This window comes from Schistocerca serialis, chromosome 8, assembly GCF_023864345.2.
Source record: "Schistocerca serialis cubense isolate TAMUIC-IGC-003099 chromosome 8, iqSchSeri2.2, whole genome shotgun sequence".
NCBI lineage: Eukaryota > Metazoa > Arthropoda > Insecta > Orthoptera > Acrididae > Schistocerca > Schistocerca serialis.
Genome location: NC_064645.1, coordinates 71,122,194 through 71,194,282, shown reverse-complemented (window position 1 = coordinate 71,194,282; position 72,089 = coordinate 71,122,194). Strand labels below are relative to the sequence as shown.

At 43.1% G+C, this 72,089-nt stretch overlaps 1 pseudogene; it reads left to right on the top strand.

Moving 5' to 3' along the window:
• Window positions 1-45,105: 45,105 nt before the first annotated feature.
• Window positions 45,106-45,223, top strand: LOC126417726 (5S ribosomal RNA; annotated as a pseudogene).
• The last annotated feature ends 26,866 nt before the right edge of the window (window positions 45,224-72,089 follow it).

Sequence of the window (72,089 nt, the reverse complement as noted above, 5' to 3'; positions counted from 1 at the left end):
AGAGACTTGGAGATACCGGAAGGTTTCAGATTAATTCTGTAATGGTAACACAGTGATTTAGGAACCGGAGTTTAAAGTGTAAGACTCACTCCACTGAGTGTTTTTTGTGTCAGCCACTAGATTGGAGTACATATATATTTTGCAATTTTTTGTAGCACGTTTGCGGAGATGGTCTGATGTAGTGTTAGAAAGACATATGTCGCTCTAGCGTACGCGACCTGCTGACCGTTCAAAATGGTTCAAATGGCTCGGAGCACTATGGGACTCAACTGCTGAGGTCATTAGTCCCCTAGAACTTAGAACTAGTTAAACCTAACTAACCTAAGGACATCACAAACATCCATGCCCGAGGCAGGATTCGAACCTGCGACCGTAGCGGTCTTGCGGTTCCAGACTGCAGCGCCTTTAACCGCACGGCCACTTCGGCCGGCACCCTGCTGACCGTAATCGCACAAGATCTATCATACCTCACCAGCATCTCACCCGACTCGTTGGACGTGCAAATGCTGTGATCTGTTCCTCGTTATCCAGGTGTATACTTCCCACCAGTCTCTGATATTTGCATCGACGTATTTAGGTCTGTTTGCCGTTAGTACAGTGTGCGGGAGATCACTCTACGGGATAAAGCAGTATTGTCGTCCAGCAGCTCAAAGATGATTGTAATGCTACTTCATCAGCAATTGATGACAGTGTGTCCGCAGCCATTCCCCAGGCATCGTTGTTCTCTGCTAAAACACACGTCGGAGTTCGAGGGGGGGTCTAACATGCATGCGACATGATTTTCGCAGAAGTTGTTTCAGTTACTGGTCGACTCTATGTACATATTTTGTAGCTCTGTGCAACATGAATACATTACCTTTGGATGGATACAGCTGAATTTTACAGTGACATCACACAATATAGTAATGTAGCGGTGGTTCATCTATTTCAGTGTGGTATTTTCCTTTAGATACAGTGTCCTCGGTTAGAAATTGGATCTGATTATGGATTTCTCTATGACGTCATTGATATAAAGTGACTATTTCTACCAATATGCTCGTTTGTAAAACTTTGACCTCACTGAAACACTAGTAAATTAGTGGTAGCTTATCAATGATACACAAATTGGGACCATGTTGCGTAGATAACACAATGATGTCGACGCAACTGGAAGCGACGTTGAAGCAAACTGACGCGATGATGACGTTGACTCGCGTAATTGGATAAAATGGATAGAGCTGTGTAAAATACGGAGCAATGAGCGTGCTTACATATCTGGCTGGATGTGGTTCAAAATGCTTCAAATGGCTCTGAGCTCTATGGGACCTAACATCTGTGGTCATCAGTCCCCTAGAACTTAGAACTACTTAAACCTAACTAACCTAAGGACATCACACACATCCATGCCCGAGGCATGATTCGAACCTGCGACCGTAGCGGTCACGCTGTTCCTGACTGAAGCGCCTAGAACCGCACGGCCACACCGGGCGGCGCTGGGTGTGGTGCCTACTGGTGTCTTGAATGACGAAGTATTAATTTGTTACTAACCAATAGGCCTAGAGTGACATAATTTGATATTAAACCTATTCATAGCCTGCAACCTCTCTCCACGGTGCCCGCTCGGCTGTGGAAGTTAGAAGAGAGGGAATACGAGAGGTGTGCTTCAATAGGAATGATAATTAATTCACGAACATACTCCAACGTTATTTGCGTGAGAGCATCTTGTCGTAGGTGTTACGTTGGGAACAGTGGAGTGAACTTGGTAATTGTCCAAATACGTAAAACTGTGGAAAATCCGGAAACTGGTAAGAAATGCGTAAAATTGGTGATAATGAGAATGCGAAACAGAACGGAAACATACGTAAAAATGAGAGTACTTACATATCAGCCTGGATGTGGTCTTTGCTGAATCCAAGTAATACTAAATTGTTACTAATAAATGTAGCTCGAGTGTCGTGACTTAACGTAATTTGTTATTAACAAATAGACATTGTGTACAACCTTTTCGTATGCCACAGGGTTCTGGAGAGCCTCATGTTATAAAACAGGAAAATTGGGAAAACAATACGAAAATGGATTAAAACTATGTAAATGAAATAATGAGAGTACTTAAAAATCTGCCTGCATGTTGTCTTTGATGGTGCCTTGAATGATGGGATATGAAATACATATTGACAAATGCAACGGGTATGCAACGAAAAAATTATAAGGAAGTGGAGCGAGTACCAGTGACTTCACTGAAGACAGCGCGGCTATGTAAGGAAGGCAGCAGCTATCATTCCACAGTCACCACTTGGCAATGGCCGGTGAGAACTCGACCAAAAGTTGGTTGATTTTGAAACCAATGGACACGGCTGGAAGCAGGAATTTTTTTTTTATCACTAATCAGTACCACATTCACGATCAGATCGCATTGGGATTTTAAAACGATGGACACAGCTGGAAGCCCGAAAAAGATTTTTATCAGTAAGTAGCACCATATTCATGATCAGATCCCACTGTGGCCCTACAGAAAGACCTGGGAAAATTGGCCAGCTCTTGGCCGTGCATCACCTCTCTCGCTAGTCCCGAAGTCTACAAACTCGAAGTGCAGACACAGGCTGACAGGAATTGCGGTGAGAGGGCTATGCAGAACTGTTTAATTGGGGGAATGACAGAGCTGGAAGCGTCGTTAGGAGTAAAGGCTTAGAAAATTCGTTTACCCCAACCTGTAAACTGAGTGTCCCATCCTGAAGATTGTCACCACCACAGCAACCGTTAAAACGAAACAAAAGCCGAGCTGCCCACACACATAGAGCGTGACGTCACTCTAACAGCCAGAGGCAGGATTGATAACGCTGCCAGCATGTACCATTTGGAAGCAGCTAGACGAATAAAAAGAACTAACATTAGTTTTAAACACATCTGTGAGCTGCTGGATTTATCAATAACAATGCTATTTATTGTAGCAAAAACAACCCCTACTTGTACTGAGTATATAGTATCATATAGGTACAAAACGAGGCTTAATGTACTCTCTGTTGCATAACGTCGGCTTCTAATCGAAGTCACCCAACTACCCAGTACACCAATCTGAAATACGTGCGAGTACATCATCGTAAACAAGGAAAATCTTTCAGTAGGTTGGCGAATAAGAAAGGAAATATTCCCTGACAAATCTTCTTTAATTCCCACATTTACATTTACACACATAATACAAAAATTTCCCTATGTTCGTTTGGTATAGTTTTCATAACATCCAACTAAATTTTTTATTTATAATTTCAATGTACAATAGAGTCTTCTAATTATTTATCTCTACAGTAAGTCGACAGGAAAAACATGATTCGTTTTTTAATTTCTATGCGTATCTATCTTTTTCTTATAAAATATCTGTTTTATGGCTTTTCAAAATACTGCAGTTCCTTCTCTTTCCGCATATCATCTGGCGGAGAGCACTCGCGGCGTTTAATGTTGCTCTCACCTCTTGAGCAATGCATCGGCGCTCCACATCTTTCGGGATGTACACGATGCCAACGCTTCGGCTGCATGTTGTTGTGGAAATCCCTTATAGAATTGTAAGTTTACAACTTTTCCAAACGACTTAGCATTAAATGTTGTTATTCTAGACTTTTTAACCACTGCAGAACATGGTTCTGCTGTTAGGTGCTCAATGACAAGTGTAGAACATCCAGATACAGTGTAACCACTCTTTTTAAGCGGACCTATGATGGAATGGGACGTTTACACAGTTTTAATTCTGACTTTTAATGTAGTACACGTGCTCCAATCCAGCAGTTTGGTGCCGGGACGCCAACGTATGGGCGCTTACCATTGATATGAAGGGCAGTTACTTCATATTCCCCGGTACTGACCAGGTTTGGCCACTCACTATGCTTCAAGCAATATCTAAACCTTGCTTGCACATCAACAATAGCTGTTTCTTTTTCCAATAGGAGTTAGAATTCGACTTTTGTTGAAAATGTCGTCAGCATACAGTTCTTCCTTCAGTCCTTTCCACTTGCTGTTCTTTTTTTTTTTTTTTTTTTTTTTTTTTTTTTTGTACTCGCACCACATTAACACTCATGAAATGGCGCCATTTATTGGTAGCAGTCCTAATTCAGCGATATCTATATCTGACCGTATTGTGGAGAGTTCTTTCCTGGGTTGTGAGAAATTTACTTTTCCTATGGCAATTCTGTGTGATACTTACAACGCCTTTGTTGGAGGCTGTGTTAAGAATCTCGGTATGCAGACAGAACATAATTTATAAGCTTTTCTCGCGTTAGAGCGCCTGGGAGGTTTAGTTGTACACCAGTAAATTTTCCGATATTCTCATTACCGCAGTAGGCAAACTGCAGGAAGTTGTTAAACACAACACAACAATGTTTAGTGAGTTATTCGTCAGCTATAGATGTTATAGACATAAAGTGATGTGCAGCACATTGCAAATGCTGTTTGTTAGAGTCTAACGCACTTCAGTAGTCTTGCTCAGATCCAAACACTCTGTTTATTCTGTAGGTGTATATTTTCGCCTTTAGTCTCTTAATATTATGTTCTTTAGCAAAAGAGGACGTTAACGCTTCTCGTAGAAGCATGTACGAAAACTATACACAATGTATAATGTGAATACCGATAAACTTGTACTTGCCTAATCTTGTGATTTAGCCTGTAAATTTGCTGTATATCTTTACAACTGAAGGCCATCCGCATTTAGCAGTGTATTCCAACTGTCTTATCCTTGTTCACAGTCACATTGCCTTTTCCTTGGCAGATTCCTTCCTTGAGATGAAGTAGTCGCACATCTCCATGTTATTAAAATTCTTGAAGAGCATTGTGTTATGTCGAAATACAAAAGCTAATAGTCGTCTACACGTAGATGCTGCACTATTTCAGGCAGATCTTCCATTAAAACATCCAATTTAAAGTCGGGTAATTCTACTTTATGTGGTGTATACATACTATGTTTATATTCCCTCTAAACGGTTTCCTGTGCGTCCCGCCGATTTGCCGATTTTTTTTCAGTATTCACCTTGCTGTGGCATAGTCGTCCCATCTAGGACAAAAGGTAGCTCCACTTGGACACAATGTATTCGAGTGACAAAGTTGCAGAATTTAATAAGTACTTAACAGTTAAATAATGTACACATCTCCTTCCTTAACATTAAGGACATCCGTTCTCAAAAATTTGTTCGTGACAGTTCACTTCATCATAGATTTTAACAACCGCAATGTCATCACAGAATCGTTCTGTACTGGGTGTAAGTAAACTTCTTCTTGCAAAGGAATGTTGCAGTGTTGGCGTAATTTTCAAAATCAGTATGTATGTTGTTGAGATGAGTAATAATCGCAAACCAAAGCGTTAGTCTGTTGCTGGTACATTCCTTTATAATACCTGAGGGCTGTTAAGCACTTAAGAGCAATCCGTTTAGACACTTTGAGCTACCACAGAAGTTCGATGAGGTCCATCTACAAAGTACCCTTTTATTGCTGGCGTACGCTGGCGCCAGCATACCATGCGGCATAGAGGCTACAAGAGTATCGACAGAGGTCAACTTCAAGACTCGCTGGAAACAAGCCACCAACGCGCTTTCAGCCGCCAGTATTTAGGATAGCAGGAGGACCAGTTAGTTAGTCTGTTAGTTCGAGCCTGTTACGCCAGTTAGTTCGGGTTTGTATGACGTGGAGTTCCAGCATGTCACTGAGACGGAGCTGCAGACTTAGCGTTTAGCACAGAGTCAGGCAGCACATACGAGGGTGAGTCAAATGAAAATTTTAAATTTGTAATAACGAATCGAAATTTCGTGCCGTTATCCTTACGTTGGTAAGCGTGCTACAAACAGCGTGCAGAATGACCTGTAGGTGGCAGCATAGTGCAGATGCACACATACCGTCGCTGTATCAGTATGAAGATGGCCGCCTCACCTGCGACTTGCACCAGGGAAGAACAGCGTTCTGTCATTTGGTTCTGCGCAGTGACGGTGTGAAACCTACTGATGTTCATCGACGAATGAAGGTTCAGTATGGTGATGCATGTTTCTCACAGCAGCAAGTCTACGAATGAAATAGAAATTTCGAAAATGGTGTGACTTCAGTGGAAGATGATCCTCGTCCAGGTCAGGCACAACGAGCTGTGACTCCACAGAACTTTGCAGCTGTTGAAACCATAGTGAAGAAAAACCGTCGAGTGACACTGCATGACATTGCAGCATGTTTACAAATTAGTTATGGGTCAGCACACCACACTGTGCATGATGTGCTCCAGTTTCACAAAGTGTCTGCAAGATGGGTGCCATGGCAGGTGACTTCTGAAATGAAAGAGTGGCGTGTTGATGCTTGTGAAGAACTTCTTCGGCGCTTAGAATGAGAAGGTGATGGCTTCCTTGAAAGAATCGCTACTGGGGACAAAATCTGGGTTGCCTTCCACCAACCGGAAACGAAGAGAGCGAGAGCAGCACCAAAACCAAAGAAGTTTCGAACAGAACCACCATCAGGAAAGTGTATGCTCTCTTTTGGGACGAAAAAGGCGTCATTTTGGAGCATTACATGCCTAGAGGGACCACTGTCACCAGTGCATCATACACAGATCTCCTAAACAATTATCCGCAGCATGCAATCAAATCAAATCGACGTGGATATCTGTCAGCAGGTGTCCTTTGGCAACATGATAATGTAAGGCCCCACATTGCTCAGACAACAGCTGCAACAAGCACAGACTTACATTTTGAGGGTCTTCATCATCCACCATACTTACCAGACCTTGCCCCCAGTGATTTCTATATGTTTGGACCACTCAAAGACGCAATGGGAGGAAAGAAATTCCGTTCTGATGAAGAGGTACGCCATGCGGTGCATTAGAGGTTGCGCGGACTACCACAAGAATTTTTTTCTAAAGGAATTTATGCACTTTGTAAGCGCTGGAAGACTTGCATTGAGCGTGAGGGAGATTATGTGGAAAAGTGATAAAGCTTTGTAGCACTTCTGGACAATAAATAATATTTAAAAAATATTTAAGGTTTTCATTTGACTCACCCTCATAGTAACCTTACAGTGAACATACCTGACTTTAATTGAAACAGCAGTGAGGCTATGTGGACTATACAGAAGAGAGCTTGTACCACAGCACATGGAAACTTAAGTTACATAGGTCTTTGCTTATAAATAAACAACCCAGTTATTAATTGCGTGCAGTTTGTGTTACAGAATAGGAATACCAGCTACCAACCAACATCGCCTCCTTGCTTCCCGTGGTACAGATCTACGGTGAAACGAGACGACGTAAAAGAAGATAAAGAGAATACAATACGTTTATACTCTGTATGGTCATGTGATCTCGATGTTTCTCCAGAATTTCGCTATACTTGCAATGCGTGGATCTAGTTACGCTATTTTGTGTCTCAGTTTCACGCAGGGGCCCCAATTCTATAGCCCCCCCCCCCCCCCCCCAAATCCTCCTGCAGTGTGTGATGGTACAAACCCCCGTTACTAGATGGATATTTCTACTATGCAAGGATTGCCTTGTGGAAAGCGAGCGCGCTACATGGCGCACGATTTGCGGAAGCGCATGGCGCGCCCGCGCGAGATTTGCAATGGTAGGTGGGATGGTCTCTGCTGCTGGGAGGCCACGTGGCCTGCCGCTTGGGGCATTGTTCGGTTTTTAGCGCATTACGCAAAAACTATGTAACTTACGGTGAAGAGCAATGCGGCAGTGGATTGTGGTCAGCAATATGCACCTTCTGAAAGATCGATCTTTATTTCAAGTCACGAGACGCAAAGGTTAGAGTAACCTCGAAATCGGTTAATATCACGAATACTTGAAGATCAATAAAAGTAGTAAATAACAACTTACAGGGATGAGCGAGAACTCATTAAAAACGTTTCGTCATATTGGATCGAGTGCCGTAGTCATATGTTAAGATTCATAAATAATTAAGCCCGTAAAGAGCAATAAACAAAGATTGAGGGAAAATTAGTTATAAAATTCAATAGAAAATTCATGACGTAAAGAACGGCACTATATAATATTGTGGGTGGCATCACACGTATTTTGAAGTAGTTAAGTTATACTATACACTTAACTTGCAATAGTTTTTATTGTTAGCAAATTATTATTAACATTTATCGCCTATAATTAATTAATTATTGTAGATGTGGAGATGTTGAGCAGCGCAATGTGTAGATAGCTATAGATTACGTCTAAACACGGTGCTATGTGCAGCTCTATGTAAAAACTTTGCAGCACAGATATAAACAAACAAATCTGCGCTAAGTGGCGAAACTTGGCAGAAACTAAAACTTGATCTACGGGCGGTAGGATAATCTTAGAAATTAATGTAAAATAGTAGAGAAGATGTACATTTCAGCGCGGTTCTGATGGTGTAATTATTTCTGTCGAGAGATGTATGTATCAAAATTTGTAACCTTAACTGATGAGATTGGTACTTGCGAAGCCGGGGTGGGGGGGAAGGGGGGGGGGGGCTGTTGACATCCGAGCCTATATATGCGAACGGCCATCTTGGCCAGTGGTCAGTCGTTGGTCAGTCGTTTTGGAAACTGGGTGGCGAGCGAGCCCCACTTGAGGGTGGCCCATGTGGTCGTTTGAGTAAGAATTTTTCGCGCCCATTTATTTCGACAAACAATATTGTTTAATATTTCAAATGTGCATGCATATATTTGGTGAACTGGAAGTGCTGCGATTATTTGTGTGAGTACGAATTACGAGACATACATCGACGTAAGTAAACATGTGGCGATCTGCGGCCGGCCGGTGTGGCCGTGCGGTTCTAGGCGCTTCAGCCTGGAACCGTGTGACCGCTGTGGTCGCAGGTTCGAATCCTGCCTCGGACATGGATGTGTGTGATGCCGTTAGGTTGGTTCGGTTTAAGTAGTTCTGAGTTCTAGGGGACTGATGACCACAGATGTTAAGTCCCATAGTGCTCAGAGCCATTTTTTGTGGCGATCTGTGATTTCGGGCCAAAAGTGCTAGAACAAAGAGGACTGTAGGACTTGTGGTTCTGTTCGAATTCATTGAGTAATTTTCGACTATAGCAGCCTACATTGCGGATATGGGGGACTTGGAGTCAAATTATTATTAAAGTGAAACTGTAAACCGCCTCACCAGTGCTAATTTCATTATGTGAAAGAAAAGGACAACGCCAATAAATAGTAATTTAGCTGTGTCGTGAAAAACTGATTTTTGTATAATAATAGCCTAATTCTTGTTCCCTAGCATAAACTGTACTGATGTCTGAGTGAATAATTAATTCATAAAACTATAAGAAACGCGCGGGTGTGGAAATCATCCCCTGAGAAGTACGTGAGAGCCAAAATTTGCAATAACATTTTTTTACCTTATATTTTTATATCCACATTTCGTGTGAAAACGTTTCAACCGCACTTCTTTATTTTCCGGCCCGTCGCAAGTGGATCCACCTTCGGACGCTACTGAGGATTATATGTGGGGGTACCCCTTTACTGACACTAGTTCATACTTACTGTAGGGTGGATCCACATTCTAATGCTACTCCAGACGTAACAATTGTTTATCCATCTGCGTACACTATCCCAGATATAACGCACGTGTGTCCACTCCAGTCGTCGGAAATTACCCTGCACTTAACGTCGGTGGAAAAAAGCGTAGTTACATTCCAGCAATAACATTTAGAAGAGATATCGAACATATCACTTGACCAATCCGCAGACAACCTACGTCTTTAAATTTTAAAAGGTTGCTCATAAGCGCAACAGTCCTCCATGGTAACTGAAAGTGTCAGCTTTCTTCTTCTTTTTCTTCTTCTTCTTCCTCTTCTTCTTATTCTTAGCATTTATCCCACACTAGCAGAGTCTGCTTGTTGCCACATCTGTCTGCATTTGCGTCTGTCAAGGACATCTTTATAGTTGAATTCCATATCCTTCTTGATACGGTCCATCCGTCGGCTCTTGGATCTGCCACTAGGTGGTCGGCAGTATATGTCCAGGTCATAGCTGTTGTCGTCACCGAGTCTACTTTACTGCGCATAACCTTTCTGTACCATCTTAATCTTCTTTCCCGTAGTTTGTCTGAGAGGGGGGCGGTTCCAAGTCGCCGTCGAAAGTCGGCGTTTGTTGCGTAGTCAAATCGGGTAAGACCATAGGACCGTCTGAGCGTTCTCATTTCCATCACCTGGAGAGACTTCTCACGTTTCATTGTCGTTGGCGAGCACGCCGACACATAAAGTGCAACTGGGAGTACTACAGACGTATACAAATTTGACTTAAGGCGTAAACGCACTCGGAGATCACACAGGCGCCTCTTCATCCAGTTTGTGTTAACAAGGGCACGGACACGCTGTAGAATTTCACCATTTCTGCATATGAGTGACCCAAGATCTTTGAATTGTAGAAGAGTGCTCACCACAGTACCGTGAGAAAAAAAGATATCGCTGAATTAGGACTGCTACCAACAAACAGTGTTATATCATAAGTACTAAGAAAAAAAGTAAAGAAAAGAGTAACACATATATGAGCCATATCTCATTAAACAAATTATGCCATTCAGTGCAGTTAATGCGGTATGTGTACGGAAGAGAAAATTGCTAATGGAGCAAGCTAGCTTTAGATATTGCTTTAAACATAGTGTCTGGTGAACTCTAGTTAAACTGGAGAATATAAAATATCTGCATTTAAAATTAACAGCAGTGGTAAGTACCCTTTTGTTGAGGTTTTGGCCATAGCTGATGGACTAGTGCACTTTACTGCATTGAAGGACACTTGAAAATTCTATTTACAGAGCTACCTTCCTGAGGAGATTTGGTTAATAATGGTGGTTACATCGCATCTGAATGTGCAGGACTGGCTGTTGTGCACCTAGTAACAACGGTCTGCAGTGCCTAAAACCACTGGAACAAAATCACTTAATCGTAATTTGTTTGCAAAAGATGTACACTTAAACTACAATAGGGAAATTCCACAGGAATGTGCAGCAGAAGAGTTGGCAACTCGGAGGGAGATGTGGAGTGTTATAATCACAGTGTTATGGACACGATAAGAGGTGATATTAAACTCCACGTGTGCTCTCGGTTAGAATATTTGCACGAAAGAATGGAACTAATTCTTAAGTCTATAAAAGAGATATATTACAAACAATTTGGATACGTATCAAAATTCTAGAATAACCCTTCTTTGTAACTGTTACATTATTGGATGGAGAAAGGATTAGAAAATTCTAATGTACACTGAAATTATACTTCAATTAATCTAGATGTTATTGGAACTACACCAAACCAACGTGAATAAAGGGTTGTATTCCACGTGTAAATGTATGTGTAGATACTAATAAAAATTTGTTAAAGTATATTTGCTGTTATTGTTCGCTAACCTACAAAAAATCCTAGGAATTTCTTCGTTTAAAATGATCTACTCTCATGTATCTTGTATGGGGTTAGTGGGTAGCTGAATGAGCTTGAAAAATAGCTGAAACTATATAGCTAGAAGTACAGTAACCCACGTTCTGTGCGTACATGGAGAAAAACTACACACGCACACACACACACACACACACACACACACACACACACACACACACACACACACAAATATGAATACAGAATATTTTTACAAGCATGTCTTCAAGACGGGACAGTCCTACTTACAGCAGCGTTGGAGTATGTACATCATTGTCTCTCGACACAAAATCAGCTGGCGCATCATGTGTGGGGCTGCGCCAATGTCCTCCAGAAGGCTGCTTTTGTACTATTCGATCGGTACAGTGTCGGATTTATTACCTGCAGTCTAGGGGCAGCGTCTTAGATTAGTAATCAGAAAATCCTTGCTTCTGGGTTCAGATTCAGCCTCTGCTTAAATTTTGATTAATAATCAACATTGGCGGCCGAAGACTTCCGGCATAAGAAGTCATAGTCATTCTGCCAACGGCCTTGTCGAAGAGGGTGGAGGTGCGGACAGAGGTTCAGGGCAATCTCTTGTCCTTGGGGTGCGAAAATGCCCCTAAAGGCGGAAGAATCAGCAATGAACGGTATGAGGATGCAGAAGGCAATGGAAACCACTGCATTCATGACACAGGACATGTGGTCTGTAATTGAAAAAGTGTCATCATGATCTATCCACTGACAAAGGTCTCTGGAATACTCCCCCATTAAAATATCCGGGTGGGGGCTGTCAAGGGGAAGGTGACCATTAGAAAAAGCATTAATAACCAACGAAAGGATAACGTTTACGAGTCGGTGCATGGAATGTCGGAAGTCTGAACGTGTTAGGGAAGCTAGAAAATGTGAAAAGGGAAATGGAAAGTCCCAGTCTAGAGGCAGTAGGGGTCACTGAAGTGAAATGAAAAGAAGACAAAGATTTCTGGTCAGATGAGATAGGGTATTATCAACAACAGTAGGAAATCGTATACGAGAGTACGATTCGTCACAAACAGCAATATAGGACAGAGAGTGTGTTACTATGAACAGTTCAGTAACAAAGTTGTCCTTATTAGGATCGAAAGCGAACAAACACCAACAACGATAGTTCAGGTATACATGATGTCGTCGTAAACAGAAGATGAAGAGATAGGGAAAGTATATGAAGATAATACTGAAAGGGTAATGCACTACGTAAAGGGAGATGAAAATCTGGTAGTCATGGGTGACTGGAATGCATTTGTAGTGAAAGGAGAAGAAAATATTACAGGAGAATATGGGCTTTGGACAAGAAATGAGAGAGGAAAAAGACCAATTGAGCCCTGTAATAAATTTCAGCTAGGAATAGCGAATACGCTATTCAAGAATCGCAAGAGGACCAGATATACTTGGAACAGGAGTGGTGATACGGGCAGATTTCAGTTAGATTACTTCATGGCCAAACAGAGTTTCCGAAATCCGACACTGGATTGTAACGTGTGCCCAGGAGCAGCTATAAACTCAGATAACAATGTCGTAGTGATGAAGAACAGGCTGAAGTTTATGAGATTTGCCAAATGGATCAATGCGCTACGAAGTGGGAAAGGGAAGTCCTGAGGAATGCAACATACGCTTGAAGTTCTCTAAGACTATAGATACAGCAATAAGGAATAGCTCAATAGGCAGTACAGTTGAAGAGGGATGGCCACCTCTAAAAGAGGCAATCATAGAAGTTGGAAGGGAAAAAATAGGTTCAAAGATTGTAACTGCGAAGATACCATGGATAAAAGAACGAATACTTCATTTGATCGATGAAAGAAGGAAGCACGAAAATGTTAAGGGAAATGAAGGAAAACAGAAACACAAGATGCTGATGAATTAAATAGACAGGAAGTGCATGGAGGCTAAGATGAAAAGGCTGTATGAAAAATGTGAAGAAATCGAAAATGAAATGACTGTCTGGAGGACTGACTCAGCATACAGGAGAGTCAAAACATTTTTCTGTGATATTAAAAGCAAGGGTGAAAACATTAACAGGGCAACGGTAATTCAGCAGTTAAATGCATTGGAGAGAGTGGGTAGGTGGAAAGAGTACATTGAAGGCCCCCATGAGGGCGAAGATCTGTCGCGTGTGACAGAAGAAGAAAGAGGAGTCTATTTAGAAGAGATAGGGGATCGAGTATTAGGATCAGAAGTAAGAGAGCTTTGGAGGACTTAAGATCAAATAAGGTAGAGAGATCATCAGAATTTTTAAAATCAGTGGGGGAAGTGGAAACATAATGACTATTCACATTGGTGTGTACAACGAGTGAGTCTTGCAACATACCATCTGACCTTCGGAAAAATATCAGCCTCACAATTCCGTAGACTGAAAGTACGAGAACTATCGCGCAATCAGCTGAACAGTTATATCCTTCAAGTTACTGACAAGAATAATATACAGAAGAATGAAAACCAAAATTGAGGATATGTTAGATGATGATCAGTTTGGCTTTAGAAAAAGTAAAGACAATAGAGAGGCAAGAATAATGTTGCAGTTGATAATGGAAGCAAGACTAAAGAATAATAATCAAGACATGTTCACAGAATTGTCGACCTGGAAAAAGCGTTCCACAGTGTAAAATGGTGCAAGACATTCGAAATTCTGAGAAAAATGGGGTTAAGCTACAGGGAAAGACGGATAATATACAATATGTACAGGAGTCAAGAGGGAATAATAGTTCTCTGCCTCGTGATGACTGGGTGTTGTGTGATGTCCTTAGGTTAGTTAGGTTTAAGTAGTTCTAAGTTCTAGGGGACTGATGACCCATATTGCTCAGAGCCATTTGAACCATTTCGGGAATAATAAGAGTGAATGACCAGCAACGAAATGCTCTGATTTAAAAGAGTGTAAGACAGGGATGTAGTCTTTCGCCCCTACGGTTCAGTCCATACATGGAAGAACCAATGACTGAAATAAAAGAAAGGTTCCAGAGTGAGATACGATTCACTGATGACATTGTTATCTTGAGTGAAAGTGAAGAAGAATCGCATGATGTATTGTATGCAATGAACAGTGTTAGTACAGAATATGGATTGAGAGTAAATCGAAGAAGAAAGTAATGAGAAGTGGCAGAAACGAGAGCAGCGAGAAAAAAGAGGATCAGGGAGGAAATGAATATGTGGAAAACACTAATAAGGTGAAGGTACAGGATGATAGGACATCTGTTAAGACATCACGGAATGATTTGTATGGTATTAGAGGGAACTGTAGAGGGCAGACAGAGACTGGAATACATCCAGCAAATAAATGAGGACACAGGTTGCAAGTGCTACTCTGAGATGAAGAGTTTGTCACTGGTGAGGAATTCGTGGCGGGAGAGGCTTTGAGGCCACACAATGCATGCACACTGAGCTCACCTCTTGGTGGCACCGGCATCCCTATTGTAGGTGTACATCTTAGATCTGACCCTCACAAACCCAACAGTTCGTCTAGCTTTTGCCTCGTCTTTCATTAGTCGATAAACATTTTGTTTCGAGCTTTTATTCAGAGTTCTCGTAGCACATCGAGATATGTCGAATTCTTCTTGATTATACCTTATTATTTCATATGGATCACACCTTTCACCCAGAAGATGAAACTGTCCATTTAAAGTAATTTGGACTGGCGGATTTTGGCTTAGCAAAAGGAAAGTGGTACATGCAAAGTTTGGAGAGGTCGAAAATACACCTACTGCTGTAGACATGTTTCGGGAGCAGCACTGAAACCTCGAACGTCCCCGCAAAGACTAATCCTTCATTGCCGATAATGGACCATTTGAAATGTTCCTGGCGTCGCAAGCTCTTGTGTCATAACGGCTATCCCACCAATAAACTAAATATACTTCGCGGTACTAACATTCTCCGTGGCTTTTCCATAAACTGAATTATTCATTCATTTATAATATTCTTTCTCAGAATCACACGTCACGAGCCATGGTATTCAAATTAATGTCGTCTTTCAATGAGGGACACTATTTGACGAGATTCCATGGGTGATATTTACAAGTGTCGCTCCATATGAGACACTGTTTCAGGTTCCTGTAATGAAAAAAATAGCGAAGTTTGTCCGCGGGCGTCGTAATCAGCTTCTGGATGAAACTATTTAGCAGACCAGATGCTGCTGCGCTCGTTGTGTGCAGGGGTGTGGTATTCCAGCTCTACTTTCACGTCATACTCCTCACCAGCATTCTCAGGCTTATCGTGGATGTCTTCATTTAATCTGCCGATTTCGTCCTTGGCAGCCTTTGGAGACCTTCAATGTGAAGACTTTGTTGCATGACTTGCCGACATCCAAATAAAGGATGCAACTTAAATCATCAGAATGTCTGTAATCCTTCTCAGTCATTCTTTGGTTATTTGCCTTTCTATATCCGTACACAGACTCGCAAAGTCCCCGCGAATCCTCTGTTTGAAGTTGAGCAGCAGGTCAACTTCTGTGAGCAGGTCAATGGTGCCACGTGCCATCCTTAATTCTGTGTCCCACAAAATCCCTGGCGTGGTGAAGTAGAACGCAGAATCGAAGAAGTATTTTCCAAGGCATGCACTCGGAAACCTCTCAAAAACGTCCAGAAGCCGGAAGACATCAGTATTCGTATACAATTCAGCACATTCGCCTAAACTGCTGATTCCGAACTCCTGCCAGACTTTCACTACGTGCCGATAATTCGCATTCCTTAGCGCAGTGCCTATTATTTAACTGGATAATACGGTTATTTTGGGTAATGTGGTTTCACTGAGCCTCTCCATCGATCGCAGCTATTCACATGGAGAGACCCGCTTCTTCGTTACAAGCTGAAACTGTACGTCATCGCTATATGCTGCTCTGATTATACGCCTATCGTCTGGGTGCAAGCTTCTGAAGACACGCATGCAAGAAACAACGCGAATCCAGAAAGCAGAACGATATTAATGCCGTAATTTATCTTTACAATGATATATACTTAGCAGTGGTCTCACGAATGACACAATCATTCTTTAGCCAGAAATGATCCAAGTGGTGTGCTAGGAAGTTGGCGTTATACTCGCTTAAACTGCGGCAAAAGACAGTTCTGTGCTGTGGCAGTTGATACTTCAAGTTGTATGCACTGTTACGTGCCGTGAGAAGATAGTGGTTTTTTGGGGGTGTTTCCGCATCTCTGTCCAACGGCAGCCCACGAATACGACGTTCAGCTGCCTCCTTGGACATGTTATCATTCTCTTTCGAGTTGATTACGGGCATGGTACTATTGTAAGCGTTATCAACATCCCACGCAATTTTTCCAGTCTCAGCGAGAACCATTTTGCAGGATTATCACAAACATGAGACTCTAAATTGTTTCGATTAGAGTCATTCCTGTACACAAGTTGATATGCAGCCATATATGGTACATGCCGTTCTGTGAAGGTGCCGTGGGAGAAAGAGGGGTTACTTTTCACACTGTGTCACAGGAGCTCGGATGCGTTAACAGCGAAGCGTTATTGCACTTGGTGGTAGGCGTTCTTAAACATTAAGAAATTTTATCCTCGGTAGGTATTCCCACACTTATGACCACATATGCCACGGCAGTCAGAGGCAGTGGTCAAATGTGTGTACGAGCAGCGTTTACATGAGTGTGTATGTGTATATTGTCTAATTAGGAAGATGACCTTTCGGCCAAGAGCTTACTTGTTGGACAGCGTTTGTTTGTGTTATACCTGTCTACGACTCACTATATCCGATATATGGTGAGTAGCAATCTATCCTTTTCATAACATTGTCATTATTTCATCCTCGATTTTCCAATGTTTATAAAATTTGGGACTGATAAAAAACACCAATTTATAGGCTTCAGAACACCCTATGACCGTATTGAAAGAAGCAAGCTCTATATAGCAATGGAGGAGGTAGGAAATCTCTTTAATAAAAGCTACTATGGGTAACACCTGAGGCAATTTTAAGGCACAGAACAACTCACCAATGGATGTGACCACAAAATATGCTGTAGGACAGAGAGATTCATTATCCAGGTTCCCTCTTAAAATAGCTTTGTAGAAGGTTATAAGTGTTGTGAGCATCAGTACAAGGAGCCTTCTATTGTAAATCTATTCGAATGCTGGCATCTGCAGATGTTACGCCAACGACCATAAAGGGAGCCTTAAAAAGGCTTGAAGAACTCCTGGAAGGATTGATCTACAGATAGATGAAGGAAATAACAAGTAGATAGCTGTAACTAAGAAGCATTGTCCTAATTAACCTCCATAATGCAGATTCACTTACACTGGATCTGATGTAAAGCGAAAGAACAACGTCAAACCTTATATCCGAAAACGATCATTGGCCGGCAGGTATATCATAGCATGGACTCGGAAAACACGTGATACTGGTGCTGGCGCTCAGGAAAACTAAAGTTATAATGTGCTGAGTTTCAGTGAGACCCTTGCTAATATATAATGTTAAAGTTTGTACACTAACGAAAAGCAATTTCGCATATTTGAAAGAAAGACCATGGGGCAGTTTAAGAAAATAGTGTCCAGAGAAGGAGATTCAACTATGAGTTACGTAATCTCTACGAAGTAGCAGTCATTGTAAGTTACATCAAGAAATAGAGGCTGGAATGGGCACAGCAGGAACTGAGAGCTGACAACAGAAAGAGTTAAGAAGATATGCAAGACCTAGCCTCAAGGAACCAGGAGTGTTTGAATACCGAGGCTAAGTTCGGAGAATTGTGTTGCACAGGCGCACCCTTTCTCTTCTTTCTGCTAACATGAAAAGTATTCACCCCGTTGAGTTTTACAGGAGCACTGCCTGCCCTGAAATGAGATATATTCTTTCCGATAAGAGAAACGCCTTAAAGAAACTGCCTACACTACATTACACAATATGTTTCTGTTTTATATATTACGGAAATTAAGTTAAATGCGTTGGATTTGGCTATAACTACTAAATAAGCATAATCCTTGTAAACACATGTGTTCTGTATTGTCACTTTGAATACACAAAGTGTGCTATAAGGGGCATCGTAGAACGCAGTTCCAAAAATGAGATGAAGAAAATAAGTTTGTCGGTTGGTACTACTCCATTGCACTTAACAACACACACACACACACACACACACACACACACATACACACATAAATACATTCCCTCTCTTTCTCTCTCTCTCTGCTAGCCAATTTGCGATTGCAACTCACTTGACAATTTCATGAAATGACAGCACCTTTTAGCAGTTAATAAGCAGTATGTATGCAATACGCAAAGTTTAATAGTTTTCGATCGTCTCTCAGATACCTTTAGTTCATCAAGTTTACTACTCTGAAAGTTCAGGTTATGACCGCACAGTTACCCTAGTGGAACCTTAACTCTCGGAGATAACACTTCTCACTAAAAAGAATCCTAATTTTCTTTGTTCCACTGGTATCCCCGACAACTGATCATAGACATTTCCATAATAATCAAATTCTTCGAAAAACATTTACTGTACACTCTGCCTAAAAACTATTAGGCCTCCGAGCTTGACAATGACTTCTCTACATTTTGGTGCGTGTAATCTCTCTCAGTACAGAGCATGCGTGAGGTCACATCTGTGATTGGCGGAATAGTGCTGTAGCCAATGGGCTTCCTGTTTCAGATCTCATAACATATTAATCTGTTTCATTTGACCAATCCTAGTTATGCAGTTAATTTATATGGAAATGCTAATTAATAGATTTACAAAGCATATAAAATAAGAATTAACCCATCTGCTTTCGTGTAAAGGACCAGCATTCTGAAATTAATTTGTGTGAAAATTGAAACTGATACATTACAAAAAGCAAACAAAATAAAAGTAGCCCCATCTTTACTAATTTACAGGACCATAATAAATGTTATGCTTCTAAAGTACGGGTATCTGTGTGCTTTACAGTTATCATATTCGCCAATGTAAGAAACGCACGTCAAGGTTGTACAGTCTGTTTCCCATCCTACCGCTCACTTAGTTATTTCAAAGGCGGGCACTTCGCATACATACTGCATTCAATCCTGCATCCTCTCAGCCAACACAAAGAACGAAATTAAAGTCATTCAACATATGAAATGATAGTATACCTCTGAAAGAGAAGCTTTTACGTAAATGTTATCTTTTTATTCAGAAAGCTGTTTACTCAGTTATTTAAAGACGAAGTGTTTTTTAATGAGTTTTACACAAAACATAATAACATGCCATGAAGTTACTTATCATGCAAAGTAACAACTTCGGCTCTTTAGATAATTTTGCGTATTCCAAAAGATAGCTTATATATTCAACCGAAGATGGGACTGTTATTAACTGTTGTCATTACGAAAGGCTATAGGAACTTACATAAACAATGGGGTACTGAAAATATCTTTGATAATTCACAGAAGCTCACCTAATAAGCGACCTGCGCTACGAACACGAAAGCAGTTTGGCTTGACAATTCCGCCGATTCCCGAGGAACATTCTGTGGTGTCACCGCCAGACACCACACTTGCTAGGTGGTAGCTTTTAAATCGGCCGCGGTCCGCTAGTATACGTTGGACCCGCGTGTCGCCACTATCAGTGATTGCAGACCGAGCGCCACCGCACGGCAGGTCTAGAGAGACTTACTAGCACTCGCCCCAGTTGTACAGCCGACGTTCATAGCAATGGTTCACTGAGAAATACGCTCTCATTTGCCGAGACGATAGTTAGCATAGCTTTCAGCTACGTCATTTGCTACGACCTAGCAAGGCGCCATTACCTGTTAAATTGAGATTATTTTAATGCATGTACAGTCAAGAGAGATGTTCTACAATTATGGATTAAAGTTAAGTGTTACATCAACTACGTACTTTATTTGCTACTATTAATTCCCTTAACTGTTCCAGACCTCACGCCAATCTGCGTGAGCTTAAAAGCGTGCATTTCGGCCTCCTCTAGCAACACAGTGTTGGCTCTTCTGCCAACACTTCACATACAACATCCGATCAAAAGTAACCGGACACCTTCTAAGAGACACTGCGACGAGAGTGCCAAACCTTTTCCCACACCACGACTTGAACTCTGCTGGGAAATCATTCAAAGGCTGTAGGAGGATGGGAGCACCCTCTTATTTCAGAGCCGGAACCACACAAGATAGTGTCATTACGCGTTGGGCTGTCGAGTGAAGGTGACATTGTAACTCATCCCAAAGGTGTTCCACAGGCTTAAGGACGGGAGTTTTGGCCGGCCGGTCCATTTAATTAGTGTTATTGTCGACAGCAAATTTTCTCGAAGATGCTACTTTGTGAGAGGGTGCATTGTTATGCTGATCATCGTCTCCGAATTGATCCTCCACCGTATGCCGTACAGAATGCAGTAAAGTGTATCCGCATTCTGCCTCCATTATCATTTTCTTAAGGTCAATATAGAGACCGCATCCTATCCACGAAACTATCCCCACGCTTTGACACCACCTGCTCGGTACCTGAAATAGTTGTAGGTGACGTTTTCGAGAGATTCGGCAAACCCAAATCCTCTCATCGGATTGCCACGGTGTGTAGCGTGATTCATCACTACATATCAGTGGTTCCTATTTATCCACTTTCGGTGTCGTCGCTCTTTACGCTACGTCGCATATTTCTGGCTACAAAAATGTATGGCACGCAGGTAGCAGACCCATCATTCTACCCCATTCTTTACAAATTCCTTCCCACAGTCATTGTGGTTACTGACTGTCCGTAGTACTTTGAAACTCACGACTGGTTCCTTCCGCTCACTTTGTGAGATTTTGTTACATTCACCATCTGGAATGCTGGACGATCTCTGTACGATATAGTCAGATCCACCAAAGGATGGCGCTTCGCGCAATTCGAGACATGGACGAGGATTTCATTGTTGTCGATTCCAACGGACGTTTGCGGTGAGAACATACACGTTCTCTGCTCTTGAAGAAAGAATGTGTACGGCAACTTATGTCTTTGGCTTGCTTGTGCACAATTTGTCGCTTACCACCACCATTAACCGGGACAACTAGCAACAAATGGGACAAAAATTCATTAAAGTAACTCGTTACGATCACTTTTAATGGTCGCAAACGTTATGAAATTCCCAGCAGAGCACTGGAAACACTACTGAACGATCATTGGTTGTCGGAGAATGCTTGACGAAAATGCGGAGAGCAATCCTAAATTCGACACCCTTTGTTCATGACTTCAACATTAGGTATACCTATTTTGGGTTAGCTCCTGTTGTTCCTCCACGCCTTAACTTCACAACCACATAAGGAACATCATACTTGGGGGACCTTAGAAAGGTTGAAATCTACCTCAGGGATTTTTCGAGTTGTCCAGAATGTTCTTCAGGCGAATTCCGAACAACTGAGGTACGGCGATGTGGCGCATTGTTATCCACAAAAATTCCATCGTTGGTTGGGAACATGAAGTCCATGATTGGCTGCAAATGGTGTCCAAGCAGCTGAACATTACAATTTTCAGTCAATGATCAGTTCTATTGGACCAGGGGACCCAGACCATTACATTTAATCATCGCCTACACCACTATGGAGCCACACCCAGCTTGCATAGTGCCTTGTCGACAAATTGGGTCCGTGGCTTCGTAGGGTCTGCGAAACTTCTTACCATCAGAAATCGGGACTTATCCGACCAGGCCACGGTTTCCTAGTCGTCTAGGATGTGTGTGATGTCCTCAGGTTAGTTAGGTTTAATTAGTTCTAAGTTCTAAGGGACTGATGACCTCAGACGTTAAGTCCCATAGTGCTCAGAGCCATTTGAACCATTTGATTTCTGCGTTTCTTTCACGCAGTATTGCAGTTAGCACTGACAACTTTGCACAAACACCAAGGCTCTAACTATCATTCTGGGCTCAAAGTCTCTTAATTCCCATCGTCTATCCTTAGCCACACGGGAAATTTTTTCACATGGATCACCTGAGTACAAAGACAGCTTTTATACCTTGTGGTCGCGATACTACCGCCATCTGTATATTTGCTTGTCACTATCTCACGACATTTTTCACCCCAGTGTATATTGCTCCGAGTCTGTGTAAGAACAGACATAAGAAAGACTGCAATTAAAAACTGTAGTCTCGCATCAGTTAACAGTAAAATGATCTAAACTTCTACAAAAGCTCACTGATGATGACGTAGACGACGATGTTGTGATGACCCTATCATAGTTGCAAGCATCACTAACGATCGTGTACTTGGCCCTCGAGCAGGCAGTGTACTAACGAACAGCCTGGTGGGGAATGAGACGGAAGCTGGGACAAGCGCAGCGGAGGCAGTCCCCACGCAGGTTAGGCAGACGCGCACGCGGCGCCCGAGGCCGTCTTAAAGCGTGGCGTCGCGGCGACCCGCTGGCGTCGGCGTCCGCTGGCGTCGGCGTGGGAGCGGAAGCGGTGGGTGGTGGGGGTGGAAGAGGACGGGGAGGGGAGAGGAGGGGAGGGGCGGCTCGATCGATCGCGTATAGCAGCGCAGAGCTGCGCGACCCGCCACCCTCGCAGCGGCGCCGCAAACGGCAGCCGGAGGCGGCGGCGGCGGCGGACGACAAGTAATTTGACTCCGGCTGCCGGCCCACAGCCGCCCCCGCGGTACGCTAGGCGCAGTTTCCGGGGCTCCGACAGGCTTACTCCCCCAACCACCAACCGCCACCCTGCTCCTCGTAATTACTCATAGCAGCTAACTCTCCTACCAGCTCTTTGTCCGTATCGCGACTGTGAAAGCCGCGGTTAAGCCCCTGCATCGATGGCGGTCATTTGCTTAATAGATTCGTTGGCGATTGCTGTATTGCGTGGGTTATTCATAAAGCAAGAGCAGAGCTATTAGCGACAACATTCTCAAGACAGTAGTTAACTCACGACATGAATTTTCATTAAATTCCCTCTCTCAATTTATTGTGCTCTGCCCTTTAATAAGGACTGAAATATGATTGGGACTTTTCGCTAGATATTTCAGAGGTGGTTGGTTGCTTTGAGGGAAGATACCAAGCTGAGAATCCATCGGTCTCACAGGATTAGTGAAGGATGGGGAACGAAATCATCCCAGCATTTGCCTGAAGCGATTTAGGGAAATCACGGAGAACCTAATTCAGGAAGGCCGGACGTGGGATTGAACCGTCGTCCTCCCGATTGCGAGTCCAGTGTGCTAACCACTGCACCACCTCGCTAGGTCTTTCATAGCCACCATCTTACAGAAACTGCTATTCCATTGCAACCGGGCCTCGCGGGATTAGCCGAGCGGGCTAGGGCGCTGCTGTCATGGACTGTGCGGCTGGTCCCGGCGGAGGTTCAAGGCCTCCCTCGGGCATGGGTGTATGTGTTTGTCCTTAGGATAGTTTAGGTTAAGTAGTGTGTAAGCTTAGGGACTGACAACCTTAGCAGTTAAGTCCCATGAGATTTCACACACATTTTTTTGCAACCGGGACGCGCTATTAACCAAACAGTCGAGAGTGGCGACATTGTTCTGTTTTACAGGAAGCACCCGCACCATGAAGTAAGGATATGTATAGTACTGTAGTCTCTTTTCTATTGTGTTGGATCTTGATACAATTTCAATATGTTTCCATCTGTCTACATGCCTTTTCACGACTTGCCTCCCAGTTTGTCTACGGCACTGTACTCTTTTAAATTCTTCTACTGTTTAATCATTGAAACTGTGTTAATTTTCTTTGGTCCCGTTACTTGTGGCTAATAACTTTATAGAGTTTTCCATGTGGATTAATGTAGCATCTTTTTTCATAATGCAGTTCAGTCTTTTTCGCTCTATCATGGACAGTGGAAAGTGACTGATTATACGATATATACAGAACCAAAACCAAACAACAGTCGCATTTCAATCACTTCTTATTTATTTTTCCTTAATCTAGCAGTTTCGGCGCTTCACTGGTGCCATCCTTAGGGTTCTGTACTTTATAACATCCACAAGTATCGATGTGGTGTATCTCTGGTGTATTCGCAGATAATAATACAGATACAGATCAAGACCGGAAAGTTAGCTACACGGTACAAAATTTGGCATAAAGGAATATAAATAGTTAAATGTGCACACGAAGGACACTATACCGGAACGTTTTCACATATTTTTTGGCATCAATAAATTATCACATTACATGCAAAAGACATCTAAAAGACGCCACAAAAAGTATGAGATGTTACATATCCAATCAAATGCATGAAATGATCAAAATCAAAACATGAACTAGTAGAGGGGTGCATTTCTTTCTTCATACAGGGTAGAAAAATTCTAATTCTAAAAAGGAAACAACGCTCCTTCATGTAAAACATGAAGTTACGACTTGTTGAGTGTAGTCCTTTGATATACTATCCATTCTTCTTTTAGTTTCCACTTTTTGAAAGTCAAGTCCAATATTCACTAGTTTCGTCAATAAAGTTCAATTAACCCGTTATGCACGGCTAAACACGTCTATCAGTTCATGTCTCTGCTAAGAAAATCAGTTTCCGAAATTCATGAATCACGTCACGCAAGAAACACTTCTGAACGCAAAACAATCTCGTCGCGTTCCGTACTCTCAATAACTAAGACAAGAATTGTTCTCGCACGTCTTTACAGGACGAGAGCCAGCAAGAGACTTCTTCTGTGGAAGAGTATTGTAGGCGTATAGAATTTCTTCGTTGCGCTTATAACTCTCTTCCACATAAAGGTTATCTCTGATTAACATCACCTTGGACTTACCTTCCAAGATATTAATTGCAATTATCACCTGAATATTTGTCCATTAATTAAATCTGAGGTCTCTTCCTCCTCTTTTCATAACAAAAACTCTCAGTGATGTATAATGTTGTTGTTATCAAAACTTCTTGGTTTTAGCTTATCGGCAAAGATGTCGTATTTGCCAAGATAGCTCTCCCCTGCTTCATATTATGATATTCTGTCTTAATTGACTTTAAGTTAGTCGTTGGGGTGTTATACTTTGTGTTACATTTTGTATAGTGTAGCGACTTTTGCTGGTCTTGCTTTGTATCTGATTTATTGTCTTGTGTTATGCACCACACGTACACTACCTCCTATACTAACATGCTGTTCTAATGCAAGGAGGCCTGAAGATGGCACTAGTTAAGTGCCGAAACTGATAGATTAAAGAAAAATTATTAATAATTGATTAAAGTATGGTTGTTGTTAAGTTTTTGCTCTACAAACAGTTACACAGGGAGACGTAGTGACTGGCTCTTCTCGATAGGGATGGAGGCTCAGTGTGTGGGCATCAATTTAATTAAGCAGCGTGATGCAATTCTCAAACAACCTAGAAAAAAAAAATGGTTCAAATGGCTCTGAGCACTATGGGACTTAACTTCTGAGGTCATCAGTCTCCTAGAACTTAAGACTACTTAAACCTAACTAAACTAAGGACATCACACACATCCATGCCCGATGCAGGATTCGAACCTGCGACCGTAGCGGTAGCGCGGTTCCAGACTGTAGCGTGTAGAAACGCTCGGCCAATCCGGCCGGCCAACCACGAAAAGCTGACATTTAAATATGAGAAGACTTCTGAGACTTGTGTAATTCTTAACGCAATCATCAGCGGAAAAAATGTAGGTGAACGTGTACCGCGAAACGCTGAAAATTTAAATTTGTGTATTTGTATTTTTTGGTGAATTTTCGCTGTTAATGCTTTAAAAGATTATTTAAATTTCATATTTATCATTAAGTATAAATGTTAATTAAGGAAAGTTGAGCCATAATTTGCGTGGAAATGCCAGTATCCACAACAAATTACAAACTGCTGCAAAAATTCTACACGTCAGATGCAAAATAAAATTCATATTCAATCCTCGAGAGTACACAGTACTGCTGACGTACATAATTTTTTCTTAGTTTAATAATTAAGCATTTTGCATGTCTGTGTAAATTTGTAGTCTTTATATTCCGAAGTAATTGTCGTGAGGAGTGTGGCCATAATACATCTTCAATGGTTATATGACACTACAATAGCGAAGCCATAATCACAGTACTCAATTTTTTCTTTAAAAAATGTGGTTACATATTTTTTACCGGTTTCAACGAAGTACGCCATTTTCAGTTGTGAAACATCAGTTTGAGAATCTATAATGGGAATTATGACCATACATCTGACAATAATTACGAGTTAATAAAGAGACCTGGCAACAGAGGCAACGGTGGCACAACCATGTCACTACAAGTGCATGCCAAACCGTTCGCTCCATGATCTAATACAGAATAGATAAAAACTCCACCAGGTTAAAAGTTGAGAAAAATTCTTGCAAAGTGGCCTGCTGTACCACAACAATGGTATGGCTAGTATAAATTCACACGTCTGAAAATTAAAAACATATATCTGTATTTAACCATTATCAAGGCGCAAATTTCCATGAGATAAACACATATAATAACCTCAGCATAAGTGTATCAAGCACACCAAGCATCCATGTGGAATGCAGCACATATTTTTACTATGTTTCGAAAAAAGAATCTCAAAACACACTGTACTCTTATGTAGGACTGACACAATACTAACTTGGTAACATAACATTTCTCCATTTGCCTGGTAACCCGTTCTGTCACTAGAAGGCATGAACATAATATAGAAACATAGGAAACTAAACAGGAACTACATAATTTACAATAACAGGCGCTAGATGGCGCCACTGTCACGTTTAAACGAAACTAGTCTCTACTTCAAATATAATCACAAATCGAACGTTGGTATATAAACCAAAACATAGGTATTCATTGTTTACATCTTTAAAAAAATGGCTCTGAGCACTATGGCACTTAACCTCTGAGGTCATCAGTCCCCTAGAACTTAGAACTACTTAAACCTAACTAACCTAAGGACATAACACACATCCAAGCCCGAGGCAGGATTCGAACCTGCGACCGTAGTAGTCACGCGGTTCCAGACTGTAGCGCCTAGAACCGATCGTCCACCCCGGCCGGCTACAGCTTTAAAATTAGATAGCACAGCATAGTCGATAAGCTATGATAACTGAGAAACGAAGTTTCTCTGAGTACAGAATTATAGCAACCAAGACATTATTGTACACACATTACAAAATGCCAATCCCATGCTTCCCATTAAGATGTCGTTTGTTACAGTCTTTCACAAAGACAATTACAGAAACAAATTAAAATCCTATTTACTAGCTATAATACTTGTGTATCGTGTCAAAACACTATATCACAAGATCAAAGTGATGGATGTGTTGTGTATTTGCAGGGGGAGGAGGGGCGAGTGAAGAACGGAGGAAGAATGTATTTTTTTAAGGGGGGACGGAAGATCAGGGGGAGACTGTATGTTTTTTACGAGCCACCAAAGCATGAGGGGGCAGTAACAGTACTTACAGCAACATCACAGTTACAGCAAAACTAAAACTGTATTCTAGATATCACATTCCAGCAATCTTAAATAATGATAAAAAACCTATGATAATAGGTGCAGAGTGTGCAAAGATATTAACCAACACAAAAGATACATATTCAAGTAATTTATCACTTTGATATTTATATGTAATAATCGATCACAGCGTCTAAGACTGTAGGCTATGCAATCTGCAGGAATCTTTATCCTATGTAATGGGATAAACACAATAAAAAACAAAATTATTGAAAGCAACTCATAGTCCATACTATTACACTATTGCAGAGTTCATTAGTAGCTAACTGTGCCAAAGTGACATAAAAACAACCTGATCCTAAATATACAAGCTAAAAAAAAATAATTTATCTACGTTGACATAGCTTCACTATTGTAGTACAAATTAACATTTAGATATTTAGTTTATCTTCCTATGACCAATAACTAAATAAATCAGAACGTTACATTTGTTTAGTAAATTTTGAAGCACTGTTTCTTAATCAACATTTCTATTTGTTAAAACCATGGAATTTAAAAGAAGGCACAGGGATATTTCTACTAGCGAGACTCGATTTAGGTACTTACAGTTTATAGCCTGTCAGCTTACGCTCTCAGCAACAGAAGACTGTGTTACTGATTTACACTTATCTTATACTTAAGAGCATTCGGAATTATTCTAGTCCTCTGAGCCGTTTTCGTCGAGTTTTTTTGAGAAATACTTGGACTGTTTTAGGAAGTCGCTGTGGCGTCACTGAGCTTCAAATACGACAAGTGTCAGGTATATCCAAAAGGTCCGAACAGTCCGTGTGGTCTACTACTCAGACACTTCATCACTTGAGCTCTGAGCGTTTAGACGTTGTTTTCCCATAAATCCCAATTTACAAAGCTTTTAATAAAAGTAGAGACAGACATTGTTTTAGAAAATTCTGATGTGCTTTCTTCTGCTGTACGTTTATACAACGATTTCTTTTCCCTCTTATTCTGTTAATACTAGGTTAATACTAGGTCATTAATACAAACTACTTAAGCTCTTTCTATTACTGCTGATGAAATTAAATCGTAATTTGTCGATTATCATTAACAAAAGGCTCTCCTTGTCGTTGGCGGGGTTTTAAATTGTGTTTGATGAGAATCAAACCGAACAGGCAGGCGGACTTTCATGAGAGCCCTGAAGTGCAACCAGTTAGCGAGCATGCGTTGGGCTGCGGCTGAATGCGCTCTGGGTTCGGCTGCCAGAGTCTCCGGGTGTGCGACGCGGAAGCGGCGGCCTTTCCGAGTCTTTCGGCAGCGTCAGAGCCGGAGAGGCAGAGAAGATCAGATTCCAAGTCACACCGTGGCCATCACCGGCGCCTCTCGTCTGAGGCCTCCAAGTCAAGGCTCTGCTGTCGCGTCTCACTGGTAAGTGGCTACTCTGATGTCTCGAAGTGACGTTCTCACTTCCGCGATCTCTGTCCTAGAGTTCAGTGGAAATCCCTCTCTCGGTGTGGCAATACAACCGATTGGCCAGACCGTGTTTTCTGCGCAATCAAATAATTTTGCAGCAGCTTTCTTAACTGACGCGTTTTGTCCATAATTTACACTGTAGGAAGACCTCACACAACCGCCGACAAAGTTACTTCAACAAGGTGACTGAAATTTCTCATAATTAGAGAAAAGGAGGAACGATGTGCAATTGCTTTGAAGAAAATTTAATAGCCAACATCGCATTAAGTACTATTTTTCCCTTATGACCAGTTTCCAGTTAAGACTGACTTCTCCCGAGTTTTAAAATTCTTATTGTTAAACGCCCTGTTCCATTAGGGTTGTATCACACATGCCATGTCGACATTATAGTGGATAGTATGTTACACATTCCATACAGGTTTGTCGGAAAGATAATGATCATTAGCTTCCTACTGTAATGTATAGATAATAAATTTTATTGAGAGCCACTTGTTGCCTAAACGTATTAATACTCGTCTTGTGCAGGTCATATCAAACTACTAGCATATTACTTACTAAATCGCGCCAGTGTCTTGTATGTTATTAGCAAAACATAACTTATGTATCAAGTAAAGTGAATCGCTATAGTTAACGTTCTTTATTAACCGTGGCAGAAGTGTTATAATTTTGCGTAACTAGACTTCAACCGTTTCCTTTTACGTAACTACAGTTTAGTAGACTACTAATAGAACCATAGTTGGATCGCCATTTGTTCTGCTATTGCTTTCTTTCAATAGAAATCCGTAGATAAACGAAACTAGCCCTACACCTCAACGATCACTGTCAAATTAATATACGTTCACAGGAGTAGAATTATCATATGTTGACATCTGGAATAATCGGGTCCACTGCCGGATGTTTGTGTCGCTCTGGCACAATATGTCGGCCACGTAACTCGTTGCCCTCTTCAGGTGCTATCCGAGACTGCTCTTTTGGTGGATCTTGTCCAGTAATACCGGACAAGATCTTCCAAGACGGCAGTCTCGGGTAACACCTGAAGAGGGCAACGAGTTACGTGGCCGACATATTGTGCCAGAGCGACGCAAACATCCGGCAGTAGACCCCATTATTCCAGATATCAAGATCTCGCCGGGAAAGCCTGAAGAGTTACATTATCGTAAGTTGCTAAGATAGTAGTAGCGTTTGCGTTATAATAAACTAATACGTCGTCTCATACATGGGTGTAAACATTTCGGCCGATGTGACACGAAATGCTCTCAAAGGATCCGTCCATGTTAAATTAGGTGGCACGCCTCTATTCACTGTGAGATCCTCGTAAGAGGAATCAGACTACAAAGGAAATGGTTCACTAAACACGTCTGTAACAAATCCCAGAACCATTCATTAATAAAACACTCATGATCACAATACTTATTTGTTTAAAAGTGATGACCGGTTTCGGGCTTTATCCTGGACATCTACAGATGTAACGCACTACATGGCTGCAGCTGGAGCTCCACGGAACAGTATCGTGAAATCACGATTGTGTACTGCTGACTTCACGCAAGAGTTCCTTGCGCAGCCAGCCGCCACTATATGGTGCGTTAAATCTGAAGATGGCGAGCATAATGGACGAAACCTGTTACCTTTTTCAAATAAATAATTATTGTCATTTTGGTTGTTTTCGTAACCGATAATTTATAATACATCTCTGACAGTCTCAAAATCATATTATCTTAAACCACTTCAGAACAATGATCAATGTTAAATAGAACTGACAAGGTATATTGAGTATGTTGATGGTGCTGAGACAGCTTCTTGAAATAACAGCCACCGTCTCCAACCATGTCATCATATGACAAAATTGCGTGATATTGAGTATATTCAAAGAAGGCACCATGGGTCACAGGTCGTCAAACCTCATGACAGTATTCGGGAGGACGACGGTTCAATCCCGTCTCCAGCCATCCTGATTTAGGTTTTCCGTGATTTCCCTAAATCGTTTCAGGCAAAGGCCGGGATGGTTCCTTTGAAAGGGCACGGCCGATTTCCTTCCCAATCCTTCCCTAACCAGAGCTTGCGCTCCGTCTCTAATGACCTCGTTGTCGACGGGACGTTAAACACTAACCACCACCACCACCTCATGACAGTCTGTCATTTTAATTCTGAAAAACCTTCCCGCTAGAGGCTACTTGCCGTGTTTCGAGAACTATCAGTAAGCGAGGAGTTTAGGGGTGTTCTACTGTACCTACATATTACCCTCGGAAGAAGACTGAAGGCAAGAGTAACCAAATTGAAGTGAGGAAAAGGCGTTTACACACTCATTCCTAGAGCGCTCCACGCGAGAAATAGAATGGGGCGAAAGTCTGTTATGTTGTGCAATGCGGAGTGACGTTTGCTATTCACTTCAGACTGGTTTGCAGACTATGCATATAGATGTAGGTTAACGTATATGTGCCAGTCTGACACAGGAATATTATTATCACAATGCACTGTGTGTGACGCGAAGGCCCATACTAGAAAACGGTAAAGGCAATAGTAGCATACAATTTCCTATCAGTAAATGTCTAATTGCCTTTTGAGTGTAAACAATAGATTATCGAAGAACAAATTTCTTGGAAAGAAGCAGACACGTGCTAACATAAAACGTTGAGCGGATATTTTGTTGCCGTCTTTGGAAAGAAGACCAATTACCGAATTTTAGTTTTAGCGTGGAGTTTAGAGGCTTGATTCAAAGACTGGATTAAGATGCACCGAAGTACCAAGCTACATACTTCAGTAAACTAGATAATTAGGAGCAAATAAAATTAATTCTCTGTAGTCAGAGCTTACACGTCATGTATTACTGGGGCCGAAATAAGACTTGCATTTCCGGAACACTGCACCTGCAGTATTTGAATAAAAGCCGTCGACTCGTAAAAGCATGTGGTGCGTATGTGTGTGTGTGTGTGTGTGTGTGTGTGTGTGTGTGTGTGTGTGTGTGTGTGTGTTGGATTTACTGGTGCTCAACGGCGAGGTTATCAGCGTCCTTGCTAACACTATAAAAGAAACGAATAAAAGGTCTGAAATTGTTGGCACGTCGTGAAATGTAAACGTACAAAATGACACTCGCCCTCACCTTACTGATAGTGACCCACACAATCACAGAATCTCACACGATTCGTAAAACATACCGAGGAACAGGTCTGTGGTAGGCAGGAACTACAGCAAGGAATGTTGAGCGAGTAGGTGCGTCGCTTATGGAGACCAACAAATAACTCAAATTCTTGTGATCAGAAGAAACTTAAATCGTTTGGCCACAGTTGTGAATCCTTTGAGTGCTCTATGAGATGGCTGATTTTTAACTACAGCAGATCAAATAATAGTGCACTTTACTACATGAATAAATAGAATGGTTTACTTAATTGGAGACACTTCTTTGTCACAGGAGAGCGCAGAATATTTACGACTGTCATTGAGTAAGAAAGCAGTACTTGAAGCACACCATGACGAAATGTTCTCTTGAAGTACTACATTCAACATTAATACATGTTCCTCTGAGACTTCGACTGACACTGTTTTACTAGATGGTATTGACTGCTGAAGCCGAGGTCACTGACGAGAGAACTGTTGCATCCTCGACAGTATTTTGACCTAGCACGGGGGCGCTGCTACAGTGAAAGGGAAAATGTCTCTTGGGTTGGCTCCCATTGATTGTGGCGGAATTGAGTGAACCATTGCTAATGTATGTGGTGTCGATTCGTGTTGCCGTTTTTGTTGTGGCAACGCGATCTCTACACGATACCACACAAATTGATTGGTCGCTTCATTTGGCGAATTATGTAGCGAAGAGATCGACGATATGTTACAATAAGGGGCAGGGAGATCTACATGAAAGGGCAATTGAATAAAATTTCCGATTATTAAGAGACTTACAAAAGAGGCCTTCGAATTTAACACTGAAAATCATCAAAATGAAGCGCGTTATTGATCGTATACCTGGAACCGTTCCATGATCTAAGTTTTGATCGAGGAGAAAGAGGAGATCCAAAGAAAAGTGGCGTTTGACGTCTGACATTCCCTTTTTTTAAGTGAAGGAGGCACAAAAAGGTAGTATTGCTAAGTCACGGAATGTTTAATGTTAACGATTCGTGTAAGAACGTTCCGCGATGGATCAAGGAGCATATTACTTGGACTCAATGGCGTCTCGCAAATTGACCATGACAGGAAAGTCAGAGAAACTCGAGCTCATTCCGAATGGAAGAGACATGGAAAGAAATGATATTCGTACCGGTAACATCCCTCACAGGGCATTATAAGGTAGCTGGGGAGTGTAGTTGAACATGCAGAAGAAGTTGGGAGTTAACGGTTCGAATACGTCGGATGATATTTCCTTTTACGTAGAATTGAAGCGAAATGTACAGTTTCATCCGTTTTCACAAGATTCTACATGGAGATAAAAATTTAGGATGCATATCAACTTACGTTCAGAACATCAAAGTTATTGAATTCGTAGTTTCGGCTGATGCATAAGTTCTGTCAAAAAGTATCAATCGCTTTTCCGACGGTATGTGCATATAAAAGTAAAGTAAGGGCTACGCTGCTAATCACTATCTTGAGGGGCATGTAGCAGTTGAGTCGTGTATGGGTTAAGAAATACACGTTTCCGCCAAACATGAGATGGACACATGAGAAATAGCTATCCCTCGGCGTCTTTGACGAGTAAACTTTTGTGGACCACGTGCAAAACTGGTGAGTGTGCTCTCCATCATGAACGAGCACATTTTGGGGCCTCAGAGATTTTCCCTTGCGGAAATTTCCAATGTTTCGAAACTGCTGATGGCATCACCGAATGATTTCAGTTGTAGGGGTTGTAGCGTTGTACTGTCAGCGATGATCACGGAGCACAGATGTAACTGAATGGCAGCTGTTGAAGTAGAGAAAGCAAAACGCTTTATACTGCAGTATGATCGCTGTCTACTTTCGACGCCCATCAGGTAATAAAGGAGCATCCAAGTGAGTCTGCTGCGTGAAGTGGCCTCTCACCGACCACTGGTACCAACGAGAACCTTTACTTACCACGTGTTCATTAAAACTCAACCCACTCTCTATCTTCATCAACGTAAATGAAATAGTCTTGCGAAAATGGATGATCAGTCAGCGATTATTTCAATACATAAGTAAGACGACTACACAACTGGGTATCTCGTGTTCAGTTCGAAGCAATGTGACTTAAAAGTCCTAAGACTGTTCAGCATTAAATTAATTTGTCTGAATAAAATTATGTGGGCAGTTTTGAGTGCTCAACCAGTCATCTTCACGTCGGTATTGACTCAGTAATTGACTGTGCTGCATATGACGAGTTACTCCCTGTAATAATATTTTAATGACCTGAAGCTGACTGTTGGTGTCAGTATCACAAATGTGCGATGTAAACAAAAAAAAATTGTATTGACAATTGGAATCGCCTGCTCCACATACATTAACCGAAAAAGAATCACAACACCAGAAAATAATTAATGGAGAGGTATGAAATATCGTGAAAACGTTTGTCTATGTATCATATTTAAATGATAAACATTGTAATATCGTAGGTTAATGTAAACGTGACATATGTCATTGCAAATGTGAAATGTTGGTACATTAATAACAAGCGTAACAGCAAGAAAGTTGAGTGCATGCATGCAAACGTGCATGCATTATGTTGTACAAGTGCTGAACGTGAGTTTTTGTCTTGGACTTCCATTCCTGTTGTACATAGTCGGTCAATATAGGGGCGGTTAATACTGTTCGTGGATGACGATGGCGTAGTTGTCCAGTTATATCACACATTTGTTCGAATGCAGGCAAATATAGTGATCGAGCAGGCCGAGGCAACATGTCGGCCCTCTGCCGAGCATATTGGGTTGAAACACAGATATGTGGTCGAGCGTTATCTTGTTGCAAACTGGAATTCTGATCATGAATGGCTTCACTACAGGTCGAATCACCAGACAAACATGTTACTTTTGCATTCATGTTGAGTGGGATATCCGCGAGAGTGCTCCCACTATCATACGGAATCGCAAGGCAGCCTATAACGCCACGTGTAGATCCAGAGCACCTAGGACGCACATAGGTTGGTTGCATGCCCACAGCTGTCCTCCTTCTAACAAGAAACCAACAATCAGTGGCAGAACCAACTTTCATCAGAGAACACAACAGACCTCCAACCAACCCTCCAATATGCTTTCGTCTCACACCACAGGGTTCCCAATTGGCGGTGGTATGGGGTCAGTGGTATGCACACTACAGAGTGTCTGGCTCTGAGCCGTTCTTGAAGTAACCGATTTGCAACACTTGTTGTGTCATTGCGGTGTTACTTCTGCTCAAACTACTGCTGTAGAGGCAGTACGATTCGCCACAGCCATACGCCGAATAGTAGTTCCCCGTGGCCGTTCGTAGCCTGGTCTTCTTCCGATCGTACATTCCCGTGACCACGGCAATAAGCAGTCATGTACAGTGGCTACATTCCTGCCAAGTCTTTCTGCAATATCACAGAATGAACATCCAGCTTCTCGTAGCCCTGTGGCACGAAAGCGTTCAAACTCAGTGAGGTGTTGAAAACGGTGTTTTCGTCGCTAAAAGGCATTTTCGGCTTACATCAACTCACCACGTCAAATATGAAAGGTAACTAAAGCTCATGACCGTCACAGCTTGTATTGAAAGTAAACCTGATTTGTATCTTATTAGTGTCGTTATTAGGCACTGAACTTGTTACCCTGTTAATCTAAGGTGTGGTACGAAACGTCGATGACAGCTTCGTTATGCGGAGCCATGGTGAGGAAAAGCTCGGTGATTTCCTAAGACAACTGAACAACATCCATGCCAACATAAAGTTACCATGGTAGTAGAAAAAGACAAACAGCTTCCTAGACGTGCTGGTGACCAGGGATGGGAAAACCTGCGACACAGCTTGTATCGAAAACCAACACACACGTACCGATACCTGCACAAACTATCAGATCTCCACCCGAGCCAGAAAAGAGGCATGATTAATATGCTCACAACGTGAGAAAGATGAAAGTGTGAGCCGCAGCACGCCAGACACGAAACACAACACCGGGAATGAGATCTGAGGAGCGATGGGTACTCCTCCAATTACACACAGAGTCAAAAACTCGGGGAAGTGACATATCGGAAAAAGAAATGTAGTGTACGTCCTTTCTGCGATACATTACCAGAGGGACTGGCAGAATCGTCAGTATGTTGTGCAAACACGGTGCAAAGACTATTTATTAACCGACAAACAAGATCCAAGAGGATCTCAGATCAGCAAAGGAGAAAAGCGACCCACTTCCAATGTCGGGAATATATCGCATACTGTGTACATGCGGAAAAGCCTATGTTTGAGCGACTGGACCATCATTCAACACCAGGATCATCGACCATGAGTGGCACTGCAGGTTGGGCAAGTGAAGAAATTGGCTGTGGTTGAGCGAGCGCTGTGTCTTTTGCGTAGTAAAATTTACAGAGATGGAAGTTCTTGCTGTTGATAAGACCTATAATCTTCGAAAAGAAAGAAGTAAGCCTGAATTGTGAAAGGATTTTGGATTATCCGTGCTGCAGCAAACAACCGTTGCAGGTAGCAATGCGAGAATAGCACTAGAAATGGCCAAGGAAAAGTCCTTGGACGTTGGCGCGCCAGGTAGATATAATCTGCGGCCGCGAGCTCGATTCCAGTCCACCACTAGCAATGGAGGGTGAAACGTTGACAATGCCAGGCACTCGTTCTGGTGAAAAGCCCGAATGATCATGAAACAAGCGTCGGCCGAAGAACCGGAAACAGGAGTCAACAGCCCTCACCTATGAGTTTCTACCAGTAGTTTTTCGTACGTCGCTGCAGCAACGAAGTGGAACTAGCTATTGGTATAAAGAAGAATTTTCGAAGAGACACATATAACTATATGTCAATAAATCAGTCAGTTGTAGAATTATGAAAAATCGTTTATTAAACACTGTGATGTTTTCCGACAAGGATAAAACTTTCCTCTAAAAAAATCAACATGGTTTCTGCCCAAGGAGATGGAGCGAACTTCAGCTCTCTCAACTCGTATATGGAGTTAAGGGTGATGTAGAAAAGGGCAAAGTTCCTCACTGTCATCTATCAAGTGGACAAAATTCGAGCTAGCCGGATCAGATTTGTGATGAGGCTCAGCATGTTCTAGGAGACAGAACTCAACGCTTCATTCTTAAGGGAACAAATGCGATACATTTAAAACTAATTTGGGAGCTACTTCCTGGGAGAGGTTTGCTCTTGTAATTTGCTGAACGTAGGTGTGGAGGAATCCTACACATGGGAAGCTTTAATAGTATCAATAAATTCTATGCCGTAAGAATATATGTTCGCTGATTCTTTAAAATGTTTTTCCTCCCTTTGCATTTCGGACATTTAAATTTTTGAAGCATTGTGACGGAGAGTCATTTTTGTTGGAAAGAATTTTAATTGGACATTAAATGGTTACGAACATGAACTCATCGAACAATCCCCCTATTTTGTCAAAAATTATGTCAACTGCTTGTCTGAAGCTCTGAGCTCACTGAGAACTACTGGATAAATCTTTCCCCAGAGTGCAGTGTTAGTCTTTTTATAAAACGATAGTAAAAGTCTTTGCTGATTTCTTGTCTCACTTATCCAGTGCATTATTGCCAGGTGCTCTCCGTACTTGAAGAATAAACTTAAGAACTTACTTCCACTCAAAGGCGTAAGCTGGCTATGGCTACATAATTTTTTGACACTTACGTACACAACTGGTTCCTGTTTGTCACTGAATGATACTGTACAAATTTTTTTATTCGCTTAAATAGGTTTCATGACCAATTTTTGGTTTTCACGTAAAACAACTATGAAGGCTCAAATAAAGAAGTCTGAAACAGGGAAAGAACGAAATATATTTTGCATGAATTACGTAATAGTGTATGGGATAACAAAGTGGGAGAAGTATACTGAAAGAATGGAGGCAGAAAGAATAGACAAGTAACAGACTACCGACCTAAAGGAAAGGGTGACACAGGAAGCCCAACGAAAAGTTGGGTGTTGTGAAGTCATAACAGACTGTAAGTCTACTCCTTGAAGTGAAGAAGAAGAATAGAAGAAGCATGGTTTTAAGTCTGCCAAGTAAAGTACTTCTTCGAACAGTAAGCAGAAATCATACCCCTACACCAACGAGCCCTGTGATAGCACAAACGCGAATTATACCAGTACACTGCATCCCTCGAAATCGTCCAGGGCGCTCTGTAAATCTGGTGGAAGCTGGCGATATAGGAGAGATGCTTTCTGTGGGCAGTTCTGTCCTTCGACAGAATGTGTAGTGGCGCGGAGAGTCATCGGCAGCGCCGTTTTCGGAAGCGCCGTGGCTCGCGGTCACTCACTTACCCGATTATCTATTCTAGAACTCTGACTTTTCTGTGTCCCACAATTTGGTATTTTCATCGCATTTGTGTGCTAATTTTTCTAGATATATCTAGTAAAGAAAAATCCCCTTAAAACTTAAGTTTTATAATACATTTTGTGTGGTAGAACCATAAATTGGTCTGTTTGATGCAAACCGTTAGTAACACTGTAGTAGTTTAACATTGCCACTGTTATTATTTGACGAAGACTATCTTATAACTTACAAGATACAGAGATGAGTTGTATCTGAAGAAAAGGAAATTAGTATTACTTGCAAACAAAACACAGCAATGAGCACATACTTTCATGCAAAAAATCTTCAGTAGTAACTAATAAATTCTAGTAGGAACTAATAAAATGCTCTCTTGTTGTGATTCACTGTGAAGAGAATGCAGTTGTTCCTCCAGTAGGGTAACATGTGGTCTCACCAGCGCTACAGTTTAGTAAAATCTCTTCTCTGATACAACATGCTATCCGATATTACCCAACTTTCTCTACATCTCGGGAAATGACTGCAACGAGAAAATTACATATGTTAGGATTCCAACTGAGATCTACCGACAGTGGTTCTTCCCACGCGCCACTCGTGAGTGGGATGGGGCAGGTGGTGTGAGATTGTGGTACAGGCTCACCGTAGAGTAGGCGCCGAAGGTGGGTTCTACAGGGTAGATACAGATGGAGAAAAGAAATGCAACGGACGTTTAGAGGTTTGTGCAGTCGCTGCGGCAGTGGCCAGTTCGTGGCCCCGGGCGTAATTTCGTTCGGCGGCGATTAGGCGCTGCCTGATTGTCATCAAGCTGCCGGCGACCGACCCGCAGCGGCCACGTCTGCGGCCGCCGGCCCGGTGATCAGCGAGATCGACGCGGCGGGCCTCAATGAGGCGCGATTGGCGATCGCGTCTCATCGCCGGCCTATTGTGGCCTAATGGCCGCACCTGTGATTGAGGGCCATTGTGGTGGCGCGGCGCCTCCGCCTCCACGTCCGCCCCCGCCGCCTCCGCAGCGGCGGCTGCAGTTGGCGGCTGGCAGCTCCGCGACTGGTTGGCGCCGCAACACGGACCCCTCACTCGATGGGCTGCTCGAGCCGAAACCATTGTGCAGATGCGTTTAATAAGCTACATTACGAATCGTGTGGCAGTTTCACAGGTAGTCAGCTCCGCACGAGTCTATTGTGTGAGATGTAGCACTCAGCCACAGTGACGGTTTAAGGTCGCGCATAGCTCATAGAACCGATCAACTGCGGGTCCTGTTTTCAGCAGTATCTTCTCACACGTTTTTAAACACATTACTTACTTCCATATTATGTGTAGGTAACATATAACAACACTTTATTCAACTGTTTTTATAACTTTCGGATACTATGGACTATCGTTTTTCAGCTGTTATCTGAGAGACGTAATGAACATTAGTCAAAACGCCATAACCGCCACTATAAGAAGAATTTTATTATTTCCAATGACAAGACGAATAAAACCGCTGTTTAGACAAGAAACTGCCAAATTTTATGCATCACTGTCCCATAAGAAAATCGTTAACAAATACAACCGCTCATCAATGGTAAAGTAATTGGACTGGTCAGAGACACCTATGACGTTGGACAGAGATTGTTCCTCTTCCAGCAATAGTAAAGAACGGTATTTAGTGAGCAAAAAGAGGTAGATGATTCTTGTCTTTAACAGAGGTCTTTGGACAGTCCCACATAGCTGTGGACATACTGTATGAGAATCCAGGCATTGTCCTCTACTTATCTGTTGCTTTGTTGTGTTAGTCCATCTCTTCCTCCATTCTTCCTCTGCCGATCTTCTCCCTCCCCATTCTCTGCCTGTCTCCTCCAGACCCTTTCTCTCTTTCCACATCCTCTTCCCTCCACTATCTGTACATCTTCTGGCCTATCACCTCTCCATTCAATTTCTCCCAACTCCCCTCTGTCCCCCTCCACACTCGACCCTTCTCTCTGCCAATCGTATCCACTTCCAGTACCATGTACTTCACCTGTTTACCACACCCACCACCATGACCTCACTTGGAAGTTGATGCTTTTTACCCCACAATATTTCTTTCCACATACTAAGTAACACGTGTTACCACCTGTGCTTGGAATAGATCTATGGGCTTAGGAGGAGATGCTGTACACATGCATGTGTGACACATCTAGCACACATATATTTCCCATTTGAGCTGTTCGTGGCTCGTGTTCATGCCATATCTCGTGCCATTACTGTACTACCACCTCGTTATGTCCATTTCTATTACTGGTGTCACTGAGTTGCCGCCTTGCCTGATGGTGAGCGGAACCCGTGGCGCCCGCATCTCGTGGTCGTGCGGTAGCGTTCTCGCTTCCCACGCCCGGGTTACCGGGTTCGATTCCCGGCGGGGTCAGGGATTTTCTCTGCCTCGTGATGGCTGGGTGTTGTGTGATGTCCTTAGGTTAGTTAGGTTTAAGTAGTTCTAAGTTCTAGGGGACTGATGACCTAAGATGTTAAGTCCCATAGTGCTCAGAGCCATTTGAACCATTTGAACCAGTGGTGCCTATCGATATAAGCCCTGGCGTATTAACTTTTCTGACTTCTGTTACTTCCTGGTTGTCGCGTGTTCGGAATGAGTTCAGATCTTCCAGTCAGTTGGAACGCGCCTACAGTTAGTTCGGACCTGGTAGTGTTAGAGTTGGCACGCAGCACGAGTTTTGTCAGGGCGCGGCAGCAGTGACGTCCACACCGCCATGACTCACCCTACGGTTGCCGACGCACGTGATTTGAGTGGCGCCGACTTTGGCTGGTCGTCGGTCGGTGATCTTGCCGGACGACATGTATTTGGCCGGCAATCCCTTTTGGGTTGGCTGTGTGTGCCGTGTTGTGATTCGTCCATGTTATTGTACAGTCACCCCCATCAGCATTGTCTGGTTCTTTGTCCAAGTGTTCGTGAAACTGCGTGTAGTTTGTGTGATATTGATTAACAAGTTATTTTAAATGTTGTTGGCATACTGGCTCTGAGGAGTCCGTTGGTTGATGTGGATCGGCCAGGAAATCTCAGCGCGTCGCAGTGGGCCGGGCCCATCTGGCGATCTCTACACAGTGTCGCAGTGTGTGGGAGGTGTTCCAATTGCTACGAGGTTCATGGCTCACCGACCCAGGACATTAAAGTTGAGTGGTGATTTAATTACCGAAGATAGTCTGTTCACACTGTGCCATTGGTTTTCATGGTTGGCTGTTGGGGGTATTCCCGCGAGCAACAGCGAGTGTTCGAGTTGAGGAAAGATTGCCCACCATCCGGTGAAGTTTAAGGTTATTTCGGTTATTTGACGTCCAAGAGCAACAGCGGAATTTTCTGCCTTGTGGCCTTAGCGTTCAAGCTACCTGCCCTGGCCGCTGACCTAAAATTCAGGCAGTGTCCTTTCCTCAATGTTTTGTCGCTGTCCAACACGTGTGTGTATTTTTGACAGATTATGCATACTTGGTTGCGGGCGGCTATGCCTTTTACGTTTTGGCATTGGGTTTCCTTGAGTACTGGTGGGGTGGAGAGCAAGTTGTCTTGTCTGTGGGTCCGTTGACTGTCTCTTGTTTGGGTTGCTGGTGGATTGGATATAGTTGGGCCGAACACCTGTCTCCCCTAAGCGAACGATAATTTCAAGTGGAGACCGACCCCCGGAAACTTCTGAGCACCGTTCACTGTACTGTCTTTTCTTATTGGTGTTTGATTGTGTATTTTAATGGCTGATAGCCGATGGTTTGAATTTGTATGCTTTTACTTGGGTTTTAAATAATGGGCCTTCAGCCGTTATAAAATTGAAGGTTCCTTACTTGTCAAATCTTCCACTGTTTGGACCTTCAGACTCATTTAAAATATTTTTCTAGATGAAGCTTTGGGCCTTCTGCCTTTTGAAAATTTATTGCAGTTGTATTTTTCAATCATGGGGCATCAGCTGTCTTAGATTGTTTGGGCCTTCAGCCTCCTTTTTAAAATTATTTAAGGATAAAGCTTTGGGCCTTCTGCCTTTGAAAATTTATTGTAGTTTTGTTTTTAAATCGTGGCCGTTCAGACAATTAAAAATTAAAATTCATTATTTGTGAAGTCTTACATTGTTTGGGCCTTCAGGTTCATCTGAAATATTATTTAAGGATAAAACCTTGCACTTTCTGCCTTTTGAAAATTTATTGTAGTTATGTTTTAAATCATGGGACTTCAACCATTTTAAAAATTTAAGAAGATGTACCCTTAGGCTATAATAATGTGTGACATATTCAGTCGATAATTAAGGTCGGAAATTTGCACTGTAATTTTTGGGGAACTAAATAAAGTTATATGTGTCCGAGTGTAACAGACAGCTGTTGATTTTTGGCCCCTTTCCAAAATTTCAACTACCTGTTTTGTGCTGCGGGTTTAACCAAGCGTTTCAACACTCTCTGCTGTTTTGCACCACACAACTGCCGGCGGGATGTTAAATTTGGGTATATTCTTCTTGGAAGTGAAGCAATGTGATCCAGCCTCAGCACCAGTATCTGCGATGCTCTGAGTCAGAAGGAGATAGCTGATTTCAGCAAACATCTCTGTTTGTGCTGATTTAAAAAGGGACATTGTCGTTACAGGAAACATTATGATAGCACAGAACATGCTGCATCGCTAAGCAATCGCTGTATACTTATGGTGATTTAACTGTTTCCATTCGAAGGCCTTACGGTCTGTAAACGATATGGCAATATGGCAAAATAGCCGTGAGCACTAAAGCCATCGTCAGGTTCAATATGTCCGGTTGGTAAAATACCATGTCCTGATACATGTAGAATTGCCTAACTGCTTACTGCATGTCCTCACCCGACAATAATCATCGAAATCATTGGTTCGCCACAGTATTAATTCTCACGACATGGTTGACACACTGAGTAGCACACGTAAGAGAAAAATTATACTTTGAAAAAATTCCAAGTTACCCATAGACAGAAAATAAATACCGGCACGTAATTTTTACGTCATCCTTTCTCATTTACATCCACTCCCTAGCGATAGTGTGGAACCTTACTCCCACAGTATTTTCAAAAAAATTATTAGTCAAGTAACTGACGAATTCCAGAAGATTGCTGCAGGTGTTCGTGAGATACGCTTCAGTGTCAGCCCCTTTTCTACTTAAGGTGTTTCAGTATAGTTACTCCCGGATATTTTACAGTAGATAATATTTCTAGCAATTTGTCGTCAATAGTGTAGTTGTACAGTAGTGGATTTCTTTGCCTATGTATGAGCAACACGTTAGATTTGTTGACGTTCAGCGTGAACTGTACCATTCATGAGCCCCTGCAGGACATTCTGCAAATCTATACTGTCTTCTAGCGCTGCTGCTTTCTTGTAGGCAACCGCATTATCTACGAACAGTATTAAAGATCTTCCTATCCTTTCTATGCATTGTAAGCAGTAACGGTCCTATCACACTCCATTTGGGTACTCCGAAAACTACATGTGCCGATTTCCTTCCGTTAAGAGCGACATGTTGAGTTCTGTCTGCGAGGAAGTCTTGAATCGAGAAGTAAAGTTCATCTAATACTCGATAAGCTCGAATTTTTTCACTACGTGGCATTACGGGACGGTATCAAATGCTTTCCTGAAGTGAAGAAACACGGCATCAACCCGACCGCCGTTATCTAGACCGCTTTGAATTTCAAGGGGACACGGAGCGAGCTGAGTTAGCAAGATCTTTGTTTGCAGAATACATTGCGATTCTTACAGAGAAGACTCTAGCTTCCAAAAAACGCCATAATTCTTGAGCGTAAATTATGTCCCCCAGCTCCACAACAGACTGATACCAACGGTCGTCTGCATCTGTCCTTAGACCCTTTCTGAAAACTGGAATGAACCGCGCATTTTTCCATTCAGTAGGAAAACTGTGTTGCTCCAGCGAACTACGATAAACTTCTACTCGAAAGGAAACAAGACCTTTCACTTAATCTTTCTAGAATCATACAAGTTTCTCATCTTGAACTGATGCCCTTCCGCTAGTACGTAACTGTAGGCGCTTTGCTGTTCCGCGGCTGGTTATCTCAGTACCTGCCGTTTCGACATTTGTGCAGTGTAGGGACCTATTACGGTTTTCCGCGTTGAAACAATTTTGGAAGACCAAAATCAATATTTCCGCTTACTCTCTGTTATCATTCTTTCCTGTCTCAGTATAGTAACTGAGTGACTCAATAGATGATTTCGAACAGATTACTGATTTTACGCAAGACACAAACCTCTTAAGGGTTTTAGTTAGATCGACTGATCAAATTTTATTTTTAGAGTCATTGAGTGCTCTTCTCATTGCTCATTTTCGCTTTATTTAGCATTTTTTTGTCAGCATAGTTCTTTACATCTGTCACAAAACGCTCTTTGTTTAAGTAGCACATTTCTGAAAAGGCTATTAAACCACAGCGGGTTTTTCCGACCCATGAAGACTTTTTTCGGAACAAACTTGTCTCAGGCACCTGAAGAAAACCGACTCGCCAACCTGTCCATTTTATCAATTGAAAGCTTCAAATGATACAGGTTTCTACTACGTTTCTCAGAAGTACAGCAAAATAAAGGCACGAATGCATTTACTGTAATAATATGAGTCATATGTGCTATCTTGTAGTAACGTTACGGGACTAGGTGATATTATAATTGCAGAAGCTTTGTTTCCAAGCCAACGGCCTTGCCGCACTGGTAACATCGGTTCCCGTCAGATCACCGAAGTTAAGCGCTGTCGGACTGGACTAGCACTTGGAAGGGTGACCGTCCGGTCTGCCGAGCGCTGTTGGCAAGCGGAGTGCACTCAGCCGTTGTGAGGCAGACTGCGGAGCTACTTGTCTCCGAAGTAGCTGCTCTGGTCAAGAAAACTGATCACGACCGGGAGGACGGTGTGCTGAACACGTGATCTCCGTATCGGCGTCCAGGGACGCCCTTGGTCTGAGAGGATGACACGGCGGCCGGTCGGTACCGTTGGGCCTCCCGAGGCCTGTTCGGATGAAGCTCAGTTTATTGTTAGTTGTTTCCAGACATTAATGATAAAATGTGATGTTATACTATTCTTCTTAGATCATTGCACTGTCCCTGATTGTTGCTGTGTTAAATACTGATTCGTATTCTAATTATCTCATGGATTTCCTTACATGTTCCTGGGTAACGACAAAAGCCGCGCGCGACGACCAAGGTCGGAAGAGCAGAGGGGTCTGTGAGACGACGTCAGCCAGTAGTCCGCTGACGAACCACTTTCTAGGACGACACCAGGAGAGGAACGGCCTCTACACGAAGAGGATCTAAGCGCCGCACCACCTAGCCGTGGCGGAGTGGAATACGAGCCTTCATACAAACGCTACAGCAGTGACTTGTGAACTGAATTGTTTTGCTTGCAATGAAATTGTATATACCGAAGCACAATGATTATTTGCATGTCGTTGTTTGCTTGCGACACAGCTTTGTGAATACGAAAAGTTAGGTATTGTCAATTTAACTTACTGTAATAAACTAAATTAATACGATTTGCTTGAATTTTTGTCTAGCGAACCGAGAGAGCATCTTCCTAGGCACCCTATATTAGACGAGTGGGCAGAATACAATATTACGTTTGTACATCCCAATTACTAGAGTATAGAGTACACACGTTGTAAATAGTTGATTTTTTGTCGGCAATGAGACGTATATTATTTATTTTGTAGAGAATGTACACTATAGGTAGAGCAATTTCTAAGCACATCAGGGGCTCCAGTTAGGTATGTCGTCCCAGGTCTCTGACGGGCATAGTCCACCACTGCTTTGACTAGTAAATGCAAAATATATTGAAGGGCCTGCAGTTGTATATTAGCGTTAGGTAGTTGGATTTTATAATTTTGTTTCTTAATACCACCATTTCTGTTTCTTTTTAAACAGATTATCTCATGAAGACTTCCCAAGAAGTCAAAACCACCTTCGATACCATTTGTGGGACCTGAGACTCAAAAACACAAATTTCCATTGCAAAACGGTCATTGTCTTCTCCTAACGTATATGGTAGTCTGTGTAACTTTGTCTGAATTATTCACAGTATTTTCTGCCATTAATTTTTTATCGTCATTACTGTAAGAAAAGTCAGTCTTCTCAAGCGTTCCGCAGAAAAACAGTTAGAAACTTATCTAACTGATATAAACACTTTAGAACGTAATGCGGGCAGATAAGGCACGTTAATGCAAATTGCGTGCGAGAAATATGGAGCACCGAAATACACAAGTGCTGTTGTTGGCAGCGGACGTGGCATGAATGGACGGTTAAATAACTGAAGAGACAGGCAGCCGCTATTAGCAGATAAACTCAATTTCAGATAAACAATGACACTGAGAATTCACGTTCTGAAAATGTTGATTGCGCACTACTTGTTGAAACTACTGTTAGTAGCGACTTAGCCACCGGTGGCATCAGCGCACTGACTGAGATAAATGAGGTGGGGGTACCCGCGCGGCAATATGGTTGTGGTATCGTACCTCATCGCACTAAACTGGCCTAATGATCTTTCATCACCTGTATGTACGTATGTAAGAGACAACTCTAAAATTACTCTGCTAGTACGAAAAAAATCCTCGTGGGCGTTGCTACAATCTTAGCTGTTAATAAATCGCTGACAGGACTTTCCTCTACCACTGGACAGCGGTGAAGCACACTGCAACTAATTTTGAGCAAAAATTGGATTTTACTCTTACATGTTTTACGCCGCGCCGCGTAATTTGGTATCAAAAGAAAATAATGATAGTTAAAAACCATTCAAAAGCAAAGAAATATTCGTTATTCAAGAAACCGGTTCGAAAAGGCTTAGCTGTCATCTTCACGTGTTAAACTATTTTTGTAGTAAAATGTGTTCATTTTATGCTGAACCTCATGCAAATGATGTCGAATGGATAATACGTAGCACATTATAAGCGTTTGTCATCGCTAAGATATTTAAAAACGCAGAGCACCTTGTATAAAGGGCCATGTCCATGTACATATTGCTCACACATACGTAACAAGCATCTGTGAGCAACATGTATATGGATCTTGGCCTTTGAATGGTTTTTAGCAATTAAAACAGATCGCCCCTCAACACTCTCACAGTGAGAAAATACAACCAAAACCAATGATAGCTCTAATACTTCCGTTCCGAGCAAGGTTTTCGGGTTGTTCCCTTTTTGTCATGGTAACTGCCTGACTGCAATCCTACTCCCATGTGGTAGGAACTGGGACACGCTTGTCTCCTGGCAAATCGTCTGGTGATTGGCTGAAGTGAAATGAGCTCTAAAACAAAGTGGTTGGATCTCATATAGTCTCTCCTGGTCACATGGTCAAGAAATGAGAAAAACATGAATAATTCCTCTATTGCTACTCTGAAATTTGGTGCCGACATTTGGACCAAGGTATCAAAATATTTGTACCGTATTCTGAATAGTGTGTAGCCCACTTTACGAACAAATTATAGCAGTGGATATCGGTGACACAGAGGCGACAAGTAATCTTTGTAGGTTACCAGAGGTATGTTTACCCACAGGTTACCCTGTTATAGTTGCGGGGCAGTAGTTTATGAGCAAAGAGGTGGCGCGCGATAGCGATTCTGATATATTCTTTCGTGTTTAGGTCAGGTAAATTTGTTGGTCAAGATATCGATGTTAGTTTATTATCCTCATGTGCAAACCACTGAAACCCCTGTAGCATAATTTTGGCCTTAAGACACTGCGGGCTATCCTGCTGGAATATCCCATCGTCTTCAGAGAAGATATCAAGCATGAAGGGAATGCTGGTATTCAGCAATAAAGTTCACGTTGCCCACTGCTATTATGATGCTTTCAATTAGTACCACAGGTTCCATGGAAGTCCAGGTGAATGTCCACTAGTGGGGAATACTGTCCCCACCGTCCTGTATCTGTGGCGTGGTGCAGGTTTCGAGCAGCAATCATTCGACCAGCCGACACGTTTCCACTAATCCACACTCCACTATCGATGATCCCACGCCGACCGACATCGTCAATAGCGATGTCATAGCGATGACATGGGAACTCAGCTGCTGAGCCCCATTATCATCAGAGAGTGCTACACTGTGTGCTCCGAAACAGCCTGTGGCTATCGGTGTTGTACTTTGTCTTCAGCTCTGTCACAGATCGCTGTCTCTTGTGCTGAAAGGTGTATTGTCCAAGCAGAAACGTACCGATATGATCCTCCGCCCATTGTGGAACGAACAAGTCGAGCAGCAAGTCATCTTGGTATTAGGGAAGGTGAGTTGTCTTATTAGATTTATTTTGTGAAAATGTCGGTCAACTATAAAGGAGAAGGCGTGTAGAAAGCTACTGCGACACATTCTTCAGTACTCCTCGAGTGTTTGGTATCCTCTCAGGCCGGATTAAAGGAAGACATCGAAGCAGTTCAAACATGCTGCTGGATCTCTTCCTGCAAGATTCGGTCGGCGCACTAGTACTATGGGCGTGCTCCATGAACACGAATGGGAATACCGTGAGGGAAGGCGACGTTCCTTTCGTTAGGCACTATTGAGGAATATAGAGAATCGGTATTTCAGACGGAGTGCGGAACGATTCTTCTGCTGCTAGTGTACATTTCACGTAAGAGAAATCAGGGCTGGTGTAGAGGCTTATATACAGTAGTTTCAAAACTTTCTGTTTTGCGAGGGGAACAGTGTGGTGTCACCGCCAGACACCACACTTGCTAGGTGGTAGCTTAAATCGGCCGCGGTCCATTTAGTACATGTCGGACCCGCGTGTCGCCACTGTGTGATCGCAGACCGAGCGCCACCACAAGGCAGGTCTGGAGATACGGACGAGCACTCGCCCCAGTTGTACGGACGACATTGCTAGCGACTACACGGACGAAGCATCGCTCATTAGCCGAGCAGATAGTTAGCATGCATTGCTCATTAGCCGAGCAGACAGTTAGAATAGCCTTCAGCTAAGTCCATGGCTACGACCTAGCAAGGCGCCATTTGTAACATTGCATGTACCTCAAGATAGAGTCTCACTTGTATCACCAAAAATACTGTATACCAAAGGACTATATAAAAAGTTAAGTGTTCTAGTAGCTACATACTTTTCTTTATAACATTAATAAGTATCCTGTTTCAGATCCCTATCTAGCCTCCTTTAAATAACGCGTGCCTTTCGGCTACTTCAGTGTGGCGTAGCTGTCTTGTTACGCCACAACAGTTGGCGACGAGACAACGGAAAGGGTCTTGTTCTTTCTAATTGCTTACATTTATTTGTGTCATGCCTTCGCCAGATGTACTGTCCGAATTTTATCGCTTGCAGAATCAGCAGACGGAGGCGTTATTGGATGCCCTTGGACAGCTCGTCCAGGGTCAACGTGCCATTCAAACAGATGCGGCAGCCACCGCTTCACCGCTACAGCAGCCACAACTCGCAGTTGCACCGCCTTTTAGGCCCTACGACCCAGACGTGGAGTCCTGGACTGAGTGGTCAAGCCAGTTTGGATTTCATCTCGCCGCCTACAGAATTCAAGGTAACGAGCGGCAGCCTCATTTATTGGCGTGCGTAGGGGTGCAAACCTACCGTGTGATAGTGAAATTGTTTCTCCGACGCGACGTAGCGACTCTGTCCTACGAAGAAATTTTGTCGGCTTTGGACGCCTATTTCAAAGAAACAGTCAATGTAGTTGCAAAAAGGTGTACTTTCTTTCGTACAAAACGTACAGCCGGTCAAACTAATAGGGAGTGGGTTGCAACTTTGCAAGGCCTTACTAGGGATTTTGCGTTTGAATGTGACTGTGGCCTTCCTTATTCAGATACTATGGTGCGTGATGCAATTGCACAGAACGTTTCTGATGTTCGCATACGGGAACAGATATTGAAACTAGTCAATCCCTCCCTTCAACAAGTGATCGACATATTGGATAGACAAGACACACTTGACTTTGCTCAGGAACCATTTGAAACTTCGCCAGCTGTGTGTCGCATTAACCGGCCCGCCGGGCGCGCTGCAAGGAACTGTAAACAGCCTTCGCGCACGTCCGCACAACCACGTGTCCCGCGCCAGCACACAAATGCAGTGAAATCATGCCCGCGGTGTGCTACTAGACATTCGCGTGAAAATTGCCCGTCACGCCAAGCTATTTGCTTTTTCTGTAATAAGAAAGGACATGTTCAAAGTGTTTGCCAGAAAAAGCTCAGATCAGAGAATCACAATCATTCCAGGCCCTTTGCTTCGCGCCGGAATCGAACCAAGAATACTCAGGCTCATGAACCTTCCCCCATGGCCATTCATGTAGTTAATTCCACTTCGTCCAGTGCCACTGTCTCTACCTATGACTGTGTTCGTCCCACAAAAAGTGTGCGTCGACGTCGCCGGAAATCGCGTCAAGTAGCAAGTGATGCTGTACCTGTATCAGTTCAAATTTTCACGAGACAGTCGCTCTTTTCGTCAGCAGGACAACAAACTTTTTGTAGATTTGGACTTTAATGGCAAAGTGATCCCATTCCAGCTCGATACCAGAGCTGCAGTATCACTGCTCAATCACGACACGTACAAACAACTGGGCAAACCTCCGTTGCGTGCCGCAAATGTTCAGTTAAACAGTTATTCAGGACAGCAGATCCCTGTGTTAGGACAGTGCACTCTTCTTGCAACATACAAGGGACAAACAAAACTTGTGTCATTTTACGTTCTTCGTTCTTCTCCTGCAGTGAACTTGTTTGGTTTAGATTTATTTCAATTGTTTAACATGTCTATCGTAAATCAGGTCCTATCAGTGAATCAGACTGTGCCTTCAGACAGTGTTTCTCGGCTGTGTGAAGAATTTGCACCGGGCCTTGGTTGCTTGGTTGCGCTAAGAACTTTGAAGCACACTTGGAACTGAAAGTAAACGCGCAACCGAATTTTTTCAGAGCGCGCAATGTTCCTCACGCATTGCATGTTGAGGTCGCCAGAACATTACACGATTTAGAATCACAAGGTGTAATTGAACGTGTGCAAGCTTCTCTCCGGGCCTCGCCCTTAGTAATTTTGCCAAAACCTTCCAGAAAACTGAGACTTTGTGTGGACTTCAAGTCAACAGTGAATCCGCAACTCGTGATTGCAACTTTTCTCTTACCCCGCCCGGAAGATCTTTTTGATAAACTGTGCCCGGGTAAATACTTTTCCAAGTTGGACCTAGCAGATGTGTACTTGCCAATCCCAGTGGACGCCGAATCCCAGCGCGTCTTGGTGGTTAACACGCATCTTGGTTTGTACCGCTTCAAAAGCCTGCCATTCGGGTGTGCATCCGCCCCTGCATTGTTTCAGCAATATTTACAAACTATTTGTGCGTCGGTCCCTACTGCTGCGAACTATCTGGACGATATTGTGATCTCCAGAAAGACAGCCGACGAGCATTTAGCACACCTACGAACATTATTTCAGGTATTGCGCCAACATGGTCTTCGCTTGCAGAAGGACAAATGTGTGTTTTTTGCTCGTGACTTACCGTACCTGGGCCATGTCATCAATGCCCAAGGTATACATCTGAGTCCAGAGCACCTCCGTGCCATGCAAGATTTGCCTGCGCCACAGAATACGAAACAGCTACAGAGTGTGTTGGGTAAAATTAACTATTATCATCGCTTTCTGCGCAATGCCTCTTCTATTTCAGCTCCGCTTCATAGCTTACACCGTAAGGGTGTTCCGTTCGTCTGGACGACGGAATGCGAACGCGCCTTTCGCCAGTTGAAGTCGGCGTTGCTTTCTAATACTTGCCTTACGCCATTCGATCCCCAGAAACCCCTTTTGTTAATGGTAGATGCATCGGATTTCGGGATCGGTGCTGTGGTTGCGCACAAAGTTGGCTCGCATGATCGCCCTATTGCCTTTGCGTCCAAATTGCTCTCATCTGCGCAAAGAAATTATTCACAGATAGAGAAAGAAGCTTTGGCTCTCGTGTTTGGTGTTACTAAGTTCCATGATTTCTTGTATGGTCGTCACTTTACCATCATCACAGACCACAAACCTTTGACGTCGCTTTTTCATCCGCACAAGCCTGTACCTCCGCGTACAGCGCACAAATTCATTCGCTGGTCTCTTTTCCTCTCGCAGTACCGCTACGATATCTTGTATCGGTCCACTGCTAAGCACGGAAACGCCGATGCGTTGTCCCGTTTGCCTGTTGCTGAGGATAAAGCATTCGATTCTTCCGAACTTGCTTGCATGTTCATTGATGCGGAAACTGATAAAGTGGTCGAATCGTTTCCGATTGATTTTCGTCGTGTCGCTACAGCCACAGCTGCTGACCCTGTCCTTGCTACCGTTTTGCGTTTTGTTGCTACGCAATGGCCTTCGTCAAAGTCTCGGGTCGAGGACCCGTTAGTTCGCCTATTTTTTGCTCACAAGGAAAGAGTTTTTGTTCGATGTGGTGTTTTGTTGTTGCGTTCTGATAATGATCAGTCCAGAGTCGTGGTCCCACGTTCGTTACAGTCCTCTGTTTTACGGCTTCTTCACCAAAGACATTGGGGTATAGTGCGAACGAAACAACTTGTTCGTCAGCACTATACTTGGTTCGGAATCGATGCTGCGATTACGAATATGTGTTCTTCTTGCATGGCGTGTGCCGAACAACCATCCGCACCGCCGCGGAAAGTCATTGCATGGCCAAAAGCCACTTCCCCTTGGCAACGCTTGCACATCCATTTTGCTGGTCCATTCTGGAATGCTCGATGGTTGGTTCTGGTAGATGCCTTCAGTAATTTTCCTTTTGTTGTCCGGATGTCTTCCATGACGTCCTCTGCCTCCATCGAAACGTTGTCTGCTATCTTTTGCATTGAAGGTCTTCCGCAGACTATTGTTTCCGACAATGGCCCACAATTCATGTCCGCAGAATTTCAGTCATTCTGCCAGGCCAATGGTATTCTACATCTGACATCCGCGCCGTTTTCGCCTCAGTCAAACGGTGCCGCTGAACGATTGGTCCGGACTTTCAAGTCACAGATGTTGAAGTGGAAAGAGTCGCATTCTCGGGAGGACGCGTTGTTGCTCTTTTTGTCTTCGTATCGCTCTCAGCCCCGAGATGGTCGCTCGCTGGCTGAGTTGCTCCACGGTCGTCCTCATCGAACCTTGATGTCTTTGCTGCATCCGCCGCATCAGGTTCCTGTGCAGCGGCAGACTTCTGCTTTCGCTCAAGGCGACGTTGTATTTTATCGCAACTATCGAGGTTCACGGCGTTGGCTCGCGGGGCACATTCTTCGCTGCCTCAACCGCGCGATGTATTTGGTTTTGGGGGCCTCTGGTGAGGTGCGTCGGCATCTCAATCAGTTGCGCCTCTGTCGTCGCACGGGTTCTGCCACTCCCCGTCTGCTTTCAGCGACGGTGCCGTCCGGTCAGCGCCCTGGGGACCCATTTACTGGCTCGCCTCATCCCCAGGTGTTACCGACGATGCCTTCCATATTGCCTCATGGCGACGCGCCGCCACAGCCGCCGCCGCCGCCGCCTGTCCTCCAGCCAGCGCCGCCCGCGGTAGACGCTTCGCTGCAGCCGCTACGCGCCTCCCTGGGTCACGCGCCGCCGATCGCTTACCGTGACCAGCTGTCCTCTTCCATGGAACTCTTGCCCGATCCGGACCACATGACGTCATCGCGCGTCGGGTACCCCGACGCAACGAAGGTCGACCCTTCGGCCCCTCCTGTCTCTTGACGTGCGCATACACCGCATGTTGACGTGCACCCTGGAGTAGGTTTTCAGGCGTTTCCTCGCTCCCCTCGGACCGAATGGCCGGGTGCGGGTGGCACAGCCTCGCCTGTTGTTAGGCTCCCCACCTCATCCCATACGTCAACATGGAGTCCTTCCCACGGCGGGCGGAAGACTTATAACACGACCGTTCGCCGATTTGCGGGGGAGGAATGTGGTGTCACCGCCAGACACCACACTTGCTAGGTGGTAGCTTAAATCGGCCGCGGTCCATTTAGTACATGTCGGACCCGCGTGTCGCCACTGTGTGATCGCAGACCGAGCGCCACCGCAAGGCAGGTCTGGAGATACGGACGAGCACTCGCCCCAGTTGTACGGACGACATTGCTAGCGACTACACGGACGAAGCATCGCTCATTAGCCGAGCAGATAGTTAGCATGCATTGCTCATTAGCCGAGCAGACAGTTAGAATAGCCTTCACCTAAGTCCATGGCTACGACCTAGCAAGGCGCCATTTGTAACATTGCATGTACCTCAAGATAGAGTCTCACTTGTATCACCAAAAATGCTGTATACCAAAGGACTATATAAAAAGTTAAGTGTTCTAGTAGCTACATACTTTTCTTTATAACATTAATAAGTATCCTGTTTCAGATCTCTATCTAGCCTCCTTTAAATAACGCGTGGCTTTCGGCTACTTCAGTGTGGCGTAGCAGTCTTGTTACGCCACAACAAACAGAATAGGAAATACCTAGTACATGAGACGTGGTACCCTCCACGGTCGCTTGCAGAACATGGATGTGGGTATAGACGTAGAAGTGTAGGCACTGCACTTCCACCCTTCCCGCTCTCACCCAATCCCCACACCCTGACCAGTCAAACTCAAGCCTCCTACATAGATATTTTTTAAATTTTCCTTTAATCGACTTTTTATGTTGTTAACAAATTGCAACACCTTATAAACTTTTCACGCGGCCATAGATGCGTGGGCTCTTCGGAATGTTTTTCCAACCACAAAGCGATTCCAGTATCTGGAGTCCAAAGCTTTGTTAAATACGCCCTTTGCATTCTTGTGGTGCTGTTTCCGTAGAAACGCCATCCCCTAACACATATTTCTTTAAATCTAACCGACAAGTAAAATACCATGAGTCGCAGATTTACCTTAAAAATTTTTTTTCATATAAGATAATATTTTCCTAAAAATTTTACCCCCCTATTTTAACCCCTTAATGGCTGAATTTATAAAAAACGTGTATTTCTCGTTCTTGTGGAGGAATTTCCACAGGAACTTTCACCCCATAACATATGTTTCTTTGTATCTTACCAAGAATTAAGGTACCAGTTTTTGTAGAATTCTTTAAACCTTTTTTAATATAAATAAATATTTTCTTAAAAAGCGACATAGTTTCGAAAAGCCTTTCATCCCCTATTTCAGCAGAATTTTCGAACAATTCCGTCTTGCAATATAAAATGGCTGCAATACAAGTTCCACACCCTCTCCAAATTTCAAGTTTCTATCCTTAGCGGTTTGATCTGAACGATAATACGTCAGTGGATCAGTGTGCTCCTACGTAAACTCCTTAGGGGCTGACTTTCCAAAATCAGTGAAACACGTGTATCTTCCTTTCAAACCGACAAGCCGAACACTAAGTTTCAAAGATTTAGCTTTAAAAATGCTTTCACAATTAGATATTTTCATAGAACGTTTCACGGATATTTCACCCATTTAGGGGTTGAATTTCCTAAAGCAGTAAAATGCGTATTTTTTATATGTAGCAGAGATGTAAAATACAAATTTTCAAATCAAAGATGATAACATACAGAAATTTCCTATTTATTCCATTTATCACCTAGATCAGTCCCTTATGAGATGAATTTCCAGAAACAGTAAAACCTTTTCTTTAATATTCAGCTGAGACGTCAAATACAGATTTTCATAGATTTTGCTTTAAAATGTTTTCATAATGAAATATTTTCATAATTACACCCACTTTTTCACCGGCATGTGGGTTAAATATTTAAAAGTGTCGAAACATGTATTTCTTTGTTCCTGATCGAGAAACCAATTTTCTTACGTCTAGCTTCTAAATTGCCTTAATAGCTACATATTCTTAAAAAAACCTATCTTCCCTTTGTGGTGGAGTTTCGAAGAATCCCACCTTTGAAGACTGCTACATTGTAATATCAATACCATCGTCAAATTTAAAGTTACTATCTCTATCGGTTTAAGCTGGGCGACGACTATCTAGCGAGTGAGTCATTCTTTCAGAATTAACCGAGAGACGTACGGGCGTTCTCCTATCCCTTGTGTTCCTAACTTCTGCCTACGAGCCTCGACCCGAGACTGTTGACACAGCATTTCTAAACTAAGCATCATAAAGACACGACGACTGTCGAAGAGATAAGAACAACCAAGTATTCTGGCCTTCAGTAAGTGTTCCACATACCGTTTTAGTAGTGTCCAAAGCGGTTATTCACTGTGTGTAATGTAAATATAGTGAATGGCGATAGCTTGACGGCCTCTGAATACTGTTAACAATGTATGGTGGACGAGTCTTGAGAAGAATAAGAATAATATAAACTACTAAAACTCCCAGGAGTAGATCTGGTGTAATTGCACCATTTCGTCCAGTCTCTTAAGCGATGTTTAAGTTTCATGTCAGATGACAGTGGCGGTGCCAGATTTCGTGAACATCACTCGTTGCACAGTAAAGCTGGCCTGTTCTTCCAGCGCGATGGATACCTGGAAGGGGTGTTCTGTCGCCTGTTATAACTCCCAGCACACGGCGCTTTCCTCTTGAATATCATTATCAAAGTATGACGTTACGTAAAAAAATATTCTCTGCTTGAATTCGTAGGTAGATTAAAAGACCATTAACCTAACAAGAAGTTATAATGCGTTTAAGTACTATCAGTTATAGAGACCCCAGTTCAGACGTATTAAATAATACCACTGCTTCTGTTTAAAACTCACCTACCTACTGAGGTTAAGAGGCTTAAATACTCAATTGATTTCAGTGGTAATGGACACAGTTAACAACGGTAATCACAGTAGCCAGGAAGACGCCTATAGGTACAAGTAAAGAAACTTTATGGAAACGTTGGGTAAACAGAATAAATACGTCAACTTATCAAATATAAAACAGAAATGTTCAGGAAAAGAACATGAGACGCTTATAAATGAAATAGATAGAAAGTGAAGGGGAGGTAAAGCATAATGGCTACAAAAATATGTGAAGATATCGAAACATAAATTGTAGCCGGAAGGACGCTTTCAGTACACAGAAAAGTTAAAATAAGTATCAGGTAAATAACAGTGCAGGAAGAATTCCATTATCAAACGCAGACAAGAGATAGGATAGTGGGAAAGAGTGCACTGAGCGATTCCACGAGAGATAGCAAATGTCTAATGAAGCAATAGAAGAAATGGATGTCGATTCTGAAGATATAGGATATTACATTCAAAGTCTGTCTGTCTTTTGGAACCAATAACGCAGAAGAGGTTCAAACATAACATGGTAAACTCTAAAAGCACAAGGAGAGGTGGCAACCAAACTATTATTCAAGTTAGTGTGAAGGATCTGTCAGACTGAATATCTACCAAAAGCCTTTTGGGAGAATATCATCCAGACAGTCCTGAACATATGAAGGGCAGGTAAATTGGAGAACTGTGGAATAAGCAGCTAATTAGCTGAGATGTCATATTTGCTGACAAGAATAATATGTGGTAGTATAATAAAGAAAATGATTTAATTTTTTAACAGAAAACAAGAGACCTTTATAGGATTTGTCGGAAGGACAAAACGACAACTTCAGATGCTTGCAATGTATTTGAAGTTCTCAGGAAGATACGAATAAGCTAAAGGATAAAATTGTAATATACTATATGTACAACAAGCAAGAGAGAACTATTAGAACAGAATATCAAGGGAGAAGTGCTGTGATTAACAGATGTGTAAGCTGAGATGGAGTCCATTTCCCCCACCCAGGTACCCACGCTCACCCACAACTATTCAGTGTGTGCAATAGATGAGCACCGTCGGAAAGAGACTTGCAGATTCAGGAGTGAGATTAAAATTCAAGGTTGAAAACAATGATATATTCAGAGAATGTGAGGAGGAATTGCATTAGCTGTTAAATGAAATTAAGAGTCTAATGACCATAGAATATGGACAGATAGTAATCTAAAGAAAGGTCAAGGTAATGAGGAGAATCGAAAATGAGAAGAGCGATAAACTAAACAACAGGACATGGGTAGACGTGGTGGCCTAAGTGAAGAAATCCTGCGGCCTTGGTAGAAGTTAATTCATGATTGGCGAAGCAAGGAGCAGAAGAGCAGGAGGGGGAGAGGAGGATGTTAGCTGCTGTCTACCGTTCCTAGGAACACATGATGTTACCTGGGCAGTCTATAAATCTAGTGACATAATTTAGGATAACATGCAAGAACACGCACTGCACACCTCCATCAGCAGTTCCTGGCCTTTTCTGCTACTTTCTTTTCTCATTCTGTCACTCTATTAGTGCAGTATTTTTAAATATCTAGGGCTCTACACATTTAAATATTGTGTGATATATTAAGGCTGTTTGGAGGATATTGATAATTCTTCATTTACAATGAGTAAAATTCTATATTTTGAAGACTAGCTACAAATTGAGCTGACTGTTAAATCACACTTCTTCAGTCGTTCACCTTCTCGTACCTTGTAACAGAAGGTCCTCTCTCATGGAACACTTGATACCACTAAATAAAAGCAACATTATAGACCTAATAGTCAGCAGAAAAATTGAATGCACAGCAGCTAAACTAAAACACAAGCAACAAAATGCTATAGCTCATAAGGCAAACAACATCATTATGAAAAGCATTCAGCACAATAAAATTTACAATATGATGAATACTGAGCATAGGACATTATGTAACATAAACAAGAAACTTTCAACTGAAAATGCCCTCGCTGTCAGAGCACACAGAGCCAACACAGCTGTTGTCATATATGAATCAAACTATATTAGCAAAACTTGTAAATTCTTCAGAAAGAATAACATAATGGAAATAGCATATGAGCCTAATCCCAAATTCCATGATAAAATTAAAAAGTCGCTTAAAAACTGCAGCTTCTTGTTAACAAAACTGTATTGTGGTGAACCCATCAGCACCAAAACGGAGATCACAGCCTAAGATCCACAAACCAGAATGTCCTATACATCCCATTGTGAACTCCATCAATAGTCCTAGCTATAAAATCACCAAGAAACTTAATGTTATTATCCGCAAGGCATGTGTACTTGAAAATAACTTCTCCATCAAAAACAGGTATAAATCATACCTGCCAAGGAAACAATTAGTTTAGTAAGAAATAACTTACTCCAACATGGAACAATGGGTATCGCTGAAATCTATGAACTCATAGAGATCCTAGAGCTTATATTATCGCACAACTACTTCCTGTTCAACATAAAGTTTTACATTCAGGCAAAAGGACTGTCAATGGGTAGTAGTCTTGCAGGGTAGCTAGCAGACATATGTATCAATAACCTTGAAAATAACATTCTAGATCCCAAACCCCATTAAAAGATAAGCTGCTTTATTACAAACGCTATGTTGATGATACTCTGATTCTGTTCACCGAACCAACAGAAGAAATAGAAAGTCTAGCCAACTTAATGAAATACACAATAAAATTCAAGTCATAGTAGAACATGAAACACCAGATCTAACAATCTCAAATAAAAATCAAAAGCATAAATTTGAAATTTTCAGAAAGACAACAACCAGCAATGTTACCATACACCAATCCTCTTGCCATCCAGACCAACATAAAAAAGCATTCTTCAGAACAATAGTTAATCGCATGCTTAAAATCTCAATGGACATAAGTGAAAGACAAAATGAACTATAAATAATTAAATCAATGGCCTCCAGCAATAGGTACAACGCTGCAGTAATAGATAAACTAATCCATACAGAAAAATTAATCAGCCAACTGCTGAACAACCACCCACAAACAAGAAGATCATATTCATAAAAGATCATATTTATAAACCTGCCGTTCCTAGGAAAGATTTCTCACCAAATTACCAACCTCTTCAAGACATACAACATAAAAATAAGTTTCTTAACCAACAACACAATACAAAATAAAATGATACACAGCACCAAAACCACTATATCAAATGTCAGGTGTGTACAAGCTCATTTGCAAGTCATGTCCAAGTCTGTACCTTGGACAAACTGGTAGAAGCTTCACAACAAGATGTAAAGAACACATAGATGCACTCCATCTTAACAACCTGAATAAGTCCAGCTTTGCCTCACGTCTTGCCCATTCTGCATACAACATAAAACAGAATCTCCAAATACTCCATTTTGCCAACAAAGGCAGAGTACTTGACCTTCTTGAAGAAATTGAAACATTTATCTACAGAAATAGTGCAACTGACTACCTACTCAATCATCAAATTAAACTGAGAAACAAATTTTTCTTTCAGAACTTTGAAGATCTACTATTTCAAAACAAGTAACCATTCAACGAACCCTATACCGCCCCCCATCCCCCCCCCCCCCCCCCCCGCCAATGCCATCCCTCTCCGTACATCCTAACTATACTGGTGTAAATGTAATATTCTACCACAGAATAAAACCTGTACTATATTTCTTAATGTTAAAGCACTCTACTGTAGGTTTATACCTATTACTTCTAGCTGGAACAAACAGAACCGGCTTTTACCAATATTCGAGATCACTTCAATGTAAGAATAAAAATAAGTCAACAGTTAAAGAACCTTTGTTCATGGTCTCTGAAATATAAAGTATACAGCCATACAAACAGCTTCAGCCCATTACAGTCACTGTAACTTTTATACATATACATATAGCTATAGTAAACAGTATCTACTCTTGCTAATGCCCAAGATCATGTTAACATAACATCAGAAATAAGTGAACAGTTCATCTGAGGTTAGTTATTAATTTAAATTTAAGTATAAAGGTCCTTGTCATACAGACAGCTGCATCTCATTGCAGATACAACTAAGTATCATTGATTCCTGGATATTCATGTTAATGCCAATCACGATATAAAAAAAGAAAATTGCTATAAACTGCCTGTATTATACGTAATATACAAATAAAGAAAGATATCAGATCACCTGAAGTTTGTTCTTGTAGTCATTTATTTATTTATTTTATTTTGTGCTCTCATGTTATCGCCTGTCTGGTTAAAATATTTGCCCTTATATCGACTTTAATACATGTAAAGAAGAACAAATTACATCTATGTGTAAAGTAGGCCTATGCTATATCTTTCTGTCATCTTTGTTACAAGCAAAAGTTGTAAAGCGCATGCTGGATGCTGGAAAAGTCTCGCTGTCAGAGTGTAAATCGATATAGTTTGTGTGGAAGTGTGTGCAGTGATATAAAAACTGAATATCAAAATGGAGGCAGGCAGACGGACACTAACCGAAAAATCAGCCTATAATGTCCCAGTAAGTAGAAAACTAAATTTACATCCATATCGAAAAATAAGCTATAGTCATGGCGATACATTAAAGTGTGTTCTGTGGTGTCACCGCCAGACACCACACTTTCTAGGTGGTAGCCTTTAAATCGGCCGCGGTCTGTTAGTATACGTCGGACCCGCGTGTCGCCACTATCAGTGATTGCAGACCGAGCGCCGCCACACGGCAGGTCTAGAGAGACTTCCTAGCACTCGCCCCAGTTGTACAGCCGACTTTGCTAGCGATGGTTCACTGACAAATTACGGTCTCATTTGCCGAGACGATAGTTAGCATAGCCTTCAGCTACGTCATTTGCTACGACCTAGCAAAGCGCCATTACCAGTTACTATTGATGCTGTAAAACATGTACCGTCAAGAGCGATGTTCACCATTTATGGATTAAAGTTAAGTACCCTTGCAGCTACGTACGTTTTTTGTTAGTCTCATTTCCTTGACCTGTTCCAGACCTCACGCCAGCCTGCGTGAGCTAAAATGCGTGCCTTTCGGCTTCCTCTCATAGTGGGTTGGCTGTCTTGCCAATCCACAACATGTTCCATCTTTTTGTCACAACACCCAGCGTTATGCTAGCAATAATGACGTAATTTCCTCAAACCATCTGAAGATGAACCTGAAAATGTTCGAAAACTGGTTCATGGAATTAAACATAATTATTCAGAAAGTGTCTGGTTGAAGTTTTGTGCAATTTAATTGCAATTGTAGTAATTTTAAAACAGACTACATTGCACATAAGGTGATTTCAGTGAAATAAGAATTTATACTAAACTCCTAATACAGGGCGAAACATGGAGTTGTACAACGCTCCCCGTTGTAAGTGAAGTCGACTGGCTCAGCTAAGTAGGACACTGCTAGATAAAGGAAGTCTGCTAGTATCAAACACTGTCCAAAATTAGATAAATAAATTTCTGAGTGCAGCGTTGTATGGAAGAGGCTCGCGAGCTGTGAAAAAACGGAAAATGAAAGAGCATCGAAGCATCTGAATTGTGGTGTTGCAGAAGGAAGCTGAAAACAGAGTAGCCTGATATGAAACGGGGAGACTTTCCGCAGTATGGAAGTGGAATGGAATATTTGCAAACTTCTTACTAGAAGAAGGGACAGTATGATAAGATGCAGCCAAAGGCCTCAGGGATTGAATTCAGTGGTAGAACAGGGCCCTGTAGACGGTAAAACTATAGTTTGAAGACAGAGCTTGAAATATATCCATCAAATAACTGAGGTCTTTTGGTTTAAGTGGTACTCTGACACGAATTCGTGGAGAGTCACATTAAATCCGTCAAAAGATGGAAAATGTCAAAATGAAATTCTTTTCGCAGCCATCAACCATGTAACCAACAGCCGCGCGTGGGTCGTCGTTCTGCTTTTGTTACAGGAAAAGTTGGAAATTTGTAGTAAGATCTTGTGGGACCAAACTGCTGAGGTCATCGGTCCATAAGCTTACATACTACTTAATCTATATTAACCTAACTTACACTAAGCCCAACACACACGCCCATGCCCCAGAGAGAACTCAAACCTCCGACGGGGTAAGCCGCGCGAACCACGACAGGACGACTGAGACCACGGGGCTACCCCTCGCGGCTCCTGTTCCAGCTTTTATTCCTTGTAGAAGAATTTCCCATGGGCCCGATGCACTGAAAGTAAAATCTGTTTGAATACTTAATGCAGCAAGGTAAACGGCTGTTGTTTTGTTTACGGTGCATAAGTCTGGTACTCATTCGACAGAGGTTCAGTTGGGTTCAGATTGAGGCTTAGAGTAATCCAATCCAGCAGTTGTCTTTTCCGGCGAGCGTAAATGAAATACGATACACGTTTTATGAACTGGAATGTTGCCACAGATTACTGTCCACAGGTGACAAGACAATTACTTCCAAAAATGTTTTCATATCGTCTTTGTACACTTTGCCGTGAACCAGACCAATATTCCGGGCCGAAACCAGACGAAATAACCACGGCCAGCACTCATTCCTGTCGAATTTAATGTCAAGACAGCGCCGTCAGCTGAAAACATATACCTGGCATCCGTCAGATCCACGAATGAGCGTATTATTGTTCCATCGTATGACATGACTCACCGTCATTCAATAAAACCTATTAATTTGGTTATAGATAAAGAATGATGTTCTCTGCCCCACTCTGAGAGACGTCATCTATTCGTTATCGTGATGAGTAACAGCTTTGTAACAGCGCGACCATATTAACCGAGTCCTGTGAGCTCTCGATGAATTATATTGTATTTAACCACTTCATTAGACATGGAACTCTTCTGTGATTATTACCATACGCTTTAGATATTGTCACGCACTGTCAGTTTCTAAGGCTTGCCAGAGTAAAAATTGTGTCTAGTGTTAAGCTGAAGCTCTTCGAACAGATGCGGCACATTTGCGAATGGAATAAGTTAGGGAGTAACTCGTACGGCTACCAAATGTAACCTCCATCAGAGTGTCTTTGTAGTACAGATGTTGATGTCGATAAAATCACAGACGACGAGATAAATGAGTCTTACGCACCCCCTCTGACAGAATGGCTGAACTTGTGCCACGTTCAGCGATATCCCACTCGAAAATTAACGCTCTAGTTCGAATTATTCTGATAGTTCACGCGTCTGTGATCTCACTACTTTGCTGTAATACCTGTGTTCGCTCAAATATTCTTCTTGAAATCAAGCACAAATCTTCAGTTGAGTTTCCAGATGCCTTTTCCCACAGAATACAAGATACAAGAAGTGACTGATGATCATCTTATAAACATTTTGCGATTTTGTGGACACATCCATGTTCCATATTACGTATTACCACTCCGAACTACAAACTTGTGTGGTCATGGTATCTCTTGAGTAGGCTCATCATGCTGTTTACTACCTCATGCGTTCTACACATTCCCCTCAGCCACATTTCGAAACAGAGTTCTTATTTCTATATGTACTGATAATTTATTAATTCGCTAACAAGTTGGAGGTATGGTCATAGTGAACTATGGTGGACTCTTCAGACCACCACATTTATAGCGCAATCGTTTTTTATGCTTGACTATTTCGGTGCCCATTGTTAGTACGTTAAATTAACCCCAACGAACTGTATTCACTAGTTGACTCGGTGCATAAATATAACAAACTTCACGGTGAAGGTCTTCAGCAATACTTTTTCTTGCACCAGAAAGCTCGCTGTTATTCAGATATCACAATATGCAGACGTTTCGATCTTAGTCCTATAAAAGAAACGAAGAAAAATTCTTTTCAACGGAACGGATTATGTTCACCAAAACATGTGGGTAGTGTGGTAGGCATCTATTCGCGTGTTATTTTGCTATATATGTTAGTGTGCTCTACATGATAATCTATTTAAAAGGGGATATATTGTCATGACCTTTGCACGACTGAGTTAACCGATTACTAAATACTCTCCAAAATGCACCTGCTTGTTGTTGCTCTCAGTCCCTAGGATATGGTTAAGATATTTCTCTGCAATTCCCTACCTGCTGCAGTAATAGTTCTGGACGTAGGCTGGAGAACCTCTGTGAAGTCTGCAATGTAGGAGTGAGGTGGAAGTGAAGCTGTTAGGAGGGATGGAGGGGGTTACAGTGAGACCACTGTATTTTGCTTTCAGTCGACAGGAGCACTGACAGTTAAGGCACATTTACAGCTTATATCGCAGTGGGGAAGGTAGGTTCCACGGCTCCCAGGAAAAGGCCATCTATTCCAGTATAAAGATATGTAGAAGAGGAATTACAGTAATGTAACCCGCACTGTAAGCTACATTTTACGCATCCTGTCGTTAGCAGAAGACTAAAAGGATAAATTTTTGCTGCTATTGTTAGATTGTGCTGCCTACATGTTAAAAGCGGGAGCGACACTGATAAAATTACATCTTTGTAGCCCAACGTTTATGAAAACTACTCTACAAAAATTCTGAGGTTAACAATATCGTCTCCTCTGTCAAAAAACTTGTTTCCCAAAGCTGCTACCCACATTTATCCCCTTAAGGCAATAGTTCCTAATATTCATCTTTCACATGAATTAATACTTACACGTTTATGCAACTGGCTCTAAGCTTTATACTTTGACGAACGCTATCAAAAATTCTAAGAGATAGTAGAAGCATTCGACTCTACTGGAAGAGGTAACCCTTAAAAATAACACGAATGTTGCCTTCTTGTAGTTTTTAAGAGCACACTTAGAACAATCTGTTGCAGTTTAGCGCCTAGAGTCCGTACCTCTACCACTGAAAGATACTGTAGGCATGACCTCGGGTACAGATATATCTTGAGGAAGTATCTGGTTCAGTGGGCACAGCAAGCGTCACTAGATTAAGTAATATTCTTTTGAGTAATCCTGGATATGAAGACATGAAGAAAGTTTATGCCTTTAATCAGGGGAAAAATTCGAATGTGGATTATATTGGGAGCTCCGGGCAATTGCGTCGATTAAAAATGCACCATTGACCTCTTGTGCTGCAAAGAGAGCTTTCTCAGCCGACCGAGATGTACTGAGAGTGTCCGCCTGGCTAGCTGAATGGTAACGTGCTTGTCTCCCACGCAGCGGGCCCAAGTTCGATTCCCGGCCGGGTTGGAGATTTTCTCCACTCGTGCACTGGGTGTTGGGTTGTCCTCATCATCATTTCATCGTCATCACCGGCCCGCGAGTCACCCAACGTGGAGTCGGCTTTCGGCCGTGGTCGCATGCTGACCGGCTCCGCGTGCTGGACGGCACATTGCACCTGTTTACTTCCGCGTCGCGGTATTTCGTGTTGGGTTGCGTCTATTGCTACTGTACCCCATCGTGCAATGTTATCGCCGAGCGACACCTGAAGTATCACTGCATGCGGAACATACACGACCACAGGCTTATGAAACTGAACAGTTCATTCGCGAAGAGCTACGTCTGGACCCCCAGAAAGTGATACGTATTCGGTTCTCTATCACTGGCAGCATTGTCTATATTAAAATGACGACGGAGCAAGCATGTGCTGAGGTAGTTCGACAACACGTACGGGGACTCAAGTTCAAGCAGTCTGACCGGCACATTGGAGAGGTAACGGTAGATCATTCTGGTTTCGGTCGTCGAACAATTCGTGTCTCTTAGCTCCCTTTCGAAGTGCCACAAGACGTGTTCGTCGAAGCTTTCCGACCCTACAGTAGTGTTGTAGGGCACATCGCGGAAAAATGGCAGACGCTCACGAAATACCAAATGCTGTATGGTGTCCGCCATATCAGAGGCGAACTCTCCAAACATGTAACATCATATCTGCTGATAGGTGGCGGGCGAGACATCGTAATGTATGATGGCCTGCCGTGGACGTGTGCCGTTTGCGGACAAGACGGCCGTGTTCGGTCAGACTGTCTCTGCCGACGTTTGATTCAGGTCCCGACCAGTGACTCAGCTCCCAAAGTGACGGTGACTTCTTTTCCAGGCAGCTACGCCACAGCCGTACGAAGCCACGATGCGTCACTTCAGGAAGCGCCTGTTCCCTCCGTCCACCCCGATAGCTGAGTGGTCAGCGTGGCGGTCTGTCACGCCAAGGGGCCCGGGTTCGATTCCCGGCTGGGTCGGAGATTTTCTCCGCTCAGGGACGGGGTTCTGACCTCATTATCATTTCATCATCATCACTGGAAGGGAACGGAAAACCATCACTGGAATCACTTCTCCAGACTCTCATGCGGTGTACCTCTCTAAGAGCCTTACCCCATGACAAGACCTGCCGTGAGGCGGAACACACTCTCCCCAGCACTCCCCACAGGAAATGACGGTGCTGCCACGACCTTACCGGCACCATCTCCTCCGACGGCTACGAGACCACCAACTCTCCAGAGCTTGGTGACCAGCCCGCCTGCTGCGATGGACATCGATGTGAGTACGGTGCCTACCTCTAGTTTTCTCAGACGGGCGCGACCTCTGACATTGAACGTCCACATTCTCATACAAAACAGCACCTCCGAAAGCAGCGGTCGCCCCGAAAACGGAAGAATAGAAGCCAACGCCATCCGACGACAAACTTCTTGATGTGCCATCACATGCAGCGGAGAGTATACATGACAGTGATCTCCCTTCGAGGGCCCTGACGACAGGAGTGGCCGCTCCTGATGTCCCATCTGAGGAACGATCCCACCTGACAACGACGGATCCCAGGGAGCGAGAGTCCCAGGGCCCCACTACAGTAGCGTGATGACAACTCGCCGTCGATGAGTGTGACATTCGCTTGCCACGTGTTCCACTCTCCTGGGCTGACGATGTCGACGCTGGAGTAGATCGAGATGGTAGCCCTCCCGCCAGGCAGCGCCCCTTGGAGGTGCCTGATACACCTTCCACCTAGTGATTGCGGCCATAGTGACTGCGCCGGATGTTACACGCCAGACGGACATCTCTGCCAGAACATCTGTGTCAAAGGTGGGAGTACACCCACAACACTACTGCATCGCGACGATGAATCTGGAAATGTTTCGACAGACCATTTATGCTGCTGGTGTCGACATTGGTCACCTCCGAGAAGTAATCGTCGCTGATTTCTACGCCCCAACTGGCTACACGGCACATATCTCCCATATTTCTGACAACGGTATTGGAGTCACCTTTCTCCTCCGTTTAGGACTCCCCATTCAAGATGTACTTCACCTTCCTAATGCTAGAGGTATGGCTCTCACGCTGTTCGGCGTCCGCATCTTGAATGTATATGCGTCGTCCGGACCCAATCGACGTCGTGACCGACACACATTCATTGCTGACGAGGTAACGCTGCTTTTTGAGGGTCCCCTGAATCAATTGGTCCTTGGTGGCGATTTCAACACAACACAAGGGCATGATGACCAACTTCCACGACATTCTCCGTGTGCTGCCCCATCAGTCATTATCGAAAGACTTGAGCTTGTTGATACATCGACAAAGGTTCATGGCACCCACGCAGGTTTCACATACTATACGGCGCATTTGTCCAGTCACCTCGACCCTATGTACATCACACGTTCCCTTGCTGTCGACAGTCGACATGCTGAAGTAAGGCCTCTGGCCTTCTCTGACAGCGACACTTAGATCTGCGATGTCGTACTCGCCCGCCAACAGGTGTGGCACAACCGAGTCCTGTGAAATTAAACGTTTCCCTCCTGACTTTCCCCTACTGCAGACAGATCGTTGAGGATGCTTGGTCCTTTAGTCGTGGACGTCGCCCCGCATACACATCCACCTTATACTTGTGGCTATCCTACGTGAAACCAGCTCTATGCAGGGCACTGATGGGATATGGCAAAGGCTTCAAAGCTTAGCAAACGAGCACCATGGACTTTTATTATGCATTGCTTCGTGACTGCACTTCGATGGCATTCTGTCCAGTCCGTCAGATGATAGTGCATCGTGCAAAAGTGCAGATCACTTCACTCATGCGACGACTCTTGGAAGGGACCCTTGTCAGATCTTGCACCTGTGACTATATGCCTCACGAAACGCCATCGAGGTACCATCTCCTCAAAGAGCACCGACGTCACCGTCGAGCTCTCATTCACGACCTCACCGAGGCGGAAGGACGCAATGCGCCGTTGGTCAAGCTTTCTATTCTCATTTCCGGCGGCTGCATGTTGCCGTCCCACATCCCCCGACCTTAATTGAGGAGGCAGCAGCACTGATTGTCAACACCATGACAGAGGATGCGGCTCAAGAACTTCAGGAACAGGTGACCTCCGATGAAGTCCTAGATGCTATTAAGGTGTGAGCTGCCAACAAGTCCCCTGGACATGACGCCCTCCCCCTCGAATTTTACAAGTGTTTTAGCTATCTTTTGATACCTACTTGTACATCCCTCTGTCGTGAACTGATGTCACCCACAGCGACGATCCCAGCCACCTTCCATGATGGGGTCATCATCCTGGTCCCTAAGCCACATGGGTGATCACGGATCTGTGATAACCGGCCCATCACTCTACTCAACAGTGACACGAAAATTGTTACCCGTTTGTTGGCCTCACGACTCAAGAAGGCAGCAAGATATGTCACCTCTCTTGATCAGACTTCCCTGGCTGGTGACAACAACATCTATACGGCCCTTTTCCGCAACAGGGACACGATGGCGCTCGCGCGCTCGCAACGTTTACCTGGCGCATTAGCATCGCTTGACTTCAGTCAGGCATTCGACCGTGTCGACCATACCTTTCTGAAATCGGTACTCTAAAACACGGGTTTTCTGGGCATTATAGTAACAGTGGTAATTCGGCTGTTGAGCGGCGTGATTTCAAGAATACTCTGTCATGATGGCTTCACCCCGCCCCTAGCAATCGAGCGCCCTGTCCGACAGGGTTGTTCACTTTCCACGATACTGTATGCTTTGGCATTAGAGTCCCTATCCAGAGGCTTCGCCAACGCATGGCGGGCCTCACACTGCATGGGAACCGCTTCTGTTGTACAGCCTTTGCTGGCAATCTAGTCCTCTACCTCCGCAGTGAAGACGATGTCCGCACTGCTCTGGCTTGGGTGGCGGCAAATGGGGAGGCATCGGGCAGTTCTCTTAACATTTCCAAATTGAAGGTTCTGCTCTTTGGTGAGGGTCTACTTGAGAGGTATGTCGCACCTCTGTGGCAACCAGTGTCCGCTGTTTCGGGATTGATTTTATGAATGACGTTCGTCGTTCATCATCCGCCATGTGTTCCCGGTCCCGACTACCCTCGCACGTCGTATGTTGATGACGATGGGATCCATTGTCTGTAAAGGGATGTTATATAAAGTTCAATATTCCTCCCTTGCCTCCCGAGGGAGTATGGTGGAATGGGCTTATTCCATGTGCCAGATAGAGTGACGGCACTTTTTGTTAGCTCCCAGCTGAAATTGTTGCGTCGCTGCCTGGCGGTCCTGATCGGACTGTTTTTGCATGCACACGCGCCACATTCCACCCCACCCCCCTCTTTACCACTTCCGGCACTTCTTTCTTGAATTAAGTTACTTCTGCGCTCCTTACCCGCTCCACGTATATTCCAGACACATTACAAATGTGTCGAACGCCCAACCCCATCGAACACAAGTTCGAAAGCATTGCATGCTGGTTATCTCGACACCAGCGTCCAGCCCGTCGTGGTGGCCGAGCGGTTCTAGGTGCTTTTGTCTGGAACCGCACGAACGCTACGGTCGCAGGTTCGAATCCTGCCTCGGGCATGGATGTGTGTGACGTCCTTAGTTAGGTTTAAGTAGTTCTAAGTTCTAGGGGACTGCTGACCTCAGATGTTAAGTCCCATAGTGCTCAGAGAAATTTAAACCAACCAGCGTCCAGTCCACCTGCTATATTACCGTCAATGGCTCCGCACCCGCCTCGCTGACACACCCCTCTGTGTTCACTGTGGTGTGGAGGACACAGACGCTCATAGATTCTCATGTGGTACGTCGTCTGACGTCTAGAGGCTCCCGCAGCGTAATTCGGCTTTCCTTACCCGACAGACACCTGCTCAGATCACTGCCTGACGCTTTTGTTCCCGGATGTGATTCATTACCCCGCAACATAAGATATCACTGTGAATTGGATAAGCGGTCATACGGTCCGCTACCTCTTTCGCCCCGATGATTAATCATAACTATGTTATTGGAAGTACCTCACAACTAGGTTATTGGACGTATCTTAACTATCGACACTGTGGACCTGTTCGCAACCCCAGATGCAAGCAGCTCTTTCCAAATTTTCTACAGAGCGCCTTTCATGATCCGCCTTCCACCTGGAACGTCGAAGCCATTGGATGCTAATGCTTTTTTGCCGCCATGATGTTCTGAACGCACTACAAACGGAATCTCCATTAAAATTTCGAGAAGACATTTTTGGATGTTCTGCCAGTCGGAAGGCGCTAACGACTCCTGGAACTCTGGTACATAGACCAATTTAATAAAAATTGAAAAAATAAGAAAATAAAAAACTAATAAATAAATAAAAGAAAATAAAAATATACATACAATAATCTAAGTCCGCCTCGGTAGCTGAGTGGTCAGCGTGACAGACTGTCAATCCTAAGGGCGCGGGTTCGATTCCCGGGTGGGTCGGAGATTTTCTCCGCTCAGGGACTGGGTGTTGTGTTGTCCTAATCATCATCATTTCATCCCCATCGACGCGCAGGTCGCCGAAGTGGCGTCAAATCGAAAGACCTGCACCAGGCGAACGGTCTAACCGACGGGAGGCCCTAGCCTCACGACATTTCCATTTATTTATAAACTAAAAAACAAACGTCCGTACACAACTACTAATTTTCATCACTACGCTCTATGTTCCTCTCCCCTACTATCTTCCTTTCCTACAACCTTGTAGTAATGAGTTACCAATATTTACTCGAATCTAAGCCGCACTTTTTTCCGGTTTTTGTAATCCAAAACACCACCTGCGGCTTAGAATCGAGTGCAAAGTAAGCGGAAGTTCTGAAAAATGTTGGTAGGTGCCGCCACAACTAACTTCTGCCATCAAACACATGTAGCGCAACACAGGCATGCTTTGCAGGCATGAAGATAAATACTGGTGCCAAAACGTCTGAGTCAGTAAATAAATTTTAAAAAAAGG